Source organism: Nothoprocta perdicaria, unplaced genomic scaffold (assembly GCF_003342845.1).
Source record: "Nothoprocta perdicaria isolate Ctin4 unplaced genomic scaffold, notPer1 scaffold_111, whole genome shotgun sequence".
Lineage (NCBI taxonomy): Eukaryota > Metazoa > Chordata > Aves > Tinamiformes > Tinamidae > Nothoprocta > Nothoprocta perdicaria.
In genome coordinates, this window is record NW_020454217.1 from 648,401 (window position 1) to 719,622 (window position 71,222).

The window sequence follows — 71,222 nt, forward strand, 5'->3', positions numbered from 1 at the left end:
ATGGTAGCCTGGTGCTTAAAAAGTCCAGTGTAATGTAAGGAAGACAGAAAGCCATGTATGCTGTAAAAGAGAACAGCACTGGAAAATACGGCGACTTGATCAGGGTCTCCTTTGCTGTGAGGAAGTCCCAGAGGAGCTGAAGGCACGAGCCGTGGTGCTGCCCGCGGGCGAGCCGCGCGGCGCTGGGCACGCTGCAGTTCATGCTGCCCGCAGCCCCGGCCGCGCTGCCGCCAGCCTTTATCTAGGCTGCTCCGCGGAAAACTCCGCCCCGCCAGAAATCCTCACTGCTCAGCTCCCAATACGCAGCTGTAAGGAGGAAGTCCCCTTTCCTGTGGTACAAAAGCAGCGTAATGTGCTATAAGTTCACAAAGGAATTATCTCACTCATGGAGTGCAAGAATTGCAGCCGGCTTGGGTAATCATTGGAACTCCGAGAAGACTTGGGTGATAGGAAGTGTCAGACCTCTAGCTCTGGAATTCAGAGAAAGAGGTTAGGTACATTCTTCCATTCCACTTATTGAACACACTCAAAAAACTGCCACCTTTCACTGATTTTAAACTGTATCATCTTCTGTTATCCTTTTGCCTTTATATATAAGGAAGGAAACACAAGCTAACATGGATTTTTCCTGTGACTCCCACCGAAGTACAACATGTAACTCAACTCCAGACCTGACCTCTGGAGGTGGTTTGGTAGGTAATGCATGTGTGCAAACACACATCTTCCTCATAGTCCCTCAGACATATTGCAGATTACATCGAAACCTCAATGCCATCCACACTAGGCTTCCAGTTTGAATGCGGTGCCTACAATTTATCTTCATCCACTTCTCTGCTAGTTTTCCAATTTATTTTACTGAATTTACTTGGCATGGCAAAATCCACCTGACTGGCCAGACAGAAAACTGAGCCAACAATTACAGAAAAATATCTTCCAGTTGCTGAGATAACATTAGATCTCATTTCCTTTCCAAAAAGATGTTTAATGTCAAGTACCTGCATTATTATGTTATTCAGTCTACAGCTTGGCAGCTCTTCGAGTGACAGGATAAGGCAATGATCCTTTATCCCAATCATATAATGAGAGGGTCCACTAGTTAGACCTGTGTCCTTTAAATGATGTTCCTTCAACCATTCACAAGCAAAGAGCACACAGTGGGTAGGCTCAAGACCCAGCTCTTAAAATTTGCTAAAAGCATTTTAGGAGTAAAAGATGGAAGTTTTAGTTTAAGCACTGTGAGATTGCTTCGTCTGTGCTTTTTGAAGAAGACAGACAAAGCTTAGAATATTTGAGGAAATGGTGTTTGCCATCAACTTCCTATGAACTCACCTCTTTTGTAGGTACTGTGTTTATTCTAACATTGGAAATGAGCTCAGCTTCCTGGACGACTTTATTAGCCTTTTCAGAAGATTTTTCTAGTTCTTTGCTTTTTGCTATAGTTCTTTGCTATTCAGAAAAGAATTCTGATGGAGGAAATGGGAGTCAGAATTTCATTGCTGCTTAATAATTAAGAATGACAAACTAGCAGTGACCTTTTCTGATCTAGGCACTTCTAATCCTGAACTTTGTTTTCAGTCTCTCTTCTCAAGAGATTCTGCTCTTAATAAGGGTTCACTGAAGCAGTAACATTAATATGATCAGTGCTAATAATCAGGCAATCAGAAGTTATTTTTTAGAGACAACTATGGTATGGTCTTCATACACTCTGCTTGATGCATCTGTTTTAGAAATGGATACACATTTCTGTTGATGTGAGCTGTTCTGTTGAACTCAATTAATTTAGGCCATTGAATTTTGAGAAACTGAAACCCAGTAAGATTTAACAGATGAGGATGTATAACTATGAGTTTCACTCAACCTTTTGACAGTATTTTATCCTGACCGACATTTCGTAAAAAGCACAAGAGATGCATTTCTATTGCAATCGCTGTCCCCGACAGAACTTTTTCTTTTTATAGATGCTTTCCATTGATTTATGTAGACACAATCAGAAAGTAAGTCTGCCACATATGATATGTGATACTTCATTTTATTAGAACTATGCAAGAACTGAATTTGTTCTATAATGTATTTCAAATCTGCCTACAGGAAGATAGACAGAAATTGGTCAACTGCCCTAAAGACACTCCTCCAACTAACCCCTAACAGCTTTGTGAATTCTCCAGAAGTTTTAGTACAAATGCTGCCCATAAACTAAAATGTAAAGAATGGGCAATTTGCCCGCAGATTAGGTCATAGAAAAATATTCTGAAGTCCCTTCAGGAAAAAATTGGAGAATTTTGCAGTCTTCTTGCTGCTATACCCTGACCCACGCGGCGCACGTGGGGGCAGCCCTGTGGACAGAGCCTGCCTGCAGCGCCGGGGTGGACTCTGCTCGCAGGCAGGAGCCACGGTCACGGTCACGGTCACGCTGCGCCCCATCTGCCGGCGTCGGGAGGATGAACTGCTGGCAAGTTTTACCTCTGCCGGGGCTTCGCTCGGCTCAGCAGCCAGTATGCTCAAAAAACTGAGTCCTTGTGCCGCAGAGATGGCAAATCCTCTTTAGGTCTCTATTTTCCAGTCACTGTTTTCAAGCTATTTGGCTTTGTCACTAGAAAGCATCTATCTCACATACTTACACTGCTTCTCTAACTTGAATTCCTTTGTCACTGCAAGATACAATGCAAAGAAAAGACAAAATACATGCAAATCCTCTCTGTGTTTAATTCAACAACAGAACCCCAGCTTTTTTCACTTAAGTTACGGTACTGCCAAACTTTCCCATGTGTTACAAGATTCTAAGTAGGTCTCTAAAAATCAAGCCTGTTGCTGCAGCGTTTAGGTTGAAGGGCACATAGTTTGGAATGAGGCCCCGCAAAGGGTCTTAAATAGATTCCACATGAGCACGAGATGCAAACACCGACCCCAAGCTGAGCTGCTAGGTATAAGCCATCATGAGAGCAGCAAAACATTAACAAGTGGGTAGGAAAAGGAGGAAGAAGTAGCATGAGGGAAAACCAGGATCAATATGCTGAAAATAGAGGCACAACAGCACAGACAAAATCTCTCTCTCCGCTCTCCCCCTCTCAGTGGTGAGATGACAACACGTCCCCCCTCATAACATGGATAGATGAGAAACAGGTTTCAGGACAGTGCTGAACCTTCTAACAGAAAAAGGATGCTGGGGAGCGGAGTCGATCACTTAGGAAGGAGAGTAAGAGCAAAGCAGGACAGACGCTAGAGCAGATGGAGAGAGAGGTCGTCCCGTACCTCATTTTAAAACAAACAGTTAACCCTGACAGAAGAAAAAGCAGCCGGAGCTCCTCAAACACTAACTCACCTTATTCCAAGAGACTGAGCGCACAGATACTTTTCAGCAGCAGCTCATGGCAGCTCTGTGAGGGTTCGAGCCAACTCTCTATGCTGCGGGCGTCCCACCGCGGCCTTTCTGCAGGCAACAGCACCACCCAGCGCAGAGCGGCGCGTGCACGGCCCGCCAGGCCGAGCGGCCAGGGCCCTCGCCAGCCACTGCCTCAGCGCTCCTTTCAACGTAAACGTTCGCTCCCTGTTAACGTAACTGGTACTAGGAAAAACGTCTTCCTTTCAAAATGTTCATCCATATTGCTAAAATGTCATAGGATAGCGAAGTACACACTACTTGGCAGTGGGGCAGCTTTCAAAAGTTGGCTGGCACAGGACTACGTCACAGGCCCCACAGATGAACAGGTTGGGAAGGAAAGAGGGATCTTTTCAATCTCTCCTTATGATTAGCTATACTGAGGTTCAAGTATCTGAATCTAGAGAAGGGATGTGAGCCTTCCTCATCTCCTAGGCAAGCAGCTTTAACCTAGGGCCCTTACGTAAACACACTTTCCTTCCCAGCTTTTCAAGAAAATCTTTGGTCTAAATTCTTAACTGACCTAAAATGCTTTTTTAGTAAAATCATTTTCATATCAACACTCCACCTCCTCAAACAAATTTCACTGAAAATCTCTCTAGACAGCAGATAAGCAGGCTTAATGAAAGGTTTTCAATCAGTTCTTAACAACAGCTCGTGATGGAAGGCTGCAGCAAGGCAAACTGTTACTTCTCAAGTCCTATCTTAACACCAGGAACAGTCTTCAAAGTAGAAACAATCAAGGTAGGATCTGGAAATTTGGCCACTGTCCCTCACAGAATCCTTAAGGTTGGAAGGGACCTTTGGAGATCATCTAGTCCAATCCCCCTGCTCATGCAGGGTCACCCAGAGCACAGGACACGGAGCTGCATCTAACCAGGTTTTGAAGATCTCCAAAGGAGCCTCCACAGCCTCCCCGGGCAGCCTGTTCCAGGGCTCTGTCACCTTCACTGTCAAGAATTTTTTTTTCTTAAGTTCCTGTGGAACTTTTGGTGCCTCAGTTTGTGGCCGTTTCCTCTAGTTCTATCACTGGCCACCACTGAAAAGAGGCCACCCCATCCTCCTCAGTCCCTCCCTTGAGGTATTTAATGACACTGATCAGGTTCCCCCTCAGCCTTCTCGTCTTCAGGCTGAACAGGCCCAGCTCTCTCAGTTCTTCCTTATAGGGCAGATGTTCCAGGCCCCTGATCACCCTTGTAGCCCTGCTCTGGACTGTCTCCAGTGCAGGAGAGTCCTGTGCTGGACTCGCTCCAGATCTCCTGCTTTCTAGCACAGCTTGATCACATTACAGCAGGTTTAAGTCAGGAAAATGATCAGCTTGTTAGAAAAATGTCCTATGCTCTCTCCTTCTATTACATTACTAGGCTTTGATGTTATCCCAAGCTGATGTTTTGGCCTCAACATCACTGCAATGCAAAGGCAAGCACTAAATAGGAAAGATCTGCTTTGAAGTGGATCGTTCATCACTACTCATTTGTATCTAGAACATGTTTTTTGCTCCTTCCCTCCAGGTTCATGTCTCATTTCACACAATTTTATCCACTGATGCTTCTGGAAGTTTGTCACACACTGCTTGCAACTCCAGCAGGCTAGGGATAGCGGCGTAGTTTCTCATTTCCATACCCATCCCTGTTCCAGCAAAGCAGAGAAGCTCCATAATGGCTTTTGTGAAAAAAAAAATCCTGTTTTGACCTTTATTTCCCATCATGTAGAGGGGTCATCAGCAGATAAGCCTGACAACAAGTAAGATTTTATAGATCCTGCTCTCTTGACTACACATCTCCTAGGGTATTCACAATCTACAGAAGGCACAGCCTGAGTGTGTTTATTACCGAAGACAACGAAGGTGAAAAGCTGAGTTACAAGGTACCTAGGTGATCACATCAAGCCTACCAAGGCAAAGATCAGTTCCTTGCCCTACAATGTGGTTAAATGCTATTTATGAGATTACTGGACAGTCAGTTAAGCAATCCAATTACACAAGGCTTAAGAACGTGACACAAGAAGCTTTCCACCATGTCAGTCATTTGAAAGGAACTCTTTTACCTGGAGGCTTCAAAAACATCTCAGTCCTGAGAGTAGTTAGTTATTCACAGTTAATACCTTCCTTAGTGTCAGAGAAGTTTCAAGAGTCACCTAAAATAACATGAGCTCTTATGTTGAGGCAAAGCCCCCTTAACAACAGAAGTAAAGTACAACTTGACTACTTTATATTTTCTTTATTTCATCATGTACTTGTTGTATGGATGAACAGCTGTGAAGAAAGAAAGAGCAACTAAATCTGCTGGATTCTGTCCCCAAAATTCACATGTATTCATAAAAAAACATGAAGTGAAACAGAACACATCAAAATCCAAGCAGAACTTCCACATTTATTGAAAATGTCTCAAGCATAATAAACATTAGGCACGTGGTTCTTGCTGTATCATATACCTGTCCCAACTGCCATTTTAGCCACTTTGGATTCTTTGGACTTACTTCCAGCACAGCAACACGAAGCAAGTACGGCTGCTGCAAATGTAAAGCAAACTTAAACACCTGTTAGGAATCATAACTGAAGTATTAAAAACAGGTTTTTTTTCTTAAATGAAAGCTAGGGACACCCTGAGTCTGAATTAGAAGGAAAGAAACCCTTGATTTATAGATTATGTATTTTTTTGCAGTTTTTGTCTCAGATAAAAATGCAGTATTTGTCACGTCATGTGGAAAAGACTGTTCCTCCTGTTAGGATTGTATGGACAGAGATCTGTGTTGAACAGATCAAAGTCTGCAACTTTGGCACAGAAATTATTATTTGAACTAAGATAACTTGCTTTGGAGAGTCTTTATTCAGCTACATTTGGCTTGTGAACTCACATGCAGTCCAGAGGAGCCAAAATGTTCCACACGGTCACTGAGAAGAGCAAGGCACCTATGCCAGAGACAGTGACAGCCCTGAAGTCAGACCCTAAAGCAGAAGTAAATCCTCCCCCCTCCGCTAAGTGGGGGGGCTTAGCCTCATTAAAGAGAAAAACTGAGGGAAACGGAAATTCAGACAAATACTGCCAAGCTTTCCCAAGGTGTCTTCAAGTTCTGAACACACTGGTGGCAAGTACCATGTAAGTATGTACGAAGTAAGATTTTTCAAAGCAGCAGCTGATTAAGAGCGAAGTCCAAAAAAAAAAAAAAATGAAGCTGCCTGAGTCACAGAATAGCTACTTTGGTCCTTCCTACCCCAGTAGTCTTGTTTTCCAGTGACCATTTTACCACTGCTAACAAAACATCAGTATGTGCATCTTTGAAACTCACAACCTATTGACAGACCTGACCAAAAAAAAGTGGTATTTCCTTTAACTATTTGTTCGAGGAATCTGCAAGGGCAAAAGACAATTCTCATCCCTAGCTGGTATGCAAAACATGAATGGCTTCAAGAACATCATTGAGATCAAGAAAAATACAGTAGTGAATCAATCCCAAAAGAAGAAATTTCAATTCTCAGTGTTGATACTGTCTGGCTTCATGACACTCGTTTGGACAACATTCAAAAAGAAAGTCATTAGATGTAGCTAGCTTGTTTGACGTGAGCAACACAATAACAGAAAAAAGTTGCTAAGTGCTTTTTAAAGTACCGGCACTACATGAGATCCCTGCAGTACAAGGAGTACCTCTAACAGGTACTTAGAAATGATAATATACTGAAAAACAACAGTGCTTTATGCATGGCAAAATACTAAGTGTTGGAACTGTCAAGCACCTGAGGTGCTGAAGGGACTACATGTCTTTTAGACATGTCACTAACCATGTAAGCATTGGAAATGCTTTCTCTGTACAAACTGGTGTTTTCTAAGCATTATGCCACTGTGTGCAAAATAAGCAGGAAACAATGAAGATTTCTGCAGCAGAGAGCAATAATACTGAGAAAAAAAATATATATGAGAATCCAGTTCAGTAGTCATTGCTGGCATTTTAAAAATGCATCATAAATAAACAGGGTAGCATCACTGCCAAAAAAGCACAAGTTTCGGAAAGATGAATTTCCGATGGATCAACCCTCATGAAATACCTATCAGGTTTAGAGATACTTTCTCATCAGATTCATTATTTCATTATATAGGCGGTAAGGTGCATCAAGACCCCAGATGAAATCCAAATGTTCCCATTCTGGAATGTTTTTGTGGTAAACCAGGTTTGTGATCTGAGTGAGCAGCATGGCAACATCCTTTGGGTCTGCCAGCCAGTCCTGTCCACCAGTCCACACAGCAGTTGGCACAGTCATCTCTCTTATTTTGTAGAAAGGGGGAGTAGACTGAGAGGGGGAAAAACAGGAAAAAAAAATATACAAACATTAGAAAGAACAAGTCTCTGCAATAGTATGAAACTGCACAGCAGTGCACTAGCAACTGAGAGACGAATGTTTCAGATTATCCTTTTTTTGTCCTTTGCTCTTGGACAGATAGAGGTAGATACAGAACACTGATTTTCAAAGGAAGATCCAGCTCCTAGAGCTCAGCAACATTAGAGCATGTGTGACAGGAAATATGTGGTTTGGGGAAGCAACAAAACAGCTGGGTAAGGCCAGTGTACAGCAGGGAGGCTGAGAGAGCATTTCTCATTCGACTGTTCCCAAGCCTTAACCAAATATTAAAAGTGATTGTTACTCTGAGAGCAACAAACTGCAATCTGTCCTGCCACTAAATGCACAAAGGGCAAAATATTTTTAATGCTGCACACAGCAATTTAGAAACAAACACATGTGCAGACTAAACAGGCTGAAAGATGATAAGCATGATACACAAACTGACAGTTCCCTCTTGTGAGAAGTGCAGCACAATCTAATTACCTAAGCATGTGGGATGCTAATTAAATCTTATCAAAAGGATCACCCCCAAGAAACAGGGTGCAGACACAACTGTGTGTCTGAGCATGGACTCCATACATACTTAAGCTTCACCTCACAGCTCTTTAGCCTGTCTTTTTTCCCCATAGAAAGCAGCATCACAGTCTAAGGCAGCATCAAGCCCAAAACACTTTTTTGTGCCTTTCAGGAATTGTAACACATCTGTAAAATATCTCTACCTGATTGTAGTGAGCCATATTTGCAGCCTTGCTTCCCCAGTCATAAGCTTTGAGCTCCCCAGATCTCACAGCCTAGAAATGAACAAATATTCACACATACAAAGAAGAATCACAAGGCTTTTATCAAACATTTTCAGTGGAGAAATAGGATTAATATTTACCTAGACAATGAAACAAAAACAACTGACAAAGGAAACTGTGAGATACCAGTATTAGTTAGGACAAGTGCCACTGCCTTGCTCAGTGCCACAGGCATGGGAAACACTAGCATTCAAAAGAATGACACTTTGACCCTTAAGATTCAACACTCTTTCACAGCAAAATAGGAAAGATTAAGAGGAACAGTTTAATGGATCCAAAGCCAGGATGTGGCAACTCCATGCTTCAGAAATATTTATGTAGCTGTCTAAGTATATATAAACATAGCAGTGTTTATATAGCTTTTTTATAAAGTCTACTCTGCATCATTTACCACCTACTATTTTTCAGAAACAGCACTCTATATTATGGGGATCTGGGAAAAAAATATTTAAAAAGCTCCTCACAGATTTCCTTCCAGACAATGCTTAGGCAGCTGTGTGCCCCAGAACCCCTCAGAAAGAAATATGGCACACTGGGAAGGGGATGCGGGGGAGACAAGGACAGAGGGAGCTGGCATCACAGCCATCTCCATAAAAGCAGCTGCAGTAAACAGCTGCCATTCTGACAGCCCCCTGGGCTATCCTACATATATTCTCATTCCTCTTAAACATCAGATCACTACACTAACACATAAGCTAAAACCATGGACATCTGTGATTCTAAAAACTCTTACCTGGCTCCAGTGGATCATGTTTTGTACAGATGTGCCTGCAGGACAGTGTGTTGAATACACATCCACTCGGCTCTGCAACAAGATAATTAGCATGGTTTATTCCTCACACGCAATAGTTAGAACCACTGGTGCTTTTTGAAAAATTAACATAATTTTTTCCCTTTTTTAAAAACTATTCTAACAAAATGTTAACTGAAGACATATATACAGAAGAGGTAAGATATTCAGATGCTTTGGGGATTGCTTACCATAACTACAGAACATTTGGCCAATTCAAATTAAACCAGAATATGGGATTACTTTTTGAGACAAATCTTTAAAGCAAGACTATAACCACAAACTCTTTCTTTCTTTTATTCTGCTTTTACTTAATGAAATGTGAATATAAGTCTCCCCCTAGGGTACTGTGAGTCTCAACTATGAACATGAGTTTTGGTAATAGAGATACTAGAATCAAATATGATTTAATTTATGCTTTAATTTCTACATTTCACTTCTTTTTCTCAGATGAGCAGAATGCAAAAATGCAAAGCACAGAAAACGAAAACTAAAACTACATGGAGAAATAAAGAGTATACATGTGTATATGCACACATAAACAGAAAAAAATGCAGCTGAACTTTAAACATGATAATGATAAATTTTAAGCACTATATACTTAAAAATACTTTTTTGGTAATACTGTACAGTGGTAATACTGTAAGAACTGGGAGTGCACTGGAAATAGCACCTCCTCAGAAATCTAAGCTATTCAAAACTTCATATGCCTTGAGTTACACAGTACACAATATCCAGGGGAAATATAATCTAAATCCTGGCAGAAAAAAAAATATGCTCCACTAAAACCATGAAAACTGTATGCACTAAGCAAGAAATAATGCAAAAGCCACTGCTTTCATCTTGAGGTAAAACACATAAACTGTGCTCTCAGGCAGACAGAATCATGAAGAAAATACTGATTCTATGCTGCTCCATTAAAATAAACCTCCTCAGAGGTCATCCACCTGTGGGATATACCAACAGCAGCTTCCTCTGATTTCGGGGAATTCAGAAACATTTCCAGAAGCATCATGAGAAAAGGTGTTCTCATGCAAATTGCTGTTAACTAGCTTTTAGAAAACAAAAATCCTAACAATTCTCCCTCTGGAGCTAGGACCAGTTAAAAGTATCTGCAGAAGCAGTGATTGGCCCCAGGAAAAACAACTTTGTGTGTCCTCCAAGAAACCAGAAAAAAGCATCAGCAGTTCTGTTAACAGTGAAGAAATATATGCAAATTCAGGACAATGAAGAACCTTGTTTTCTTATATGTATGTAAAAACGTAAGCAATTCAGTGGTACACAGTGAATAATATGTTAGAGTTCACAGTTAACTATCGAAAGTCATCAAAACGTACCATATTCAAGTTTTTCTCATTAAAACCACATAGAAGAAAGAATATGTTGCCACACAGGTCATCAAGAAGTCTGTGGGTGCAAACATGCGTAGCAAGCCATTTCAGCAAAAAATTCTGAGGAAGGAATTGTTTCTTTCCGAACATATCCTGCAAAATAATAAAGAACAAACACGTAATTGCATAGGATGATTGGGATGGGATGGTTGCTTGAGGTAACCATTTCCATTTTTACTGATGACAAGTCAGATGACAATGATGTCTTTAATCAAGCTTGTTTACAGTCCAATGGGAAGGTTAAAATTAGTGCCTCTGTTGCAAATGACACAATCAATTACCCCTACAAAGTTTATACGGAAACTGGGAATCATTCAAGAATTTCAAATCTAACCTCAAATTCCAACTGATTTTAGTATTTCATAGGCCTACTGTACAGATTCTTGTCATTAGAATTGTTTAAGGCTAAAATACTTAATCTGCATCTGCTAATAATGACTTTGGTACTTCCTCTCCTCTAACCACATAAGCAAACAAGTCTCATGAGCTGCAGTGGACACTTCCTCTTGCTGTTTTTAAAGCCTCCAGGGATTTCAAAACAGCCCACGAAGCACTAAAGTGACACAATTCTTTAGGATATGCCTGACCCATGGGCTTGTGGCTGTCATGGACTCCCACACTCAGGGTTTCTTGGAAGTCACCATGACCATGAAGTTCCCTAGCAGAGCATGAACATGAATCGCTAGCATGACGTTTATGCTACTTGCCCTCTGGAGAAGGAAACAAGCTGTGCATGTGCATGTACACATATGCACACATGTGCATTCAATTTGTACAAAATCCATTAGAAAAGGGTTCATCTCTAAGTATGAAGAGCTGAGTGGGAACCTCCGCGGGCGATGCAAAGCCACGCGACGCACAGCGGGCTGTTCACAGCGTCTGCCTCGGGGCACCCGCGGCAGCCTGCCAGTCTGCCTGCGTTCCCTTTCCTCTGCATGGGGAAGGGCAAGCTCACCCCAGCAATGATTCACAGCACCTAAATAAAGCTGCTGCTCTTAATCATGCTCTGAAGGATCCTCTTCCAGTGGTTAATTGTGAAACAAGTCTGCTGAAGTTCACAGAAATTCAGACACATTCTATAGAAACATAAAGCTATCATATGAGTCTCCTAAAATAAGCCAGCTATTTAATTAATCCTGGATTTTTTATAGCTGCATTCCTGACACACATCAATCAGAAAAGACAATTCTGTTCTATTATATGATATTTGCCATATAAAATTCTATTTTAAACATACAAATCATCATGTTAGTAGTAAAGCCAGAGCATACACTGTTAATTCTATAGCATTATTACTGGAAAACCGCCCTAGTAATTTTGTCAAACATGTTAATCTCTAATTCATAACTATTAACATTATTTGCTACACTCCTTTCAATCAGAAAAGGACATACTTCATTTGGTTTAGAATATTTATACTGAGATACAAACCTTGAGTAGCAGATCAGGAAATACCCCCAATTTTACCAAAGGACTCGTAGCAAACTTGATCGTAGCTACAGGTGCCAAGGCAAAGAACATTTTGATTTTCTTAGCCAGGTTTGGTAACGTTGAAAATGCAATGAAAGCTGTAAATAATACGGAAGTAATTAACACGTCTCACTGACACAAGTTAGATCAGAATTTAAGCTGGCTGTGACTGTGTAAAATCTATCAAGTGTACAAAGGTATTTTTAGATTATTCCCAGTTCAGAAATAGTACTGAATTGATACAGTTTAATTGCTGTCTTTAGCATCACTTTAGGAATTTTAAAATAAAATGGGTACTGGAGAACAAAAATTAAAATTGGCATATGAGGAGCATTTGTCTTCTTCTGAGAAACAGGTTACAATAACATACTAACCTACCTAATACTGGTAGTTCTTTCTATCTACAAGCCTAAAAGCACTTGAGTCAAGCCGTGCATGTAGCAAAATATTCCAGATAGGGACATTTTCATTCATATTTCTGATTATTCTAGATCTCATTAGGTATTAATCAAAATATTTCCTTGAACAGAAACTGCACTACTGCACTGGTGGCCAGATTCAACTTATTATTTTCATGAATTCCTACTTTAAATTACCACATAAAGTAATTCTTGTCCTTTTAATGTTAATGAATATTCCCAGAAACACCTAAACAGTGGAAACTTGCTTTTACTGAAGCCTTCTTTTTTTCATCATTAAGCCAGATATGCAAAATTGATATGAAGTCAGACACAGCACATTCTAGTGAACGCATCTCTCTTCACATACCCATTGTGGTGCCCTGCGAATGGCCAACGTAGAAGACTTGTTCCTGGCCAGTTTTCTTCAAAATGAAGTCCACAAAGGCTGGAATGTCGTACTTAGCCATTTCATCAAAGCTACAAGGCAAACAAAAGAAGTTGGCTGTATAAGTAAAATCATCAGTGTGGAACAGCTACACAGAGCTTTGCTGCCATGCGGATGGGTTGCTAGGGAAGAAAACAAAGCTCCCATGGGATCATGCAGAACGCTCTGGTGAGGGAATCTTCACTTAAGAACTGCCAAAGCAAGGAGAGTTCTGCTGATAATCTGTGAAGGCCACAACACCCACCATAAAACTCCTGTTACTGCTACAGATGTTAACAGCACATGTTACCAGAAAAAAATGTCAAACGCTTACAGCGTAACTGAACTGAGGTGACAGGCAAACAAACAAAAAGGGCAGTCTGCTCACAAACAGCATTAAATGTATATTTCTCCAGTTTCCCTACCCAAACGAGGCTACCTGAAAACCCAGAATTCTTCTTGCTTCACTGTGAAGTGTATATGTTTTCTGGACCAGGTGTTCCCTCTGCTATTTCCCAACCATACATCATAGCCAGCATCTGCCAGCATAAAGCCCAGGCTGTTGTAATCCAAGTTTGTGATCCAGTTACTGCCATCCGCAAGCAAACCATGCTGCAGAAACACAGCAGGCTTTGGACCTGAAAAATAAGGACAATACCAAGTTAGGAAGCTGAACTGTGGAAATGCCACATCTCTGCAATTGCTACTGACATATTATCACTATCCAGCTCCCTCCTATGACTAAAACCCCGACAGAGTCCAAAGAGTAGCATGGGAAGCCAACAAGTGAATCATTGTTTCAAGGGCCCTTCTCCCCGTAACTTCAGCCCCTGAAAAGAACCAAGGTCAGGACACGCATGAAGTTAAGGAAGCCTCTCCCTTGACTGCCCTACCCCAAAAGGGTTATTACAAATCTGCAAAAAGCAAAAACAAACAAACAAACAAATAAATAAATCTGGAACTTGCAATAGCAAAAGTGGTGTTTCTTCTGCTTTAATAACTGGAAATTGATACATGGCAATGTTAACTCAGTGCTCGAGATTAGTCAGGACTTCACCTCTTTCAATGACACATCATTCTACCACAATACTAAACTCTCACCACACTTTCCACATTGATAATTTGGATTTAAGATTTTTCAGAAATAACCAAATCTGTTACCACATCGTACATTCCAAGTCACATCCACAGAGAAGTGCTGTGGATTCCCAAACCCAAATTATCAATATTCCTCCCTCCTAGCAAACTTTGCATGTGTGGTGAAAAATCTTTCTAGTGCCTTTTCCCCTTCTGTTAACCAACCAACCAAACACACACACATCCCTGTGGATGTTTCGGCAATCAGAGCAAATTCCTAGGAAAGTCAAGACAGCTGCAGAGCTAGTACAGTTCAGGATCACTTTTTACTACTCTGTTTTTATCATACTTCATCATTTTATTAACAGCATAAAGAATTTTCAGGACTAACACTAAATTTGTTTTCAACAATGTTCATTTTTAGTTTTTCACACACACCCTGAAGGCTCAGGCTGCCTTCCCATGCTTCATAAAAGAGGAAGGATTCGAAGTGTTTAATCATTTCAGTACTTTAATTTTGTCCACAGATTAGCCACCAATTCTACCAGCTCCTGTTTCATTTACACAGCAATGAGCAGATCTACACATGAAATGCACAATCACTCGACAAACTGACACGGACAATGATAGTTTAGTAGCACCCTAAGATGCCCAAAGTGGGAGTGAGGGAGAAAGGATCCCATAATTTGGGTAAGAATTTCTTTTTTTTTTTTTAGATTTTTTAGTTAACAGTGAAACTGAAAGTCACTGATGTTTTGGTCTGAGGCTCTCTGGACATTTTCCCACTCTTTTTCTTCCCCTGCTGTGGAACCACAAGCTTTGTTTTGTTTTTGCAAAACATCATGTGACACACAAACTCCTGTGAATCCTATTCACATCAAGAAAGCATTTCACAACAAGAATTATGGCATACATGTGCCAGGTCAGCAGTAACACATCATTGGTATCTTCTGAGAAAAGATACCAGGTCTATAAAAACTTTAGATCAACATGAACTTTGAAGTGTTCATTCTTCTTCTAGGAGATCATACTTCCTCAAATGTGCTTAGTAATCCTTGTTTTCAAAATTAAGGTACTTTGCAAAGCATGAACTTGAGGTCGAGGGTGTGGCAAGGGGAATGTGGAGAATTCCCACAGGTCAGGAAACTTCTGTTTGCTTATGTCATAGACGGAAGGGCCAACAAAATCAATACCTGCAAAGGCTGTCTGTTTTTTCCCTGGGGATTTTCCTGAATTTTTAAGTACAGAGACACCTGCACGGTTTGACTGGCTTCATCCATGCACTGAGGTTCTCATGTCTACCTTGTGAGTGATAATGGTTAGAACAAACATCCTGACTCTAAAAACCAACAGCTAAGGTCATAAAGGCCCTTGTTTGGCCTTTGGTAGCTAGAAGGTCTTTTTTTTCATAGGGCTTGTTCATACCCCAGGCTGCAGGACAATCTCTCTTCCCTGAGCTGCATATTTATACCCCTTCCTGCAAGTTTTTTAAGGTCAAAAAGTAGTTCTTAGGATATGCACAGTTCCCATGCAAACAGGCAGCTGTTGCATGTGTATATTTGCATGCAGAATTTTTTGCAAAGTGTCGTGACATAATTGGTATCTGTCAAACTCAAAGGATTCCTATTTTCATCCACAAATGCAATTCCTGTCTGCAGAGTAAAAGTATCACAAGTTAAAGGTTATGCATCTCTTTTCTTCAACATACATTTTCTGTCTCATTTGTAAAAGTATCCCATCATTGACCCCTTGCAAAAACCTTTGCTCATATCTCTCCCTATCACTTAGTCTCAGCTTTCTTCCTTTCCTTTCCATTCTCTTCCCTTTCCTTCCTCTCCTCATGACTCATCCCAGGGATGCACTCCCTGCATCCCTTTCCACAGCTCCATGTCAGCTTCTGTCAGCTTTTACAGTGATTCTTACAGACTGCAGGAGCTCTGGGAGCATATGCTAGTTTTCTTCCCTAACCCCCTTTATCAAATTACATACAAAAACCAACATGGTCTAGGCTGAATGTTGTCAACAACAATTTTGGGATCCTAATTTGCAAATATTTTTAAATATATTGCACTCAGTATGCTTCAAAGGGATTTTACTCGTATTATGATATTTACCTATATAAGTACTCAATGATATGATCCCATAGTAGTATGCAGGACTGCTCTAGCTTGTAATTTACTCCAAGGCAGCTTCAGAAAGGTTATAATTAACAAATTAATTCTAATTTTATGCAGAAATAAGCCTGTAATTACTTTGGGAATGTTCTGCTGGGACCATTTGTGGTCTAGGCATATTTCATCAAAAGAAAATTATGAACTGCTCCTACTTCTGAAAACAGACGATTTGAACACAATTTTTTTGTATAAAAAAAAGGATTTCTAAAAAAGCTGTTTGAAACAACACAACAGCAATATAATCAAAATATTTGGTTATTTACTGAAAAAAAAAACCCAAACAAATCTCACTCAGTGTTTTCTATTTAATAGAAAATTCAAGTACTCTGGCCCTCAAAAGTGAAACAGCAGAGTTTGCATTAGTACCACAAAACAGAAATATTAAGGAAATACAGCTTTAGCTTTCTAAATTGTTTTCCCTTCCTTTACTCAAGTCACTCTAAATGTGACTAATCTATTTTAGCTATAATTTTCACTATTAAAACATTCCCATTGCATAATCTTTGTCTGGGATACTTTAGGCACCAAAGTTCTGCAAATTAAAGCACTTTTTTTCACGACTTTCCTTTTTTCCTAGCAGAGATTACCTTTTCTCCTTACCTTTGCTTCTCTCATAACCTTTTCTTCCATAAGGAATCCTGTTCATGGAAAGGATATATCCATCTTCTGTTGTCACTTCATACTCCTCGCTAGGATATCCCCTGAACGTGATAATTTGACTCTGAGGAAAAGAAAGGAAACTGCCTTGGAGTCAGGCTGCCCCTCTCCTCAATTCCTTACCACTGTCAGGCACCCTGGGCCCCTTGCAAGCTGCGTGTGTGGCAGGAAGGTGCCAGAGCCCCCTCTCCCATGGGGCGGGATGCAGCCATGGGAAGGATACGGAGCAACGGGGCGAGATGCAAAGTGGCCGCTCGGAGCCGAGCCCAGACGGAGCCTCTCTCGCCGCTCTGAGCCGAGCCCAGACGGAGCCTCTCTCGCCTGCCCCTGCAGCCACCGCGCCAGCTCACTGACAAACCACGCTGGAAGAGTAAAAATAACTTAAAAAAAAAATACACATTTTCCTGGCGCTATGATTTCATTAGCAGTTTTCTCTTGCGTCTCAGCCTTCCTGTTCTTTTCATTCGCTGCCCCAGGCCCGCACTCTTTAAGGCCGGAGAACTTGCCACTTATTTGTTTTATGACACCAACTCTGCTTCCAGAAAACATTAAAAATGCAGCAAATCCCCTGCGTGGGCTGGCTGGGGGACGCGGAAGAGAAATGCTCTGGGCAGAAAACCCAAGCAGAGCTTGGGTTCTTTTAAACACACCTTGAGCCAGCCAGGGTGGCATTAACGCAGAAGTGATTCTAAGACTAAACTTCAGCAGCAAAGGGCCCTTTCCAACACGAGATGGGCTCTGGATGTCACCAGTGCCTTCCATATAAGCGGTACGAGGTTGGGGGGGACACGGCCCGGGAGAGCGGGGGCCGCGGCGCCGCTGCCACGGCGGAGCGGGAGGCCGGGCGCAGGCCGCGGCGCGCGGCGGTTTAACGGTCCGGCGCCGCCCGCCGCCACTTACGATGTTCATGCTGGTCTCGGGGTCCACGTTCCGCCTCGCCCTGCCCGCGCCGCGCCAGCCCGCGCCGCTCTGCAGCAGCAGCGGCAGGAGCAGGAGCGCGGCCGCCGCCAGGCCCCGCATCCTCGCGCCGCGCTCAGCGGCTCCCCCGGCCCGGCCCGGCCCGTCCTGGCCCGGCCGCTTCAGTGGCGCCGCCGCGTGACCGCGCGCAGGGCCCGGCGCGGAGGAGGGCGGCGCGGCCTGGGGGCGGCCCCGCGCCGCGGGGCGGGAGCCCGGGGCCGCCGGCAGGGCCGCGGCACGCGCGGCCGCCGCTTGGCGCGAGCCGAGCCTAAGCACGCGCTGCCCCGGACAAGCGGCGTTGGGTTACGCGCTGGCCGGCGGCCCCAGCGCAGCCCAGCAAGCCTGTCTATCTGCCGGCCCTCATGCGGGCATTGGCACGCGCTGCCCCTGGCAAGGGCGCCCGTGGTCACAGGGCTTGCCGGAGCTTGGGCTGAGGCCAGGCCTGAAGTGCCCTACACGTGCTCGTGCTAGCAGACCCGTGGCAGCACCCACGGGATAACACCGGGAGCTGAAACAGCACGCACAGGGGTAGGGCAGGATGCAGCGAGGAAGAACAGGAACAGCCCTGAATATCCTGGGAACGTTAAGGTCTTAAATGAACATCTTAGTGCTTTCCAGCAACCACAGCCATAAGAGCTCTCGCTTTTCTTAAGTATGAGGGCACAGGCATAGGCTCCTGGCACGGAGCGGAGATGGTGGGAAGCAGAAAGCAGGGAATGCCGAGGCAGGTGGATTGCAGTTGAGACACAACTGGGAAACACCACACGGCAGCTGTGGGCAGGCGCTAACAGGGCTGTGCCACAGAGGCAGCAAAACCACCCTAATTTTCCCTACATGGGCTATCCCGGATAGCACTTTGGGATACAAACTGTAACACTGCTCCCCTTCCTGCACCTCTCATGCAGCGGTGAGGCCCTTCCTCTGCACCTCCCTTTATACACTGCGTTTCCTACCAGGAACCTGACACGGCTGAGACAGAGGGAAGGGGCTGCTGCCTGCTCTCCCCACGCGAGCCAGAACACCAGAGAGCCACAAAGGAGGAGTCCTGAGGGTTGTTTCAAGTTTATCAGCAAACACATTTATAAAATAATGACTGTAAAACACTCTAATCGTGCATCATTCTGCTGGTCTTGCAATCAGTCGAGATTCCAGGAGAACCAACGGAGATTCCATGCTGAGAACTTTGCAAATCGCTGTTGGCCTGGTTGCCTCTGGGCCTTCGTTAAGGCCTCTGAATTTGTGCTGCATTAGAGGCACAATTATTTGGAAGTCACTTACAATGATCTAATGTGCAGCACAGACGCTGAATATCAGCATCAGTTCCTTGGAGGGGGCCACTTGGGCATTTTGCTTAATACCCTAGCAGTATCCCAACGAAAGAGCTGGGACTTACACACATTCTTTCTCTGGGAATGATATTCTCCTTGGCTGAAATTCTGCATTTCTTTTCCCCCAGCTCAAACTGTTTTGCATTGGTGATCCCTGTGCATTATCAGGCCTTCTCCTTAGGACACCGCGTACTTTCCATTGCCCTCACGTGTGAAGGCAAGCGGGGCTCTCGAGCGCGGCGGACACTGCTGACACGGCACTCACCTTCGGCACAGCCCGCCTGGCACGAGAACGAGCGCCGCGCAGCTCCCGCTCTTCGCTTTGCAGGAAACTCAGCTTCAGGGAGCGAGACGGCTCTGAACGCTGCAGTACCAGTAAGGACGGCAGAGCAGGTAACAGCCCAAGCATTTAAGTGCCTGCAAATGACCCCCAGCACGGGTGGCACTATCCTCCTCTTCCCCACAGGGTTACCTCATCAGACTGCTGCTCTATCACCAGGGAGAGCTGCTTCTCTAGCTTTGCTGGGGGAAGCCCGCGCCGTTGGAGCTGCTTTCATCTGTTATCCAGGTATCCATCTGTTTTAATTGCACCAGCCCTGTGGAAGTAGTTCCTGTGATTTTCCTGCTTCCAAGAAGTTTTTAGGATGCAGTTTACAGGGTAAACTGTCAGATGAAAAGCACTACAAAAAAGTGCCAAGATTAAACACTGGACATTTAGAAGCAGAATATTATAAAAAAATGCTTACATAGATTGTCAAGGGCACTTTTAATACATTTATAAGCTTCTCTATGATCTTTTTCAATCACAAAGATGTTAAGGCCACAGATGAACAGCCTTTGGGGAAATATTTTTTTTTTTAAGAAAAGAGATATCTAATGCGTTTCAACATTACAGTATACAGTATTACAAAACAATAGCCACTTGTTGTGACATGTAAGAGGCAGTTTGTGTGCTTGATAGGAGTGAAGATACAGCTTTTATACTCCTAGATCCTGTTTCTTAGGTTTATATTTTATTTCGAAGAAGTTAGGTAGAAAAAATCTCTCAGTGTTTCACTTAAATCTTCTGTAAAATTAATTACAGGGTCTCCTCCTTATAGAGAAAAACACAAATTATAAAATGCAACAACAGCTGCTCTCAAACATAGTAGTTATACACTAAACCGGAGTAATGGTAACTAGCATAAAAGGAGGTATTTAAAGTGATTCTGCCATTTACTATAGCATAAATGTAATTCATCTACATTAATTTAAACAACTTAAACTACATTTCTGACAATTACTTGGCTGAGCTAATGATCCTGGCGGAGAATTCTTTGCCAGCAGGTATCCATTTCAGCTCAAAGGAAATGTACAGATTTATATTTTACCTCTAAAATGCATAAATATTTTTGAAGCCATCCATGTTGTTGTGTGCGCTCTGAACACGCAAATAAACTAAGCTATTGTGTTAAACAGGAGGCCACTGTTGTGCTTTTCCAGCCTTTCCCTGGTCATGTGCTTTCCGAGAAGCTCTTGCATTTGCTGCCCTGCAGAACAGCTCTTTCCCACACCAGCCTCCCCAGCTGCAGCTCTCCCTGAAATCCAGGCAGCAGGATTTCAGAAATGTTCCTCATTTATTCCTGTGTTCCGCCAAGTAGATTACAAAGACAGCTCCTACAGAAAGACCTTGCATTTATTCTTATCTTCCCTTCCTCTATTTTAAGGACTTGCCTGCACTTATTCAATGATGATTTTTGCCTAGCTGAAACATACAGATGCGAGTAAATTTACAAAAAATATGGATGCCAGCACAACTCTTTGCTTTCCAGATGGAAAACTCCTGCATTCTCCCACACATACACACGTGCACTGCAGTGTCACATTTTCTCATGCTGTTTGAAACACACTTTCATGTTGCAGCATGGATGCAGTAACTCCGAGATATGCAAGAACAGTGGTGAGGAATGTGCTTTCCTCACCAGAAAACAACAGGGCAGCCCATAAATCAATCCTCCAATTTCTTAGTTATCATATTGCAGTTTAAATCCAGCCCTCCTCTTTCTTGCCAAGAGGAGGTGTGTGAACACAGCACAGACTAAATGCCGAGCAGGCAGGTGATGCAAGGAAAAGAGGCAGGGCAGAAACAAGAAACAATAAGACCCTCAGCTGCAGCACAGTAAATTACGAACATCTGCAGTTGATTGATACAGCTGAAGCCTTGCATAATCCTTTAATTACATTTTTACATAACTACCCGCAGCACAGATTTCCCATAAAACACAGGGATCTGCATAGATCTCCTAACCTGGAGTACTCGCACCTGGAGTACTGTGTTCAGTTCTGGGCACCCCAGTATAGGAAGGACGTGGAGCTTCTGGAGAGGGTCCAGAGAAGGGCAACCAGGATGATTAAGGAAATGGAACATCTCTCGTATGAAGAGAGGCTGAGCGAGCTGGGCCTGTTTTCTCTGGAGAAGAGACGGCTCAGAGGGGATATGATTAATATGTATAAGTTCAGGAAGGGAGAATGCAGGGAGGAAGGGGACAGGCTGTTCTCACTGGTGGCCAGCGATAGGACGAGGGGTAATGGCCACAAACTGAAGCATAAGAAGTTCCGTCTCCAGGTGAGGAGCAACTTCTTTACTGTTAGGGTAACAGAGCAGTGGAACAGGCTGCCCAGGGAGGTTGTGGAGTCTCCTACTCTGGAGGTCTTCAAAACCCGCCTGGATGCCACCCTGTGCCACATGCTCTAGGTGTGCCTGCTTGAGCAGGAAGGTTGGACTAGATGATCTGTAGAGGTCCCTTCCAACCTTAAATATTCTGAAATATTCTGAAAATATTCTAACATTTTTGACAGATTGTCCCACTGCTTCATCTCAGTGCACATAAATATCTAATTGCTGGAGGGCTGCACGGTGTCATGGTGCACAGCTGGCAGCTGTGCTCATGTTGGTCTGGAGCTCCAAAACCTCACCTTCAATAAAGAAAACATTCACCTAAATACATCCCCATCTCCCGACGATCTGACCCAGAACACAGCCAACAGTTTGGTCATATGAATTCTTTAAAATACATGATGACATCTATCATCTTCTTACAGGCAAGGCAGTAATGATGGTTGCTCCCTTTTCCATAATAACCTAATGGTTGGGATGCTCATAAAGGAATCAGCTGTCATATGCAAAGTAGACATTTTCTCCCCTGAAAGAAAAAGGAACCAACTCTTCCCTATTTATTTGGGGGGGAAAAGGGTAAGGCATGGCTTTCAGGCTGTGGAAACCGAGCAAAGGAGGTGACTCCCTGCAGCTCTGAGCGAGGCATCGAAGACCAAGAACCGGACAGATCTTAGTCTGTGCTTCCCATGCGGTGGGAGCTTGCAGCAGCTCCCAGAAGCTGTGCTGATTTTAGCTCCCTGCTCACTGATTTCTAGTTGTTGACAGTTTACCTTACAGCAAACAGTAACAAAACTGCTCTAAGCAAACAGTAGATATTCAAGCAAGGCTTTTTTGTTTTGTTTTGTTTTTTAAACACATCACCTTTCCAAATGTGGAAACCATAGGACATTTTACATTTACATAAAACCTCTGACACGTGGACCAAGTTTACCAAAAGTACTCTCAAAATTCAACATGAAAGCTTCAGAAAGTGAAAACAGCTTCCCAAATTAGCAAGGAGATTATATAATTAGTGATTAGATTACAGTCTTCCTTTGTAACCCAGGGTCAATGCTTGCTTTATCTGTGTCCTTTCTGCATCATCACGGTCTTATTCACACCTTTTCAAACCCCAGATAACCTTCAGGGCTCGGGTTCTTACTCCACTTCCCTGCTGCCAGGCGAACATATCGCGACTGCGAGTTGATACGGAAAGACCTGCCTCCAGCATAAGTTCATCGATGCTATTTATGGGCTGCCAGTGCTATGGGAAGGGAATCATCCTGTTCCTCCAGCCATCCTGAAGATATTCCAAGTATTAAGGGAAAGGAAAAGAATGTTTATTAAAATGCAAGATTAGTAAAGCTTACTTCACTTAGAGCCAGCTATTCAGAAACAAGCAAAAAATCTCTCTAAATAGTGTGTATGCTTTAAATTAGCACTGTAATTTGTTTTTAATTCCTTGATTTGCCTTATTCAAATGAAAAGCTATCATATTAACCACCACACCAGCAACATAATCCAGTGTTTATGTAAAACCTACATCCAGGATAGAATGGCAGCAAAAAAGAAGATCTTGCCTTAAAGATTCATATATTTCCTGGGATTCCATTCAGATTAAAAATCTCCCTGTAGGAGAAATTTGCTCTAGTGCTTACTAAAGAGATTGCTTTGTCAAAAGGCTGTTTATTGCCCTTATTTATCTTCAGACAATCTGATGTTCATTAGAGCCTGCTAGATGGAGCCATCTTCTGGCCAAACCATGACAATGAATCTAGTGAATCAACAAATCAAGAATTGAACTCTACTTTGAATAAATGCTTTCTATACGCCTTTGAGGGTAAGAATATGGACTTTTCAAAGAAGGTAACTTTTTATAAATTAAGACCTAAAATTCTTACAAGTATAATTTGGAACTCGCAGAGTACATATGGCTTATAAACAGCAATGGATGTTATTTTTGTTTCTTCACAGAGATTAAACATGGTGGCAGCAGCAACAGCAGTTCTGAGGCCACAGGGATGTTGGAAATAAATGACTTTGGCTTGCTGGGACGTAACAACCTTGTGCATCCTCTACTAAAAATTACTCACAAAATGGAGGAACCTGACACTGTCATGTGCCAAGGATAATGAAAAGTCTCCTATAGCACCCTCCTATGCATGTTTGAGCTTATTATTGCAAAATATTCCTCTGATTATCAAGGAACATTAGAAAGTCTATGAAAAGCACTTGTTATCAATCATCACATTTGTTTGCAAACCTCACATTTTAAAATGGAATGGAGTTACTAACAGAAGAATGGTGTTACAAAAACTGGCTTATGGTCACAAAGGAAGCCCACCCTACAGATACAGAAAGCCAACGATTTGTTGTTAGTGCAATAAAAATCTAATTCAAGAGTCATCATTCACTAGAGTAATTACTGTAGAGAAATGAGGGGCGACAATCTAGTCAGGGTATTTAGATACAGAAATTAATCACAATAGGAGTAATGATACAATTACAATTGTAACATCCACACACTTTTCCTGAAGTTATGCTCACCCTGCCGTTGCACCTCTGGCTCTTCAGTCAGCAGTTTTGGGCTGCTGGGGAGGGTAACACTAAGTTTTCCGCTTCCAAAGCCCTTCCTTCAGAGGCACATGCTGCTGAGGTTGCTGGTTTCTTCTTCCTCCCACAGCTTCCCACCCCTCTACTTGGGGTCATTTGTAGATGTTTGCTAAGATGCTTTTACACCTTTCTCCATTATCCTGCAGCTCCAGGTTACATCCAAACTCCTCCACCCTTTTGCATACACGCACAGCGTATGCAGAGCTGTCCCTTACACCACTCGTCTTTGTTTTACCTCTATTGCTACAGCCACTGCTGGAGTCAGTCTCTTTCACAACGCTTTGAGCAACTCATTTCCACAGGCACCAGTTATTTCTACAGGCATTAGTTATTTCCACAGGCATTAGTTATCTCCAAGGAGACTACAAATCTGTGTAATATGTCTGTTGGCACATCTTGCTATAGTGTGTGCCTCCAGGTTACAGGGCAGTCCTGGAGAGACTTGTCTATCCATAAGCATGTCTTCTGCTTCGCTATTTCTTTCCCGTTTTCTCAAATGGATGAAGGTAACCAATGTGAGCATTCTGGTTTTGATCATAAAGCTTACCAAAGAGAAAAATCCTACCAACTGGACGAAAGTATTCAGAATTAGTCCTATCTCTTCTAGAAATGTATCTAATATCTTGGTCCCTATGATCAACAAATTCTCTTCCTTGAGGGTTGAGAAGAACCCTTGAGAAGAACCCTGTCAGTATTTACACCTGTAGCAAGGCAAGGGATGTCCAGAGGGCGAGCAGGACTAAGAAATGACCGATTTGCACTTGGGAAGGATCCTGCACCTTTAAAGGCACAATTTAGCCATTTGAAATTAGGAGGCCTGTATCTTCAAAGGGACCAAGGCTTCTGATTTCTGGAGAAAATGGTACTGTTAGTCCGTAATCCCAGTAATCACCCGCACACTCAACCCGGTTTTAAAAGCAAGCTTTATTAGCTGGCCGGTGGCAGACCTCATGCAGTTTGCCCTGAGATCCGCGCCGCTTGAGGAGAGGTTCATGTGTTTACAGACGACTACAACTTCTTTTTTAAATTATCTACGACCACCATTGACTAACCCCTGCCCTTTCACAATCTTCCTGGCAAGTTCGCAACCTTATCTGGTGGCCACAGCAAGAGCAGCAGGATACGGTATCCTGCTAGTCCTTGTCCTCGACTGCAACAAGCGGTATTTGCGAAGCACGTGGCAAGGTTAACTGCACGTTACCTAGCCTACGTCTTATACTTTCTTTAGCATGCAAGCTTTTTAGGCCCTTTATAGGCCTCACAGTACCAGTTTAAGGGCAACTGAAACAATCTTCTAACAAACACTAAGTGGCACAGTTTGGAGCACCTGAGCGTCTAAGGCAGTAGGAATCTCCATTCTTTTCATCCTAAACGCGGCATTGAGTGACACAATACCTTTAAACCGGGAGCTTGAGCTGCAGAAATAAAAAATTGCAAGGAAAAAAAAATTGCAAAGATTCACCAGCAGGGGCAGCGGGAGAGATGACCCCATTTCCCAGCCGATACAGTAGTTTCTATTCCAACAGTCTGAAACACTTTCCTTATCCTAGAGGCCTCTGGATATGCAGCAAATGTTGTGCGCCAGAAGCCGCTGCCGCTTTCCCTGCAGCACAGCTCAGCGGCTGGCATAAAGACCAGACGAAAAGAAGACAAACAAAACCGCAGGCGCGGCGAGGAGCCCCCCCGCACGGCGGAGAGTTTCCGTTTCCCCGCCGCTCGGCGGGACGAGGCGCGCGGTTTCGCTTTCCGTTTCCCCGCTCGACCCACGCATCACATGGGCCGCGGGGCCCGATAAAAGGCGCGGGCGGGCGCAGGGCGCGCGGAGCGGCGCGGGCGGGCGCGATGGGCTCCGAGGCGGCGCCGGGCGCGCGGGAAGGCGTGAGGTGAGAGCGGCGCAGGCGGGAAAGGCGGAGGAGGAAAGGACCGAGCATCAGCGGGGGAAAGTACAGAATAGTTACCGGGAGCATCGGAATAAAACCAGGGATGCTGCTGTAATGCTGTTGACGGGGCGCTGTTTAAACGGGAAAGGGAACTCCCGCGCCGTTTGCGGAGGGAATAATGCGGGTGGGGCTGCTGGAAGAGCTGGACGGGGCACGGGCAGGCCAGGGGTCGCCGAGAGTGATGGCGAGATCTTGGGAAGTAATTTTCCTCTGCTGGCACGGAAGGTGATGCAGGTAACGGGGCACAGCGCCTGGCACGGGAGAAGGGATGACGCCTTCTGAAGGCTGTCACGCACGCTCCGATCCAGCAAAGCCAAGGTGTCTGTGACAGTTTTGAAAATATTAGCGCTTAGAAATTAGATGTTGAGCTAAGCTAACTTGTATTTCATCACAATTTTTTTTGTGAATTATAAATATTAATCTTGCATGCTGTCTTTTCATTACTTTTCACTGTTGTGTTCACCCATCAGTTTGTGTAGCTCTCAGCTGAAGCAACAAGAAGCAAGAGGAATTGCAAAGTCAGATATTTTAGTATAAGAATGGGGCTTGAGACATGCTCCAAGCTCCTCCTGGAATATTTGGCTGAATTGGGACACAATAGCTCCATGTCAGTGGCATTCCCTTGCATCCAGGGGCTCTAACCACAGCAAGACAGCAGTGAAAGCAAGCAGCTAGCCCTACTTCCCCTTCATTCTGCTGGAAATGCAATTTCACCACATACAGTTTTCTAATTAAGCATTGTTGCTAATACCAATCCAAGGCATTATTTAGAGATTGCTTTATAAAAGCAGATATTGTTTAAAATATTTTTCAAATATATATATATTTTTTTAAAAAATGCTTCTCCTTGATTTGCCTCTTCCTCATTTTCCAGTCTTTCTACTCCTTTCTCTCCTCTTTTGAAGCCTAAGTTTTCTTCCACATTTTCACTTGCATGATTTTGCATCACACAGTTGTTCTGCAGGCTTTTAGAACCACTAGGTTTTAAAAAAGGGAAAGCAGAAAAGTCTTAACAAATAAGGCCTTAATTTAGAAATCCTTTTATAAAACTGTATACGTTTCCTTCTATGAGGGAGGCAAGAGATTCTACAACATTCTATAGCTTGTGTCCAAGGACAAGATTGTATGGACTAACACATGCAGCTCCTAAATAGGGATGGCATTGCTGCAGGACATGACTGTTTTAAAACAAAGGCACACTAAAAACACAACTCTGAATAAAAAACAAGTAAGTGGAAGCATGCAAAGTTGGTTTAATGGGGCATGATTGTAGGACAGCTCTGTTTTGGCCTCTAATGCCCACACAGGTGCTTAAAACATACAAAGTGTATTTAACTTAAGTAAAAATTTCTTGACCGTGAGGGTGACAGAGCCCTGGAACTGGCTGCCCAGAGAGGCTGTGGAGCCTCCTTCTCTGGAGATGTTCCAAACCCGCTTGGATGCAGGAGGGTTGGACTAGATGATCGCCAGAGGTTCCTTCCAGCCTCAACCATTCTGTGATTCTGTGATCATCAGAACATAAAAAGTGATGCTATGCAATAGACAAAAATTTACAAATTCAGGATATTCAAAATAAAATACTAAAGTTTTGAAATAAACAAAAATATGGGAAAGGCATTAAACCACTTCCTCCTAATTTGTGGGGAAGCTTTTATTTGATTACCACTTTTGGATAGGCTCCAGTGCATATTTTAAGGGTAGAAATATATTCCTGAGACCCTAGAGAGGTAGCAGCTTTACAGTAGAGACTCACCCTCTTCTGTGACATCCATAAACTTTTGCTGTATAAGAGGTGACCTCAGTTACACTTGCAAGAATTATTGGAAGAGCTAATCACCTGGGTTCCCCCAACTTTGGCTTATTGATAATTGCCAACAATCAACCCAGTGATTGCCTGACAGCTCCATGTCTCTGCTTTTAAATCATGCCTGATTTTTTCTTTAAAGCAGGTATAAGGATATAAGTTGTTCTGTGTTTTTTTTTTTTCTAGCATCATTTCCAAGAATGACTTAAAGTGCAGCCTGCTGCAACTAGAATGTCATTTTACATGGGTTTTGCTGAAGGAGGATGTGGATCTGGATGCCATCGAGGACAAAATGGGCAATCAGATTGAATTTCTCACGCAATCCACTATTGCAAGCTACAATATGTTGTCATATGTGTGTCACCTAAAGCACTTAAATGAGGATGCCCTGCAAAATCTCCGAAAAGCAGAAAAAGAAATTAAAACAAAGCATGCAGATGATATTGAGAGGAGGAGTCTTGTTACCTGGGGGAACTATGCCTGGATTTATTACTGTATGAACAAATATGAAGAAGTTCAAACTTATTTAAGGAAAGTGGAAGACACCTGCAAAAAGCTTTCAAGTACTGCTCGCTTCCAAGTACAACTTCCAGAGATCTATTCCGAGAAAGGGTGGGCGTTACTGCAGTTTGGGAGAACATGCTATTTTAGAGCAAAGGAGAGCTTTCGAAGTGCTCTGGAAAAAGAACCCAACGACCCAGAATTTAACGTGGGCTATGCAATAGCACTGTATCGTTTGGAAAATAGTACTAGGGGAAGTGACAGAAATGAAATCTCAACCCTGAAAGCCCTGAGGCGCGCAGTGGAACTGAGCCCAAATGATACTTCTGTTATGGCCTTGCTTGCATTGAAACTCCAGGCTTTAAATCTAGTTGATGAAGGGGAGAGCTACATTAAAGAAGCAATGGAGAAAACCCCCGATTTTCCTTATTTTCTGCGATATGCTGCTATATTTTATAGAAAGAAAAGTGAATTTGACAAGTCACTGGAGCTGTTGAGAAAAAGCCTAGCAATAACTCCAAAATGTAGTTTCTTACATCACCAAATGGGACTCTGCTATAGAGGAAAACTGTTCCAACTGAAAAAGAAAAAATACCCCCCCAGAGAGGAAGAGGAAGAACTCATTCGACATGGCATTTTTCATTTTGAAAGAACGATCGAGTATAAGTCAACATTTTTTTTTGCCTACGGTGACCTCGCAGGTATGTACGCAGAAGCAAAACAGTACCGTGAAGCGGAAGCAACATTTCAGAAGGTGTTTGAAATGACAAATCTACACCCTGCAGATAAACAATACCTCCACCATGCTTATGGAAATTACCAGTATTTTCATATGAAATCAGAATCTGAAGCTATTAAACATTTCACAGAAGGGCTGAAAGTTGAGCAGGATTGCCTTGCAAGAGAAAAGTGCAAAAATTCTCTGCAGAAATTGTTGGAAAGGAGAATTCAGAATGGCTTAGGAGATGCGGCAGCTTTTAGCAAGCTCGGGTTCATTCATCAACTAAACAGCGAGAAAGTGCAGGCAATTGAGTGCTATGAGAAAGCCCTGGACCTGGATCCTGCAAATGAAGAATACCTGGGTGAATTATGGAAGCTACGATCTTCCATCTGAATCCAAAGCTTCCAAGATTCAAGTTATAACCAGAGGAAAGTCATGGTAGCATCAGCTTCTGGGAAACACAGAAATTGCAAGTGCCAGTTTTCATTTGCCAAGGAAGAGCACGCTTGCTGGCATTCAAGAGCTTTGAAATCTCTTCAGTGCTGACATTTTTATAAAGCTTGTGTTAGAGTTGTGATCTCGAGGACAGAGAACTTTTAAGTTAGAAATGGAATTTTCTACTGAAAAGGGAATGATAACGCCCTAACATCTAATATACCTGCATGAAAGGCGTGATGATACTAAAGTGTACTAGATATTTCTGACACTGTTACAAATTCTTTTTTAAATATTATTGTGAAATAACTCGTGTTGAAGCTCTGTTTTGTTTACTATATCATATGCTATTCAATGCTAGCTTGGCTAGTTCCCTACAAAGCTTTTAAAGTGTATATTATTGCTGTGACTTATTAAAGACCATGACATCCCTCAGCTGTTGCTTTTGGTATCTCTCTGCGGGCTAATCCTCATGTCAGTAGATGAAAGAAAGAGCCATTTGAAGGAGTAACAGGGCTCAAGTGCTGGAAAAGGGTCGGCGCGTCAGCCCGGACACTCGGCTAAGCCGGCTTCGGAGGCGCCCACGGGAGAATGAACCCCTGCACTCAGTAATATCTGTCCAGTTCAGCCAAACCCACGCGCTTGGGAACCGCTACCGCAAACATCCAGGGAGGAGGGGAGACGCGGGAGCGGCGCCTCTCTGAGGCCATCAGTGCCAAGGTCAGAAGACAAATCCCAGGCTTTTGTTGCTCCATAGGTGGGATGGGAGCAAAGACAAGGATTGGTGAAAGAGAAAACGCAGCACGAGGTGCGTGTGGGAAAGGGGGTGGCCAAACAGAAGAGGTGGGAAGGGAAGCCAGCACTGCTCCTAGGAAGAACATGAACATCTCCACACCAGCAGCTAGCAGCAGCTTGTATTCACAACTTGTTCAGTTTCAGCAGTGCTCCTGGCACCATAAATAGTAATGCTCGTGGAAAATGAACACTGCCCTTGCAAAACGCTTCTGAGCCCTTGCTAGGAGCGTGGAACAACCCAGGGTGGTGCCAGAGGCCAGACACCCGGCTAACGTGCACATAACACGCACACAAACTCGCTTCCCGCGGGGTGGTGCTGCTGCATCGCCTGGCGCCGACCGCCACGAGAAAGGCCCGGCCTGAGCCTCTGGTGCAGAATAAAAACACTTGCATTTCAACGTGAACACGGAAAATGAGGCAACGTGGGGTGCAAATCCCACTGCCCAAACCACAGAAAGGCTGAATATATCACTCATATTAAGTGGGAATACCTCAACGGAGTCTAAGCTTTCAGTGTAAGGAAAAAAGGAGCGAAGCCAACCCTGCAGGGGGTACCCATTTATGAATCAAAATACACAGGTAAAACACAGCAAAGCTCTCCAAAGACGTACAAACAAACAGTTAAAAACAAATTAAAGAATAAATTCTACATTTACTTACACTGAGCTGCGTGGAATAGAGTGTGATTCCCATCAGGATGCATTTGGGGCAGGACCCCGCGTTTCTGCCTGGGACAGGCGCTGCCCAAGGCAGGTCCGACGAGGCCATCGTGCCGCTGGCCGGAACCACAGCCTTATCCCAGCTGAGGATTCCCAGCTCCCTGCCCATCCCTGCCTGCCCCGCATGCAGAGCAGCTTCCAGACCGTCCCTGCACAGCTCTGTGTCCAGGCACGCAGCCTGGGTGCGTTAGGTTTGAAAACAAGCACTCACTGGCAGTGTGAACCGTACGTGGGACGTACAAAGGGAAATGCCAACAAAAAGGCATTCAAATAAAAATATATCTGAAAACACAAATTATTTGTCATACAGGATTATTTAATAGGGCATAAGTGTCTGTATTGTTCCAATTCATACTGTGCAACTCTGGCATGAATAACTGCTGACACATCATGAGGTTGAAAAAAGTTATTAAAGTTTTGTTAACAGCACTGACTTATAACTTACTGAAACAGTAAGTCTTTATAGACCAAATGACTCCCTAGTTCTTCATAGGGAACTTAGCACTTAGATGTAAAAATGGTATTTTCATCACCACTAATTAACAGAACCGCCTTTAATTTTTTAATGCACATATTGTTCCTAACTCACGAGAGACTAATGATAATTTATTTTCTGTTTTTAAAATGCACATATCTTAAAACCAAACTTAAGGTTCCTTGATATATTTTATTTTCTGTCACAAAATAACAATTAGATTACATCCCAGGATCACACTAACAAAATTAAATCAACAACAACCAAAGTTGACTTTAACTTTGCTTAGGATACGAAAGTCTCACCAGTCCTGACTCAGGCTACTTGTCCTTCCTCACGGGCACAGACCAGTGAAGTTGGTACCCTCCTTCCCTCTGTTCCTGTTCTCTCAAAAAGCTGGCTGCATAAGCCTGGAAGAATGACTGCAGATTATTTTAGCTGGAAAAACAGGCACAAACCTACAGAAAAACATAGTTTAGACACTAGTCAAACTTGCAATAGTAACATGTTACGAATTTTCTTTTGGGGGTATTTTTAGGGCAAATATTCATTAGGAAACAGAGGTTGGTGGAAAGATGACAGGCAGGGTTCAGTCTGGCTGATGGGAGCTTTTACAGCTGCTTTGGCAGGCAGGTGTTTTAACCTACAGCTTGTAAAAAGAGCTCTTTTAAGCCAAGTTCACCAGCTCTGTTATATTTAGTCAGAATCTTGCCTGAAAAAAATGATATTAACAATATTCCAAATTCAGATTAGAATATTTCTAGTGTTTGGCTTTGAATGTTAATTGATATTCAAGATAAGATATTTCTGGTGCAAATACTGCTTTCTAATTTTTGCCTTTATGTCCATATCAAACTTAGAGGCCTGCTCATCTTTTCCATGACCAATTTAAAAGCCCTTTAGAAAGAAATGGAAGTACTGAAAGCTGTACTTCTGAAAAATACACAAATAACAGGAAAATAAGTTAAGGCCATTGGCCAGAGCCATTAGGATGGCAGATCTGCTCTGCCTGGCACTGAAGACATAGCAGCCCAACAGAGGAAGCCTTGGTCAGGACTGCTCTTCCCAAAGGGCACTCCAGCATGGACCACTCTGGCTGTTGCTTAGCAGATCAGCAAGGAGAAAAGGGCACATTTGGAAAAAAACTTTGGCTCATGGAAGTACTCGGGATGCCCTAGATCTTCAGCCCTGTGGCATCTAATGAAACTCAACCCATTCTTGGTGGCTCCAACCCGACGCCCCAGAGCTGAGGTAGTGCCATGTCACTAGTTTTAAGCAGGTTTTAAACTTCTCTCTCTGTCTGTTCTGTAAGTCACGGGTCTTGCTCTGAACCGACTTCTGGACTGCGGTTGCTATAAACACTTTGAACTTGCCAACCAAAGACAAACAGTATCAATGTTATGTTTGAAATATGCAAGAAAAATGGAACTACTTAACACATGTACTATTTGTATATATGAAAAATACATCATGCCCTTATGCTTGGGCTCTTTTTACTTTTGATCTAAATTAACTTCAGTCTTCACAGTCTGTGTTGCGTTCCCTTCTGAGGCACTGAACAAACAGGACATATGAACAGGACATCATTAGCAAACATCAAATACACTGTAGATGATTATCACACTACTAACTGAGCACTGATGAAAATTATTTGGACTCCGATCAAATTACTAATGAACAAAAAAATTTTAACAGTATCAAAATACAGAAATGATTCACATTTCAGAATGTGAAGTTCATCCTGCTCTTCGTTTTGGAAATGCAGAAGCATCCCATTATTTAATAAATCATCACATCGGCAACTTATCCCATGAGGTACATGTGGTGAACAGTCTTTACAAGGGAGCCAGCTGGAGCATTTTGCTAGCACAAGCAGCAGGAAATTATCAGCAGATCACAGCTGCTGTTCTCTGGCCACTCAGGACAAATGACCTGATCAGCTCTTCAGCTGGTGCAAATGGGTGACTGGATCCAAGGAAAGGAGACAGCTCTGACACGGCAACACGCTGCAACAACCTGTCTGCCGGGTACCACTCTGTGATCCTCTTCCCCAACGGCCCGTGAGCGGTTTCTCCATTAGCTGTTTGCACTCCCTGCTTCCAGAGCTGCTGATTTGGCAGCAGGAAGCGGCGGTGCCTTTGGAAACCCAGAAAGCCCCTTGGCCCCTGGGCAGAAGGTGCTGACAGGCTCTGTGACCCAGCAGTGCTGCCCCTCCGGCACCTCCCGTGCCAGCGCCGGCAGGGCTCGGAAATTTAGGCTTCTGATCCCAGGAAAAGAGTTTTTACAACTTCCGTGTAGCAGAGAGCTGGGAAAGCAGCTCTAGGAACTTACCTCAAACAAAGTGGCTACTTGCATACCAACATTAGGCTCACTGTAACAGAAATAAAGCTGCTTTCAAGGCTAACTGCCGCTTCCTGACACATTTTCTAGAAACAACTTTGGCAAGGGAAAGGGTTATGTGCAGAGAGCTTTATGCAGAGGGATAAGTGTGAAGGTCTTCAGTGGGTTCTTTGATTAGTCCATTGAAATATAAGGGACCAGGCCACCAAAAAGCTTTTTTCACTGTCGTGGTTCAAAAAATAATTTAAAAATAATTTCAACTTCAATTTTGTACTTCATTTTGTTGACTGAAAACATCAAAATCGAATTTTGATTACAGCCAATTATCTTCTTCAATATTACTTGAAGAGTCAAGACACAGCATTAGGAACAAATTTGGAACACGTATATCTATAAGCTCTTTACTTTTAATCCAGCTACGTCCTATTATTGTATTAACTTTGTATTACTGTTGCTGTATGTCAGTTTTAGCCTACTAAAAGCTGATGGAAAAACGTGACTGGGAGATGCTTCGTTTCACAGAACTGAAGTCCTCAGCAGCATAACACCACTGCCACCCTGGCTGTGCTGTGCTCAGTCTGGATGGCACTTGTCATCTGTTGCTGTAGCTCTTTGTGTCCACAGCCAAAAATTCAACATCCTTTTGGTCTAATTCTCCTGTGACAGAATAAGCTATCGCTCCATTTGTCCAGATGTGCTGTTTGGTGCTGGCGTCATTGGCGAGTGACTGCAAACGTGTCTTTTTGATTTTCTTTGCTACTCTCGCAAAGCACAATAGTGTTGAGCTAAATATCATAGAAAATCCACACAGGAGGAATGATGCAGTATAGCTGCCAGTTGTATCCACAAGCCAACCTGCAGGGAGAGAAGAAAATACACACACGTTTTTAGGGTTTCCAGGTTTCTAATAATTTATAGATTCTGCAGATCTAGATATCTAGATCTATCTAGATACCTAGATATATCCCTACAGTTTAATTATACAGATATATATGGCTGTCACTATTCTTTGCAAGGCAGGTAAAGGTAGAGGAATTTCAGTTTAATATTAGCATGTAGGTAAGGTTTTTATGGGCTTCTTTTCAGAGGTCAAACCAATGAGAAAAAGCACAGCAGCCATCACGACAGCACTAAGTATCTTGCATATGCACAGATTTAACTGTCTTGAGACATACTTAGGGAGCCCTGGGATCAAATATTGTATGTGTGAGATCTTCATATGGAAGCATTAAATGAGTCATGCCCTAGGCTCCTGCATCATTTGAAAATATTTAATTTTTTTCAGTGTTTTTGCAATTAAAAACATCAGAAGGAGAGATTAATTGGAAACTGACATCAAGAACAAATAAAATATATGACATACACATATATATATATATGGCCTTTTCAAAAATATTCCTTCCACAATGCTCAAAATTGCATAAAGATCTTTTTACTCATCATTACTTAGAATGACACTGACAGGAAACAGGATATTTCGTTATTAGTGAGGAGGGCTGCATAAAAGCAAACAGTAGTCAAGTTGACTAACCCACCTGTTCAAAGCCCTTAGGAATTGAGAAGGAAAGTTCTCTGGACTAAAGAACTTAAGAGAGAAACTTCCTTTGGTTCCATTTTCAAAATCAAGTCATTTCACAAGGAATGTTTTGTTTTTCCCACCCTCGCCACTTCTGCTCTTTAGAGGGCATTCCATAAGTATTGCTTCAAATTTCAGCTTGTTCCCTATGTAGAAATCACCCCAATAAGACAGTGCTTAACCGGGACCTAACGTCTCCCAGAAGGTCCAGCTGCCACCTTCTCTGCTCAGGGGCTCCCTTCCTGCTCAGTGTGCATGTGCTGTCCCCGTGGCTCTTCTACATCCCACCAAGGCCCACCCGCAATTCCGTATGGGAGACTGAAGGGAGAAAGGACAAGGCACTCGGCATAGTCTTCTCCACAATGCAATAAGACTACCAGAGGAAGGTCATTCTTACCATTTCAAAGGAAAAATATCAAGACTGTAATTAATTTGTCCAAAATGTTGCAAAAATACTTAGTTCATATTCAGTGTTTCAATAGCCTGAAAAAATCAAAGCCACAATACAATACTGACTCTTAGCCACAAATCTGTATCTCAGTGTCCATAAAGATAGGGGAGGATGTATTTATTTATTTAAAGGAGCCAAAAGGACTTCTTTTTTTGCAGATTTTTTCTGATGCTACTAAGATGGGGCAAGGAAGTACATAACAACATGTAGTGCTACCTTTATACAATATCCTCGTTTCGCTAAGAGGGCACTTAGCTGAATGAAGTGCTTGGTGCCCCTCCTGATGCCTCTGTCCTTCTCTCCTCTGGGGACGCTGAAATCGGAGCAGATCATGTGGGGAAGCCCTGACTCCAGCAGGTACAAACCTGGGCTTAGCCTGCCCTGCTCTTTCATTAGACACACTTCCATAGCAAGAGGATGCTCCATCACAAGGTAAGTACGAGACACTCAGTTTCCAAGACTTTAATTTTCCCAAATGCTATAATCAAAACATAAACCAGCCATCAAAAATTATAATAAATTTTTCACCATGACACTGATACCCGTTTTTGACCAGTTCTTGACTAAATGCTGGATACTTCTGTTTTGAATCCGGGTAAAAATCCGGAATAGCACTGAGATTATAGGAAAGTCATTTGTGACTGACCTGCAACAGGCGGGCTCACCAGGTACGGTATGGCGTGCAGAAAATACACGACACCCAAAGCCGATGATAAGGAAGAAGTTCCTACTACATCTGCTGTCACAACAGGGATCAGCGTTACGTAGGCCCCATCAAAGTAGCCAAAGGTAAATGAAAAAGGCACAAGCAAAGGGAAGCTTTGGAGGACCGGCAGGAAGAGACAACAGAGGCCGTCCATTCCCACCGCAAAGAGGTAGCAGAAGTGCCGATACTTCTTCAGACACCTGCAGATTTCAAAACAGGAATGAATAAATTGTAATTGGAGGCAATATCTCAGTTTCCATGCCTTGACAGGTAGCATTTCAGTCTTTTACATTGACCTTTAGAATCCAGGTACTTCTTAGCTCAGCCAGGCTTTATAGATATTACAGCTGCTGTGCATATCAATAGCTGGAATGAGCTGGCTTTGCAGAGCAATGAGTCCTCATACACTGAAAAACGTATAACTACTTTAGGCCAGTCCCTTTAAGCAGTTGTGTGACAATAGTGGACCAGGTCCCTGTTCCTTTTCCATCACTTCTGTACCTCTCTAGCAGCACAAAAGAGACAGAGGGGCAGAAGCAGAGTGATATTCTCTACCAATTACGTAGAGAAGCTCATGCTCAATATACTTTCAGCCATCAGCGTAGCGGTTTACATCTCCACAGTTGAACGCAAGAGTTTTGCACAAACATTTCATTTCTTAGGGAAAAAATAAGTTAGCAGAATTTGAAAAATTCAGAGACAAAACCATCAATCAGAAAGCATTTCTAGAAGTTAGGCCATGTGTTGGAGGAGTTGTGCGTGCTGTGGACAACCCGACCCTAATGTTAAATTTTATATATCAACTTCTCACTGGGATCCAGCCTCCCACCGGCTACAGCACACGTTTGTTTAGCCCCAAGCCATTACCTTCTGTCTGTTAGCCATCCAAAGGTGATATTGCCAACGATATCAATGACACCAAGTATGGACATGAGGAAGGCAGCCTGGTGATGACTCACTCCAACAGTCAAAGCATAAGGCACTAAGTAGACAAAGAGAGGGCTACAGCCATAGGCCATAAACAAAACCGACACTGCCAGCACCATGAAGCCCGGCATCAGTAAAAAGTCATATTCTTTCCACGAGCAGTAGCATAAACATTCTCGGGACCATGCTTTGATTAAAGGTGAACAATTGGACATTTGCTTTAAGTCTTGTTTCTGTGCATCAGGGACATAATCCTGTTCAAGGAACTCAGGAGCAGTTTTACGGTCCTCTTTGAGAGCAATAGGCCGCATCAAGGCACCACAGACGCAGAGGTTTAGAACAAAACCTCCCAGGATGAGTAATGCTCCACGCCAGGAAAACTGCTCAATTAAGAGCTGGACCACTGGGGCCAAGATGAAGGTACCAATTCCGCTTCCCGACATGGCTATTCCATAAGCCAGCGCTTTTCTTCTGTTGAAATATTTGCCCACCATGGCAATGGCTGGAGAGTAACAGAGTGCAAACCCGAGTCCTAGAAAAGAAAGTATAATGCAGGTGGCTTAACACTGAGCAGAGTGCATAGAACACATTTAATTAAACAACCACCTACTTTCATTAGCACAGCTGAACTGCCCAGTTAAAGTGTGAACAGAAACCAAGATGACTCCTTTCTTCCACTGTCAGTGTCACTGACAAACCTAACAGACCATCATTAACCTATAGCAACAAGGCTCAGTAAGGAGTGATGAGACTCATTTAATAATGAGCACAAGGATTGTCAAAAATATTAGTAAAAGTACACGCCGGTCTATACTGTATGAGGTCTTAAACACAGGGCCTGTGCAGCAAGGGCACTGGGCACCCTGGCCTGGTGAGAGACCACTTTGTGTTCAGCCTCTTGCAACCCTGTCCACTGCACCCGTGTCTCTGAAACACACCCAAAAGATCTATCTCTATTACAATATGTTCTACAATAAACCTTTCCGAGTCAGCTAAACAAAGCCCACGCAGCAACTAGCTGACCATTTGTAAATCCTTGTGTTCAAGTAAAACGAGGAGGAAGCCCTGGAAGACAAAATCACGTCCAATTTAGTAAATAAATTAGGTCCATCTCAAACTAGGGCAAAAAGTCATGGCTTCTACTGAAGAAACCAGAGTGCAGAGTTAATCTCAGGGCAAATGCTTGCTCTAACACTGATGAACATGCTCCAAAACAGACATAGAAACAAGTTCCTGACTGGGATTTTGGGGCACGTTGTATATTCATGTTAGAATTGCCCCCATTTCCAGCAAAGGGCTTTATCACTCGGTGCTGGGACAGGCTTGAGACGTTCCCCTGCACAGCGGGCACTCGGCCTCCTAGGACAGGCGAAGGGGGCTTCAGTGACTGGTGCAACGGTCACCTGCCCAGCACTCATCGGGATGTGAGAGGAGGGTCTAGGCCGAGGGCCTTGAGCTGGACTCATGGCAGCAGCGTCGCCCAAATCTAATATATCTTGTGAAAAATAAATGAAAAACTGGAACTGAAAATGTGTTCCTGGTTCTCAGAGGGACCTCTGCTACTTATTGCCAGTGCCCCAACTCCTCTCTGCTTCACTCTTCAGTTTTAAGCCTCGCTGCTTTTATGGACCTAGACCTTAGTCGGTTATGGTGTCAGCTCCAATCTAGCTTGGTTGCAGGGTGTCTCTTAGTGCATCAGCACCAAACGTTACCATGACTTTTTTTTTCTGCATTAGTGAATCTTTATAGACTACATTTTCACTGCTTGCAGAACAGGCTCTTTACTACTCCATGCAGCAAGTGCAACTGCTTTCCCACCACAATAATCATAGTGCTTCTCAAACAGGAAGCCTCGGTGGCATTTGAATGGTATGTGAAACGGTCCTTTGGGTTACAAGGAGCCTTTTTATTTGATACAAACACATTTGTCAAAGATTAACATTGTAATGCAGGAGTGACCTGCACCACAATAAGGACTTTTTTTTTTTTCTTAACAAATAAGCTGTTGGCAGCATGTGAACAGCAGTAATTCCACCAACTTGTTACTAAACAGCAGGGCACCAAGTACAAGGGTTTATATCACCGTGGCTACCAGGTCAATATTAATGAGTGAAGAATGTCAGTGTAACCACCAGCCCTTCTCGAGTTCCTCTGTGTATAGTCAATGGAAAGACTGCACAGAGCAAAAACATTCAGCATCATACCTGAATGCAAAGTGACCTTCAGCTGCAGCAGTGCAACCAAGAATATGATGCACATAAATGCAAGGTGAGGTGCAATGTGAGGTGCTAGGTATTCACCCAGTCATCCTCTGTTTACTCATTTGTTGTTAAGATCTGCTAATATATAAATATTTGGGGGTACTCAAACTCCTGCCACAACAAACCTCTCTCAAATCACAGGCAAAATGAAATCTTTCTGTGCAGCAGCAGTCGCTTCTGCCATCCCAGTATTTCAGGTTATCCACAGTCCTCCCTCAACAGGTATTAAGGAATTGCTTCTGTAGCATGCCGACACTGGGCTATGTCAGACTCAGGTCATGAAGGACAGCCAAAAGCTCAGCTTTAAAAGGAAGCCAACTGGTCTGAGTCTCTACAGACCAGTGCTTTGGCACTGTGAAACAGCAAAGGAGATGGCCCTTCTTCTAATGAGAGGAATATGATTTTGAACAATCCCGCATTTGTTTTCCTGACTGGAACAAAATGCACGAATGCCTCCTACCTGTAAGGACTCCCAACGATAAGTAGAGATGTTCCAGACTGGTGGCAAATGAACTCAAAATTAGTCCTGTAGATGCAAGCAGCCCTCCTAGCATGATACCAACTTGGCAGGACACATGATTACTGATCAGACTCCCGAGCGGGGCTTCAAAATAAAATAAAATAGAATAAAAGCTGTTAGTGAACAGCTAAAAGCTGGTGAACATAGTAAAAGCAGAGGTCCCATGGAACTGAAAAATGAGCGGAGATAAAGGACTTAGAAGAGCAATACACACCACAGAGCATGGTGGCACAGTCTGCAATGGAATGGATCCAAGCTGTTCTGGCGTAATCCTGACCAAAGTAGGTCTGGAACTCCACAAAAAATATGGAGATGCATCTGGGAAAGAGAACATGAACATCAACCTGTTAAATGTGGGGCAGCTGCCTAGAAAACATTTGTCTTACTATTGAAGGAAAACAACTGAATCACAAAACATCCAAGTAACAGCCCAACATTAGGATTAGACAGATTAGACTGACTTAGAGCCCATTTCAGACAGATCAAGCCAATTCAGAGAGATTATGAACATTAACAGCAAGTTTGTTAGTACGGCATTCAATGCCAGATTTTCACAACCATTTTTTTCTTTGAATTGACATACAATGGAAATGTGCAATTATCAGCATCAATTGGTATCCTATATTATGATATTGCTTCCCAATATCATACCCAATTATGATATTGATACCCAAAGCTCCAGTGCCTATTCTTGACTCACCAGCCTGCCATGGCCTGGTGGCATTCACAGCTGTGAAAGCCAGAGGGACAAGGCCACCAGAGCAGCTATAGAATCAATACCATCTGTAGCCATGTATGAATGAGAGCACAAGTGCAAAACCACGAGAACTCAAATGCAATTTCTCATGGATACAGATACAAAACACGGCAGGAGCCCAAGGACCTTCTAAAAGTTTTATTAAAATGTTTCCAGGACAAATTACTTTGCTTTCTTAACACTGTTCTGTCCATCTCCACAGGGGAGTGGATTAAAAGGCTGCACACCTCCACTCTAACATCTGAGTAAGCAGAAGAGCCCCATGTTCCACTCTCTTCCCCCTCTTGCAAATCAAGGGTCACTTTCTCCAGCTCTACCCTTGCGTGCATGTACCCTGGAGGTGTGCCAGGCATTAGACGATTTCATGGATGCAAAATGTTTCACATATGAAAAAGGAAAGAAATCCACCATGGAATTTCTGTTGTTATTATGGGGTTGGTACATTTTGCACAGAATCACATAATGCTTGAGGTTGGAAGGGGCCTCTAAAGATCACCTAGTCCAATTCTCCTGCTCAAGCAGGGACACCTAGAGAGTGGGGCAATGGTCCCATTTATACAGCTTATTCAAGGATCTTAGACTTTAGATTCCTAAATCTGGCAGACTTATTTTAAAAAATTTATATATTTTAAGTAGGAAAAAAAATACTATCTCTGTTCCACACTTACCTGGATGCCTATCTCTCTGCTAAATATAGCTTAAGTGTCCGTGATCATACAGATGACCCTTCTTGGTGTCTAACTGACAAAGTCACTCAACACCAGCTGTAGAAGCCATATTGCCCCCAATGTATATATTGGGCTTACACGGGACAGAAGTCTATTCTTGTTCCTTCTCTTTCTGAGAAATACAGGAAGTATTTCCTGCATATTTAGGATGCCAGAAGTAAATATAGAGAAGGGCCTCTCTAGGTCACTGACCTGCTCGGGCTGGTTAGTACCTGCAACACGTGTAGTAAGAGGGAGTATTATTTACACATCTCTGAAACAGACGTGGAAGGGCAACAAATCCTACGGAAATGGCAACAACCACCACCAATGTTGGATTAAAGAGACACTGTGGACATGAAGAGACCCTAAATGATTCCTCTCTCCCTTACCAAACCATTATAGCCTTAAATAACACTGTTTGCTTGAGATTTTGATTCAAAAAAAAAAAAAAAAAAAAANAAAAAAAAAAAAAAAAAAAAAAAAAAAAAAAAAAAAAAAAAAAAAAAAAAAAAAAAAAACACCCACATAAATATATATAATATATATCTCCATGAGGGTGTGTTTAGATACTACAGCTGTCATACCAGACACAAATAAAATCAGAGGGATGTTCATCTTTTAGGTATCCCCACATCCTTGTGGATTTTAGGGAGCCTTTAAAATACAGCAAAAGGGGGCTATGTATCCAGCCAGAATCAACCCCATCAGCTGTGGGCCGCTACGAGAGATCTCAAATCTACTACTTCTTTCCCCAAGGAAAGAAAAAATAAAGATAAATAAATACATAAATAAATGAGATTTTACCTCGTGACAGCCCTGGTGCAGATGGTGACAAGGAAGCAGCCGGCCACGATCATCCAGCCCCAGCCGCCGTCGGGAGCGGAGCCGCGCGGCGTCCCGCGGGCCGAGGCCATGGGGCCGGCCCGGCCTCGCCGTGGGGCACTCAGCGCCCGGCCTTGCCGTGGGGCGCTCAGGGCAGGGCGCCGGTGGCGGTCGCGGCGCCCGGCGTGCGCGGGGAGCGCCCAGAGCACAGGCCGCCCGCCATCTGAGGAGAGGGGAGGGAAAGAAGGCAGGAGGGAAAAGAGGAGAGTGTAAAACGGCCCCGTCGCGCTAGAAAACAACATTTTGCTCATATCACGTAGAACAGAAAATTTTTCCTTTGAAGAGAGTTAATCAAGATTTCTTAGAAGCAAGGCTTGTCATCAAAACCTGGCATCACTGATGCCAGAGTAATTTCCCAGCAACTACTCTAGAGTCATTTCCCTAGCACTTTCACTCTAGCACGACAGCCCCACTAATATAATGGGACAGTCAAGTCCCATACTTTGCTGCTACCAATTACTGTAGCTCCTTTAGCTCCTAACTTCAGTGTAGTTTGACTTGAATTTTATCTTGGTTTTGCAAAGAATCTTCCTCAAAAATAACTATACTCCCTTGTACAGAGTGTCCCATCAACATCTTTCTGTCAAATTCACTTGAACAAGCAGAGCAAAAAGAGTGTTCTGCGTGACGTGGCTACTACTCTTTGGACAAACACTGAAGCCTCAGAAGGGGATTTATTGCATCACTGCAAGTTTAATATGCTATTTTTTTAATGCCGGAATAAATAGCTCATGAAAATGCATGACAGCTACCCGACTGAACAGCGAACTGATGAGGTTGCAATCCTTTTGTCCTAAGCTTTACTGACATTAAGGTATTGGAGGCTGCATAAGCACGTGGTATGTAAGAGGGGCCGTAGGCAATTCAGAGCTCTAGAGCACTTGTGGGGCAGTCTGGCAAGCTGAGACTTCTCATTGCAGACCTGAGCTGCATGATCTGAGCACTGCCCAGCCTGAGAGAACAAAGCTTTCATTTAACACTCTGATTACCTTTTAAGAGTGGAGAGCAAATAATCTTCTGCAAATAAGTTAAATAGCTAACTGCGTTAGAACCACAAAAACTTTTTTTTTTGCAGAAGAAATGATCAACTCTCTACTGTCCAATAACTACAATACACAAAACTCCTCTACAACATTTTGGCACTTGTGGTGTTGCTGTGCAGCTGGTGAGGTGCCTGTTTTTTTACTGACAGCAAGAGAGCAACAATGTTCTTTCAGATACTAATCATATTTCTAAATCCACATTTAAGACATGGTGAGTAGTGGAAGGAACTTTTTTTTCCACCTCCAGAATTATGTTTTTTGATTCACAATTACATTGTTACTTTTTATTTTTTAAAAGTATAATTAATAATGATTCATAATTTTGTCTTTTATTCCTCATTTATGGTTGAGCTTTTAACTATATGATATTCTAATCATTTACTGAGTTCAAGGAATCATAAATGCACTCTTCTGTATGAGGCACTTATTAACATCCCATTATATCCTTAAACAAATATTAACATATGATCATAATTGTTTGGAAATGCTGAAAGAGCTTTTTATTTGAAGAGGCCTTCAGCTGACAGCTTTCCCACACTTGATGCATTAATTTTTCCATATCCAGGAAAACGTTGCATGAGAAAGAACAGCACCACAAGCTGTTACCATACACGTGGCAACAGGGGGCTTTTTCTCAGACCTACTTGTGGTCAAAGGGTGTGAAAATTGTTCCTCTCCGCTTCTTTTGGTGATGGACACCAGATCCTGCCTTGGGGTCACCAAAGGAGGTACAAGGCAAGTGCTCTTCTGCCTCATCCCTCAAGAAGGGGGATCCCTCCATCCCTCCCTCTTTTGCAGCTGTCATCCCTTCAGCCTTCCCTTTTCATGGAAGGGTCTTATCACAGCTCGGAAAAAATCATTTGGTTTATAACGTTCCCAAGGTTTCTGGCTGGATTTTTAGTCAAATAGGAGCTGTGCTTTAAACAAAGGTACCTTCCTTTCCTGCTGAGGCTCTATGCACTTAAAGAACAGAATTCTCAGGTTTATAAGAATTTACAGGAAAAAAAAAGTACTCTTCACTTGTTTTCCAAGATGTAAAGCAGACAAAACAGATGTTTTAAAGAGGAGAGAAGACTATTTTAGAAAATAAATTCTGCACCTACAGATCAAGTTATCCAGACTACCTCTGTTTACCTGATGTTCTATTGCTGCTGCTCGCATCAGTGCATTTTCTTTTCCTTCAATATGCAAGATTTGTTTGCAAAAACTAATCAGGCATGCAAAGGCAAGGCAGGTTATTTCCTTTCATTCACACGAGCTTATAATTCAAAACAAATCTATTAGACTATTTACTGCTGTCATGTGTATTCCAGTGACAAATAGGCACCATACAAGATCAAACCATCATCACCACCATTATTTTCCTGAGGAAGTTTACAGCTGAAGCCACGAACCTTGTGAAATTAGGATAACCTCAGTTGGTTTTCAAAGCCACTATTAAGCTTTCCCTTTAATAATGACAACATAATCATTGTAAATACAGTGGTAGATCATTATAGTTCCCCAAAATAATGGAAGAGAGTCACTAAATATGGGAAAAAAAACACTCATGGGGTTAAGGGCAGGGAAAGAACAAACCAGAGCAAAGCCCACAAGCAGGCCTGCTGTTTCTTGGAACTGGCTGGCTTTCCACACTATGTACTGATGGTTATTGCTCCATGGGGTTAGGCACTTCTGAGAAGTAACTGGCAGATCACAGCTACACCAAGAAAAGCAAAAACAAGATGATCACAGGGATACACCAAAGAATAAGTCTCCATATAGTTAAGTACATGTATATGTCATTGCGCTAAGGCTACAAAATACCTCTCTGTGACAACCCCTATTGTAAAAATACTGTATAAATCTATTAAAAAACATCTATAAAAAACAAGGAAAATTTATTGAAATCTGTACATTTATACACACACGCATACACTTTGATAAGATACTTCTGATTTACCTAAAACCACCTAACTGATTGAGGGCAGTATCATGTACAGCATGAATGTGACTAAGTGTAAAAAAGAGTCAAATACACACACACACACACACACATATATATAAAGACATATCCATTCCATACAAATAGAGTTTTTCATATTTCAAGACCTTATAATAGACTAAACCGTTTTGCATTTTCAAAAACCATTCCAGGCCTAAATTGAGCTTCTGCACCTCCCAGAAACACTAATCATAGTCTCATCAGAGACTTTTCTATTTAACTTTATGCTTATAGCAATTTATAACCAGTGGTATGAAGATGGAGAAAAAAAAAGAGGATAGAGGTATTAGGGCATAATAAATCTTTTATATGAGCAGCTTCAACCAATCCTCAGTAAACACCATTAGCTTCAGTTTCAAAAATTCCCTCCTTGCCCAGATGCAACATAGGCTTGCTTTTTGTCTAAATCTCGAAGTTAACTCTCATTTAAGTGCTATTTACTATACTTCCTTACCATAACTAGCTGTCACAGATGGAGATTGTTTTCTAGCAGTCCTTGATACAACTTTTGCATATTTTCCTGCGTTGCCTGAATGCTTTAGAAACAGTTTGAGTGACTTTCGATCCATCTGCTGTTCTGCTAAAGGAGCAGAAATGTGTCAGCTGAGAAATGCATGTCCCGGTGGGTTTCTTTCCTGCTGCTGTCTATTCTGTGAGTTTAAGTTAAAAGCCTAACCCAAATATGAGATGCAAATTTCAAGTATATTCACATAACTCCCATTAAAGTCAGTAACGACTGCACCAAGGTTTCCTGATGTAGAAGTTCATCTCAGCAGTTCTTTCTGCCCTCCTTCCACCAGCTTTGACCCTGTAATTACCACTACTGAGAGCTCAAATGCAACCCTTCAAAACTTTATGATATGAACTTCAGAGTGTCGTTCAATTAGCTTCACAACACATTTCATACAGGTATTTTAATAACATCTCAGGCTGGAAGCTGGTTAGTCCCAAGAAACAAGGATTATATCTCAAATATAAACGTATGAAAAAGGGAACAAAAACCCAGATGCTATGTGAGGCATAACAGAGACAACAGTCTTTCTTCTGAGCTGACAAAATGTGCAGGAAAGTATGTATATACATATATATGTATGTGCTTATAGAGAATGTTTAGAAAGAACCAAGATTGTAATCTTTTATTTTATTAAAAACTCCATATTACTTCTCATGTGAAAGGTAATGAGAACAGTGGTATTAGCTTTCATGTCTTGTTCAAATCTCACAACTTGTGTTTGTACTCTACTGACCTAAAAATTCTCTCCAAAATACTAATATTTTTCTATTTCTCTCACAAACCAATGTACCAATGTTATAAAGGCAGAATTGTTCACTCTAGATATCTCTGCATTGTAGTAGTACATGAAATGATTATAAGATCGCATAGTTCTGACTTTTGAGCAATTGTTAATTATTTTGATAAGATTATCAGGAAACTCTAAACTCCCTAATCAGAGAATTATAACTGCCTGGAGGATAAAATTACAACACATGCCTTCTGTTATCCTCTACATACATATTAAAAGGAGAGAGGAAAGCTTCAGAAAATAATGGAGAAATGCCACTAGTAGTAACCTGGAAGGAAACATCAAATACTAACATGAAAGAAAGGGAAACAGATGGAGGTCAAGGGAAAAAAAACACTTTGTTTTTCATTAAGGAAAGAAATCTCTGACCAGGAAGACCCTATTTGACTGCAAAAACATGATGAAAACACGCATCTGCTCAGTTTGCCTTGCTGAAATCACAAAGTAAACTACACACCAAGTTAAAGAACAACTGACATGTCCTGAGCAGATCAGCACATTTCTCATGTTCAGTCTTCCATTCCGCCTCACCAAAAATCTGTATTGCAACAAAGTCCTTGCTAAACAGCTTATTTAAAAGCTTTAAAGCTTTGAGAAAAGTCCCTCTGAAGTCTCCACCGCAAAGTGCGATTTGGTGCGGCTGCTTGATGACATCATTTGCAGGAACCACCAGCAGGAACTTTCTATGCTGCTTCCAGGCCTTACTGCTGCTAGGGCTTATGCAGCCCAGAAATAGCTTCTCAATTTTGGGTTAAAAACCATCTGTCTTCATAGATAATGTTTTGTTTTGACAAGTGAAATATGGAAAAAAAATTCTAACCTACTACAAATAGCTACATTTGCTTTGCAGATTTCTGGATATTTTTATTCTCTTAAAACTTCCATTTTCATTAGTGTTCTATAAAGCTCCTCAGCTTGTATCCTGTCAGCTCCACATATACCCAGAGATGCCAGACTGACAAACATGCCAGTGTTCACATTTAAAAAAATTATGGAGCTGTAACGGGAAAGGACACTTACAAAAAAACAGCTGATCACAAGAACAAAGGGTCAGCTACACCCACAAAAAACACAAGACCAGGTAATTGAGAGACAGCACCACAACAGAAGGTACCATCATAGGTACCATAGGTATCATAGGTACCTCTGGCAGAAAAAAATAATGTAAATGGGAATGGCTGAAATTTAAGAGAAGATCAAGTTTTATTGGGAATCATGAGATAGGAGGTAGGAAGGCAGGTTTCACAGATCGTATCATGCTTTTCAGCAGCTATGCTGAAAAAAGGACACAAAGGTATAAAAGAATGAGGAAAAGGAGAGAGTGCATGCGGAGCAGCAAAACAGGACATTCCTGAATCATCTTGTTAAGTGCTAGACAGCTGTGATAGGAGAACACATAAATAGCAAAATTTTAAAGGACTTAAAAGACTGACAATATCTAATGAAAAGAAACCCTACAACATTTGTAATAATCAGTCATAAAAGAATTGATCAAAATGTTCCATTTCTTCTATCTGTGCTAAACTTAGCCCTTCTGATTAAAGCAAATGGGAGCCAGGGAGCATTTAAGAAGCCCAGAGCCAGCTCTGCCTGCCAAAACTCTCCTAAAGCAGCCAGACTCTGCTATCAGCAAACTGGAAACACTTCAGAAGCAAAGGAAGCCGATTCCACGACTCGGCGTGTCCTACAGACCAACCACAGACCATTTATCACAGCATCTTGAGCTCCCATTGAGAAACTATGGTACTGGAACGTCTACAAACACTTAATGACTGAGAAATAAAGGAAAAAATAGTAGAAACAAGTATCAGTGTTCAGCTCGGTACTGTACAAGAATATAGTTATGAGAACGTTTAAAAATAGCCTAGATCCTCTATCTTCACAGAGAGGTCTTACCTGTCTTATCCTCCTTCTTCAAGGAGCAGCTATGAAGAAAGCAGCTGGTAGCTACTCAGACTGGACAGTGAAATGAGTATCATTTGGTCACAGTCTCATCACATACCCAAGAACCAAGAAACCAAAAGAAAAATTCAGCAGCTACGTTATCCTGTTATTCCAGCCAACCTTGTAATTGTCCTTTAACTAGATTTATCCATTTAGCCTTTATCAATAATCCTTTTAGCAGAATCAGCTACAATTTAAACAGCTTGTTGCATGGAATGACAGGAGAAACAAAAGCAACTCAACAATGATCTTGACAAAAAGAATGTTTATTTTGACATAGAGAGGGTGATATTCCCTAAAAATCTCTTTTAGATGAAATTAGGTTTTCTCTGAAAGAATGATATTTTCAAGAGCTGCTTCTATTTATAGTGGAAATAAATCCAGCTCAGAGATAAACTTTTATGAGAACATTAAATTATTTCAAGCGCATCTTCTGAACTACCTGAATAACCGATAACCTGGAGTATCTGAAAGAACAGCTTTTACAGAGAACAGTTGGTTCTGTCATGACTTCCTAAACACTACAGGGATGAAAGGGTGATCTTAATCTCCTTGTCAGAACCAATAAACCAAAATTAAAGAGAAAATTCAATTAATAACTAGCTCTCAGCTATGAGTTCTCCCAGCTGCAATAAGAGTCCTTCTCCAGTAACACCCATTCATGGAAAATGTTGCTAGCATATCCTGCCTATGTGTGTTCTTTCTGAACTAGCTTTTCCTTGGCTGACATGCTTCAAAACCTGCATCTTTAGATCACTTTTCTTTTGCAGGAGGCATTTCACATTATATCAGTTTGTGCTTCATAACCTTTAAAAGGTTAGAAACTTCCAAATTTGCCTGAAGGGAAAATAAGTTTTTAAATCAGGCCTCAAGCATTAACTCTTCTTCCTTTTCTCCTGCAAAACCACCCTAAAACACATTCCAGTTGTTTCACACATCATCCTGCCTGTCACTACATTGACATCCTCTTTTCCTATTGCTTGCTCCCTTCCCTTCCCCTGTCCCCTCCCCAGCTATATGTAGTCCCTCAGTACAAGCTGCACAGTCCTTCCCTGTCAGAAGGATTTGAGACACTGTCAACATTCCTTGCATGCATGTTGAGTAACTGCAAGTACTTTTTTTTTTTTTTTTTTTTTTTTTTTTTTTAAAGAGTGTCTCAAGATTTACTTCCTCATCTCCAATACAGATGAAGCAGAAAAGTTACCCACTAAACAGGTCCCACTGCAAAATGCCTCTGCTGAACTGTCCAAGATGGCCATGCAAGAGCTCTCCAAGCGCCTCGTTACGTGGCTCTTTCTGGCCCACAGACAGAGCCCGGCAGCTCGGACCAGCCTCATTTGAGGTCAGTCACACGTGGGCTGTTTCTGTCCACTGGGTGCTATGGGCACAGAAAGCACTACGTGGTGTGGGTCTCAGCTCCCAGAGGATGGGTTAGATTACTCTCCACTCCATTAACTTCATTAAGAATAATCTAGCTGTATGGGCCAACTGTTTACTCAACTTGCTATTTCCTGAGACTAAATTAAATGGACACTAATAGAAAGAACTCTGACCACAAATAAAAAAGGTGGAACATTGGCTTCATCCTACATTTCTGCTTCCTCTTGCCCTGCCATAAACTACTGCCACACATACTCTGCATGTGGACCCCAAAAGAAAAATTGCTCAGAGCTCGAGATCTGTGACGTGCTTTGCCCAATTGGAGTACATGGTGGGGGAATGCAGCGCTTGGCCCTTTGGGAAGCCAGTCCTTGCTGGCATGTGCAGTGACATCTCTGTCAGGAAACTTTGTCGTCCTGCCAGTCTGAATCGCAGCCACATGTCAATTTACCAAAACAAAAACCAAATTTAACCAATGTAATTGTTTTCCAATTACATTGTTTTGACTGCTGCGACTTTCACATTTTTGGGGTGGAATCCAAGTTCTTCAGCACATAATGACACATATTGTGTATTTTGGGCAGTAGTTGAGGGCCTGCAGTATCAGCTGTGATGCTGCATTTGGTACATTCTTCATCTGATGTCTGTTTCTGCTGTCATCAAATTGTATTTCATGGCAGTTGCATTTCCTACATTAAATATTTTATTTTAGAAGTGACCCAACTATAAGCCATAGACAGAAACAGTGTGAAATATTTCTGATGGGGAAACATATGAAAACATAAAATATGAAGCTCCCATTCAGCAATGAAAACAACTATTATATGAAAGAATTTAGATCTTACTGGAATGTACCACTGATCTCTCAAGTGGAGGGATTATCTGGTGTTTTGTATTACCTCAGTGCCTTCAAGAGAGGAAGGGCTGCTGTTCTTAGCCAACTGTTCTTTCTCAGCTGATTTCCATGTCAGTGCTCTCTCAACCCAGAGGAGGACTTAAAAGAGAGAAGAAAAAAAAGCCTTCAAAAAAAAGCCTTCAATAAAATAGATGCACTTTTGTTCATCAGATTTGCTATTGCTAACATTATGGTACAGAGTATAGCGTGCCCCATGGAGCATTCAGTCTATTTAAATCAAGAAGAAATATTTCTGAAGTTCAGCAATGAGAGGGGAAAAAAAAAAAGGAGTCAAACAGAGAACAGCTATAGAGAAGATGTCCAAATGCCTATCACCTCTACCCAGAACTAGTACTGCCTGATAGATTAAGCAGATCAGATTGCAGAGCTTTAAAGCCTTCTTGGAAGGAAGTGTAAATGAAGGAGGGGATTGCAGGAAAGCAGGATGGCCAAGAGATGCATTTAATAGGGAAAAAAATCTCCCTGCACAGGAACAACCAGAGTGAGAAGAGATGCAAGGTGCTTCCTATCCATCCTGGTAAGACAACATCTGGAAAAGTCGAAAGTGGGGGTTACCAGAATGTTTCTCATAACATAACATAAGTGTTTCTCATAACATAAAACGATGCTTCTAATGGTAAGTAGTAGTATAAAGAAATCAGCACAGTCCAACTGCAACATCACATCAAATCAATTCCTGGAATGTCTCTCAGAACATCAGGCTACAAACTCAAATGTTATAATTCCTGTGATGAAAGGGGGAGGCATTTGTATCCCCCACAAAACGCAACGCCAAACTGCAGCATGAGCCAGGACTGTTCAGATAAGGCTGAATATGATGGCACAGCCCCATTTCATTGTGAATAGCAGAGATCCCGGATGCAGCATCAGCAGGAACAGAAAGGTGAAGATGACACATTCATTGAAAGGGAAACCATGGTGGCTTTGAGAAGTTTTCTTTTTGTTCCAGCTCTTCTTTTCTGCATTCTTCTAATAACCATTAGGCAGATGTAAAGGTGCTGAGCTTGTAGAGCTGATTTTGGAGACTTCTGAAGCAGAGGAACCCTACAGGCTGCCTCAACAAGCACCTCTACCAAAGGACCCCCAATCTTGCCAAACCACCACTTGAGGAGATAAATCCTAAAATGAATCAAAGGAGGAAGGAGATATATCTGCCAAGTCATTTGACTTTATTAAGAAGAGCTGTGTGGTGTTAAATAAACCCTAAAAGCCAAACCGATTAAGATGTGTGTATGGTAGATATTCTAATACTTGTCTTACTGAATATTGTGACCGTCCCCAAAATGCTGTAGCCAGCTGGAAAACCATTAGAGCAAGGAGGGACACACTAACTGAACAGCTGCAACAGCACCATAGTCTGCAAGAAACCTCTAGAGAAGTAGGGGGAAGATCCCACTTCCCACATTTGCATTTCACATCTGGGAACAGTGAGTCATTACATCCACATTGGTCCAAATCCAGAAACTGCAGGAAGGAAGAAAGCTTTGGGAAAAAAATTAAAAAAAAAAAAAAGAAAATAAATGAAAGATAGGGGAGTGTTTCCATCGTGAACAAAGGGAGTCAGAGAGAACTCGGCACTGTCCTCCTGAGCATAAGGAAAGTTAAATTCCCAGCTTCAAAATTTCTTTCAGATCCCATTCACACAAGAGCACAAAGGATTTACATGGTTAAGCTTAAACAGCTTCTCCGACTTTGTCGGCTCAACTTGCCCTTTAGATCCTCTGCAACAGCTGGGAAAGACCTCTTCTTTCCGAAGCACAGAAAGGTAGTGTCGTCTTCTGCTCGTTTCCTCTCTGGAACTTGGTTATCAAAAACTGAAATTTCTTTTATCATTTTTTCATCTGGATTCTTACATAATGCTTGAAATGAACTCAAGAGAACCTTAAAAGCAGCTGGTACACTGGAAGAAACTGTGTACAAGTGTTTTGTGTGGATAAACCCCCAAGGGCCCTGGAAAACCAAGAAAGCCAAGGAACCCCAAAAGGTTGATCGTGTCTCCTGGAAAGCTCTAGATATCATTGCAGTGGTACCACCAAGTGTCAAGATCAGAAGAGAGATCTGTTTTGACAAGCACAGGCCAGCACTCAGCTAGCAAGGCAAACATTCTGTGATTCCAATACCTCTTAGATCAAACAACTTGAGGAGGGTTGGAGAAGAAGAGGTGACAAATTATGTCTCCATAAATAATGTAACAATGAGTCAAAAGAATAATAATGTACACTCTAATTAACTGTCCACAAATGGCCAAATGCTGCACATGGACATTATTTGTGGACACTGTCATGACGATCCTCTGGCAGCAACTATTGTTCTTGAAAGCTTTTTGAATCCTAACGACAATATTTCACAATAACCTCATAGATTCTTGGGATAAATAGCAGAGTTAATGAAAATAGTGTTTAGTAGAGTTTTCTAAGTGTCCAACTTAATCTCAGATGCATTTCTAACATTATTTGAATCTCTGCTGAATTAAATGGACTTGCCCAAACTTACACTTTGTACCAACTTGTAAATTTGCTTCCTGGGCATACAAATATGGAGATATGTCTATAACAGACACCAGATATACAATACACAAAATGACAGTTGTTACATATGTGTTCATTCTTCTCTGTACTTTATATCCTAAGGAAGCCAATTCCCACCAAAGCCAATAAAAATGGTATCTCAATAAAATACGTGCGTTCCCTCCCCGCCAAAAAAAAAATAGCCCAAAAAACCTGTAATAGATTAACAGGTTAAAAACACTAAAGATACTTCATTTACTGCCATGTCTGTTCATGCAAATAGAAAAAAAGCAGGTAGAACCGAAAGCAAGTAGAACCTAATAAATATGATAGAGAAAATTATCAATAACGTTAAGATGCATATGTGTGTATATAAAATAAAACAGGAAAAAAGTGGTGCAAGTGCCAGGAAGAATACTGCTTTGCAGGCAACCTGGGTCTCTATAACAGTAAATTACAGCTGAAAAACAGCTTTTCAATGGTATTTAGATGGGATACAAAATAAATGACTGATGAGTACGCTCCTTGCAACTGAGTAATGTATCATTTCATTCCTTCAAGGCAGCTCCACAATCCTGAGATGCCACAGATGCTGAGGCAGTGTCGCCACTGCTCGCTCCTCTTACAACCTAAAAAGTTATCTTGCTGTCAAAGTGTTGGTCTTCTGCCTTCGGGGCCTGCAAAGCTGGCAGTTGTGCAAGGACAAAGAGAGATATTTTGTCTTTACAGTGAAGGGAAAGACACTGTTTGTGCCTCCTGGCTACACGCAGGCTCTGCTGGATGTCACAGCACCCAGGCAGGTGGGTGCTACCATGGGCATCTGGCACCAGGCGAGCAGATATCACCTCAAGGGCTGAACATGCAGCAGCCGCCCCTTCCTCAAACCGAGACGCTTCTTCCCAAAGCAGGAGGTGGAAGGACCTTAATTCCAAGAAGGTCTTTGCAACTCCCACATGAGCCTGGTGAGAACTAGCACAAGAAAACACAGCTGCCATTTCATACCTTGGTGATTCGGGCCTCTCTTCAAGATGCAAGATCTCAGGCGCCTTTTCAATTGAGCAGCAAATGGCCAGTGTCCTTGCTGAATGCTTACCATGTACACAGTAAAACAGGAGGTACACAAAGGCTGGGCACAGATTACAGAACTTCATACAAGATACTAACCAGAGCTCTGGGTCATCAGAAAGGCAGAGAAATGTGCAAGACCACAGCCCGCCCCTGCATGTAGCTACATCCAGAACTCTACAAGCCTGAGAAAGACCAAAGATAAAAGTTCAGAAGACAGGAGTCTCTGGACATCTTCACCCAGACCAGCTGAATTGTTTTGCAGTCCTCGGGGCAACAGCTCTTTGACTTACCATGTGCTTGCAAGTGCAGACAGCTTCCAGGGAGGAAAACAAAACCATCTTTGAAGTTCGATAAGCCAAATAGGAAACACCTACATTTTCAGAGAGGAAAAAAAAGTAGTGATTAGCCTGGATGGCTTGGGTTTAAAACCCAAATCCTGTGGTTTTAAAGGATTACATCTTTCCACGTTTCACCATGGCAGGGGTTGGGAGCCTTCTGCCTGCAGGCAAGCTGTAGCTTGCAGCCTTTCAGCCCACTGCCACATCAATATACGTCAATGAACACGGACAACAATGTGGCGTGTGAAAGATGTATTTGTTTTTCATAGAACTGCAAGTAATAAAGTGCTTTTCTCTTAGAAAGAATTCTGAAGAGACAGATATGCACATTGCTTTTTAAAATCTACTTGTGACTCTCAGAACATAATCCAAAATACAGCTGTAGAGACCCACCTTATTGTATAATGCACACATACTACACAAAAGAAGTTGACGTGGTGCAAGTCCTTTCTGAGGAGCCACAACGAAATCATGACAGAGAAACAAGGTGCATACAAGTAAGAACAAGAACAAGTCCCAAAACAATATGCAAAAACAACAGTGATTTCCAGACCCAAAGCAGTTAGAGCAGAAAACTCAATGCTCCACTGACTTCAGTTTCACTGTACTAATTAGAACAGTGCTATTTGCAAAATCAATTCTGCCTTTCAGAATTTAATAGCAGGTCTAGGCTGCATTCAAAGTATATTTAGCGGAATCTACCTATGTAAAAGAGTAAATTGTGTGCAGGTGGCATTTTTATTTTATAGGTTGAAAGGTAATCTTGGACGTGTTTTTAGAAAAGCAATTAACACACTCCCTCTCAGAATTTTAGGCATCCATTTATTCAACAGAAAATAATCCAACTAATAACACTCACTCCTTTAGTGTAGTTTTACCTTCCAGAAAAAAAAAAAAAAAAGGCTTTAAAAAAACATTTTCTGCAATAGAAAATACAGATAATATATCCTGAAGTTATATAAAGCAGAGGTAAACATCACTGACAAATTCATTAAGGGAGAACTCAGAACTGCATCTGACCCGGTTCTTCGGATACACAATCAGCTAGCGGCACACTAACGATTACATTAGGATAGCTGGGCTTGCAAGAACATTTCTCAAGCAACAGCCATAACCACATCTACTAGAAGCTGCAGTTTGATAAGCGACCCTCTCAGCAGCAGCACCAGCGCCTGCAGGAACAGCTCTTACCTCCCGCTCCCTGCCTCATGCTCCCTCCTCCGGGGCCACCAGCAGCCGTTTGCAGGACCACAAGGAATCAGAATTAAAAGCCATCAATAACCAAAGAAGAAAGTGCTCCCTCGGACCCGTGTTGGCTCTGTGGTGCCGCTCAGCACCAGTGCCACAAGTGGTTGTGCTGGTGCGGCTCGGGGGGTGGCAGGGGGCTGCTTATGCAAGCAGGGCCGTCTGAAGAGCCGCGTGCCAAACCTCTCCCCGAGGAAGCAATTGTGTGCGCACCGAAACATCCGAAAAATCTGCCCCCCTGTGCCCAATCCATGGGATGCTGGCCCAGGAATAGAGATCTGGGATGGATCCCTGGGGCTGTCCCTTGCAACAGCAGGCAAATATCAACTGAGCAAACTCTCAGTCAGGAAATAGGATTCGTTAAGTCACCTCTTAGTTAAATAAGTATCAAAGCTTATGGTTGAAGCGAATATACACCCTGGGGATGGAGGCGGGGAAGAAAGGTTTCTTTGGTTTCCTCTCTCTACTCGGTAGCCAACTCATTTTGATAAAGCTCTGGAGAATTGTGCTCACTGCTATTTTTAATTTCAATGTCACTTCCAAACTTGAGTTTAAAGCAAAAGTTAATGACTGAATTTTAAAGTCATTAAAATAGAAACCTCTAAGCGAAGTCCTGAGAAACCTTCAACTAAAATGCAGCTGCTACTATACTTCTGTAAAAACAGAAAAAATACAATGCAAGGAAAAATATTATATAAAACAACCAAAAAAACTCCAAATTCACAAAATAAGGAGCAATATATAACCATGCAGTTTGGGTGAAAAGCTGGTTCTCACAGTTAATGATTCCAAATGAGCAACACTGCACCTCTAAGCGGGGTGTAACAGAATCACTCTGAGCAAAACACGACACCGTTGCACTTGGTTAAGCTTCACGTTACCCCGAACTTCTTGGCGCCATCGGAAACGTTTCTGCACAGCCTCAGCAGGAGCAACACACAACACCCATGCGGCTGCCCCCGCCGGCCTGTCAGCTCAAGGAAACCCAATCACTCATCAACCCAGATTCACCCCAAATACATACCCATCAACTTGCACCGAGATATTAATCAGAACGCTTAAATGAGTGTCCGATTAGCCCAAAAGTTCAGAGCAGACAATACCTCCTGCATCTTGCAGCGGCGTGTTTCACCAACAGCTCCGTGCAGGCGTTGCAGCGGGTACGAGGCACCTGGGGGAGCATGGGGAGACCGCCCCATGCGAGGCCGCCCCACGCGAGGCCGCTTCCCTCCCTGGCACCTGGCACTGGGCATATTCTTCCCGCTTACAAAACAGCAAAGAGAATTAAGATCTCCGCTGAGACCTAGGAACTCAAATCTGCTTGTTTTCCTTGAGCTAGCACATTATCCGAGCAACAGCTTACACATATATAGTTTCCCAATAACCTGGTTCACCTTCTTTTTCCCTTGCCCTTCGCAGTTCTAGGGTCGGCGACACAGGGAGCGCAGGCAGGGAGCTCGCGGAGCCGTGGCCGCAGGGGACAGGGCCGGTGTCACCGGCGCCTGGCACGTCCCGGCTCGTGAGCGGGCGCCGTGGGGCCGGTGCAGCGGCAGCGAGCAGAGCAGCGCTCGGCGGGAGGAGCGTGGGGCCGCCCACGGAGGCGGCGGAGGCTGCTGCGCTCGCCTCCTCCCCACACGGATGAAATCCCCGCTCGCCAGCACGTCGGACGCCTCCCGCGCCCGCTACCGGCTCCGAGGCGGCAGCTGAACGCTGTGCTTTGACCTCCGTCAGTAATGGGGGTCGAACACAGCCAGCGGCGCCCCGGGCCATGTTCACGTCTGGCCGCGGTCAGAAACAGGAACCCCGAGGAGCCGCTCACCTGCCGTCCTGGTCCCGGCCTCAGGGCTCGCCGCGGCCGCCGGCCCTCGGGCGCTGGAGCGGGACCCCTCCGCGGGCAGCGCCTCCGCGGGCACGCAGAGGGGCTCTCACAGGCACCCGCGGCTACTGCATCACGGGAACCTGGCTTGGCCCATCGAGGCAGAGCCCGTAGTGGGTTTCCCAGCTGAGAGATATCAGGATTTTCAGTAGCTGTTTTTAAAAGTTGCCTGTTTTCAGATGAGTTTAAGAAACTAATAACAAAACTCACATCTGTGGATAGCCACTCGCCGCGTGCAGTGGTCCTGCACGTCCTACACAGTTAGAAATCACACTGCCATTGCTCACTGGTGCTTAAACTCCACTCAGAACCCCAGAGCAGGGGAAGGATTTGCACAGATGTCAGCCAGCTTTTGGACCCTAGACTCTAGGAACAAGTTTCAAATTCCAGCAGCCTTTTGTTTATCCAAGAAAGATAAACTAAGTGGCCCCTTGAATACTGCATGGGCTTTCGGAGAATTTCTGGAAAACAACAGGTCTTTGCTCAGAATGGACATTAAACATCCTGTGACACTTTCTGTAAGAATAAAGATTAAAAAGGGAGCTTTTCTTCCCCTTCCCACACATGTTTGTCTGACAAGGACTGCCTGGTTCCTGTCTTGCACCCAGGACCTTTGCTGCCCTTCAGTGCTGCTATAAGCAGTAGGTGCCAGTCTCCCAGAAGAGCACGAGCAGAGCCTCAAGAACGGGTGGCTGATATCCGTCTGCCACTGGTCTCCCTGGTTAAGTCCCAAATCCTGCAGCTGGAGTAAGCAGAATTGCTCCTAGGCACTTTATTGGTGGAAAGAGGCTCCTTTTTCCTTGTCCTGTGGCCATTCCAAACAGGACTGTGGCACACCAGTACTCTCTTACTGCTGTGTGGGAACTCACAGCAGCAGTAGAGAATAAGGCTAGATTTTCCTCACCAGAAAGATCTATTGATCAAAAAAGATGTGCAGCTCATTTTCTTGGTGAGATTTCAATTTGGTTGTTTTTACAATTCTGTGGTATTTTGGAAGATTTCTATGCTTACAGCAAGTCCCCTTAGATGCATTTCTATGACAATCCCCCATCAATGATGAGAACTATGATGAATACACAAGGTTGCTGACATTTTAACCTCTGGGGCAGCAACAGGTAACACTTTCCTCTTTCTGGTGTTGAAAGGATGTGGTCAGAGCACCACAGGAAAACAAAGCACATCATATTTTGCAAATACTGTGAACATTCGTGAACATGAGCTTCACTACTGCTCATTTTGCTGACCTTCACTAAAACAATATGCACAACTTCATGTGGCTCTTTGGAGCAACGTCCTAACATGAATATGAAGTCTTGGTTAACGTTCACATTTCGCACATGTGACAGGTTTCCTCTAGTCACTGCTAGAACAGTTTTTTCCTCCTATGCATTTCAACCGCAGACACCTGCTAAATGATCCACTGCACTTCATCTAGCAGTTTGACAAACACCACAGAACCTAATTCACTTGTAGTGACCTCCTTGGCTGCTGAACTGTGCTTTATATCTCTCTGGAACTGCTGTCATCAAGACATCAAAGAAATATGTTCTCTCACCTGGTCAAGCACACCAGGTAAAGACAACACATGTGAGAAGGATTTTCGGCTTTGTTTTGTTCTCTATATAAACATCAGCAAGAAGAAAACCTTTAAACTCTTTTGACACTTTCCAAACCAATAATATTCAGACTCTGTAAAACTAGGAAGCACCTCAGTGCTTTTACAGTTTGGAGGATGTCTAGGTTCAATGGTACCTAGTAAGGTGCAACAGGGTATTCTGTTTTGCTCTGCCACTCTTTAATGGGGGCCATATCCTGGTCTAATCCTCTAAAGGGAACTCTACCTTTAGAATCAGCATCACGTCATTCTTCTTTACAGTAGGTGTGTTTGACATTACCAAGTTATAAATCATTTTCAAAAGCGTTTTCTAACAGATTTGTTTTCCTCGTGTAAACTGGGCCTCACGTAAGCAAGAGTTTACAAAACCAAGGACAATTCCTCCCAAGAGGAGATGACATCCCAAACTAATCTTCCACTATGCTTGCACTTTTACATCTGAGTACATGTAGCAAGCTTTTGGATACACATTAATGCACATATTTACTGAAGATCAGCACTCCAGCTAGGCAGAATTTTCCAGTACAAAAGTTTTTTACTAGAAAAAAAGATTCACTAAAACAATTCTCAATGGAAATGTGGTTCTGACAAACATTTGGCAGTACAAATGCAAGAGATTTAGGAAATCTTGCCTGTCAAATAATGCGCCTTTGGCGGCCTGCTTGGCTTTCTGCTAGCTTGCTTTTTTGGTGGAAAAAGGGAAATTTCAAAATGTCTGAATTTCATTTCAGATCAGAAGGAAGCCTTAATTGGATGCTGGAATTTTTCACAACAGGGGAATAATAAATTCAAATTAGTTGTACTTGGAAGCAAGCCTATACAGAGCCATCTAGTCTCTGGCTTCCGTACTCACAGACAGCAGACTAGAGGCTCAGGCTATTTCAATCTATACAGAAATTTGACTCCAAAAATAGCCATCATATGGCTCAGGCCTGAAGAAGGCTAAGCACTTCCACAGCTCTACATGTTTTCATGGCATTTTATGTCTATTTTTCTATTTATGGCAAACGTGGCTTACCAAGTCCTTCAGCAGAGACGGTGTCAGCAGCTCGCCCTGACCATCACAGCAGCAAGGAGGCAACACCAGGTCCCTCCTTGCTTGTACCAGCACTTAGACGGAAGCACAGCCAGGCCTGAACCTCCGAAGAGGCTGGATGGGGGTTCAAAGCCTTGGACAGAGCAGGTCTGCTTCACCCCACACGCTTCACCCCGTGTCCCAAACCTGGCGGCCACCCCCAGGCTGCGCCTCTGCCCGGCAGAAACCCCCTTTCCTGGGGGAAGGGGCTGCACCCCGGGCAGGACCCGCCTGGCAAGGAGGGCTCTTCACAGCCTGCGCCGCAGCTCTGAGCCCAAGCCGCTTGCGCTCCAGCTCAGCTGCAGAGTGCACAGCTTAACAGCCAGCAGCAATTTCAGCTCAGTTTTTACTCTTTGGCTCCTGTATTTGCTGTGTTCACAGGGTGGGGAAGAATCTCTTTGCTTTAAAGTTAAATAAATTTCTTTTATATAAAATAGGCCCATTCATATTATCTATCTACAGCAAACATTTATAGAGCCACTGAACAGAAAATACTGTCATTCCAACCAGAGGACAAATTACATGCATCAGGGATTTCTGTTTTATTTGGAGAAGTATCAGATTAGTTCCAGGGGCCCTTACATAACATTAAGCCTTACAGGGGGTGAGTGTGGGGTGTGCAAGGGTTGTTTTTTTCTTGTTGTTTTTTTTGTTCCCCCCTTTGATTTGAGTACGTGCGGACAGAGAGCTAAGCCAGAGCCAGGGAAATGTATAAAGACTCCCTGCTAAATATCCTGCTACAGGGGCTTTAAGTCAGGCTTGTGATGCCAGTTCTCCAGGGCCCTGTGTTTCAGCAGTGGCTACACGGCTGCCAAGCTGGACAGGCGGCCACCACTCCAACAGAACGAGGTTTATTTCCCTGCCGAGGCACCAAAGTGGCAAAGGTGCCTCACGGATTTCCAGCATCTCTTCTTAACATGACAATTCAGTAAACACTAGAAATGACAGAAAAATTCTGTAACTGATTTCTATAGGAAATAGAATAGGAAATAGGATATATCTAGCCCGATTTCTAACAGAAGGAAATAAAAAAGGGCTCACTGCTACTCTCATTTTTCAAAGCATCCTGCTTTAAATGGAAATGAACTCAAATAGTGGGTGGCATTGCCATCTAGTGGGAAAATGACCCAGAGGAAGCAGATCAGCACAAAGGGAAAAAAAGCAACAGGCTTTCCTACTTTACAAACCACACAGACACAGTGCCAGGCTTGTGCATTCTGCAGCGGACCTGGAAAACAGAAGGACTTCACTCGCATGCACGTGCCTGCAGGAAAGCTTTCAGGTAGGCCTAGGTAAACCGCGTCCTTGTCAGTCCTCAGGTGATAGACAGACATTTACGTGCAGCCTTGGAGTCTGACCTTGTCCGCTCAGGAACATAAAGCTTAAGGGAACAGACTCTAAATTATCTTCTTTCCTCCAACAGCCCAGCAAGACAAACAGGTTAGGAGAGGAAAACCCTGCTCTTATGTAAATAGGGATTTCAATTTCTAAGACCAATAACTCTATATTTGGGAAAGTAGGACTTGTGTACTGTTGTCATGCAACTGGACATTGGGCTACACAGAATGATATTAGTATCAGCTCTTCTGCTCCTAAACTGATAAAGGTACTTTTAATTATATTAGCATACATAGGATGAAATTATAAAAAAAATTTACGTGTGATGCAGACATTTGTGGAAATCAGACAGACCATCTTGTAACTCTCCACTTTGCATGGCAGATTAAAAAATAAATAAAATTAAAGCTCCTAATAACAGAGAGAAAAAGAAAAAAATCCAGAAATTTAAAAAAGCATTCCTAGCAAAAGCTAAGCTGACCTGGATGCTTGTTCCCATGAACGAAAGATGAATTCATTTTCAGAGGTCAATGCCTCTTTTCTGCAGCTTCACTTTTTTGGATGCAATTTAGATGCAATTCCCAAGCAAGAAGGGAAGGATGCAGTGAAGGAATTTTGCGAAGGATCAACTGCTGAATATTTTCAAGCCTACCTGAAAATGAGAAAAAGCAGCTGTGATGTGGGACAGGTTACGGTCACAGTCTGCAGCCTCGGCTCCCCTTGTGCCACTCGTCCCTCTTCAGAGAGGGAACAAACCGGCCGTGCACAGAGCGCAGCCCCACTGAGCAAGCACGTCTGCCACAGAGACAGCTTCAAACCTCCTGCATTTGAAAAGGAAAATTGATAACTAACTTTCTGAACTGATAAAAAGCAAGTTCAAAGCACTAGCATATTTAGGATAGGGCTTTAGGTTTATTTTATAAATATTTCTAGATACTTTTTGTGCACAGCCTTTTGTAGCCAAGTACAATATGCTGAACGCTAGCTGGGTAACAGCATGATTATGTCCCAAGAACAGTATGTATTTGTTTACTTAGTCAAATAACAGTAGGGGTGAGGTTGCTGAAAAAAAAAAAGCCAAAACAAAACAGTTCTGCTAAAAGGAATTACAATTTCTTTTAAGTAGACTCAGCTACTTTTTGTGGTTCATTTAGTCAATCAGTTTTAATAATGAAAAACTTCGTATGTCTAGGTGTTTGAATATACATTATTTTAGAAATTAATTTTTAAAGATATAAGAAGCATTCCAATACAAAAACTTATTTCAATTCAATTCTAGTAATTCTGGTTTTAGTTAACTCTCCTAGCAAAGCCCGAACAACTCTCTCATCTGAAAAGAGGGCTTTCTCACAGCTCCAATTGCCCTCCCCACACTATACTACTTACTACATTTTGCAAAAGAGATGTTCAGAGACCACATTTGTTTGTGCTGCTTCATGGACATACTGGACTAGAGAGTCAACAAGCAGGATAGAAGGGGGCAATGCCAGTGGGGAGAGAGAAGGAGCAGATAAAGCAGAAAAGATAACACTTCTCAGTGCTGTATTATTTTTGACTTAGTGCTTTATACAAGAATATTTCAAATACAATCTCCCAATTGGTGCAGCTTTCCCAAGAGCTTGTAGAGAAGAGTATTTTGATCTGCACATTTTTCTTACTGACCTGAGGCATTAGCTTCCACATCCCTTCTAGGTCACATAGCTCTATTTCTTACGTGGTCTAACTCTTGCATTGCAAGCCCCTACAAGCTGAGACTAGTTTTCTGGTTTGGGCCCATGACTAACTGTATGTACATTTAAAAAAAAAAAAAAAAAAAAAGGCAATTCAGAAACAATTCACAACATACCAGTAGGTGCACACACCCGCCTGTTGCTTGAAGGGCTCTTGTATCTGTTGCGGCAGTCTTGGGTGTTATAAAGCCTTTGCTCTTGGGGAGGCTCTCTGCCTTCCTCTAAACCTTGTTGCTTGAAGCTTTCAGTGCAGCAAAGAGACTACAGTTCTCTCTCTCTCTGGAACTTAAACCTGCAACACTTGGGAAAAGCAGCACTCGCATTTTCTGGGAGCACGTGCTGCATCCTGCACCCACAAGCACTACGGGGGGGTTCAGCTGAGCTTCGCTTCTCTCACGTACTCACAAGGCTGCTCTGGGACACACTGCCTGTTGTTAAAGGGTAACTTCTCATCTGCTTGGGGCTGGGAAGTCCAGCTTTGCTTCAAACTTTGAAATTTTGAAGAGAGATGGGTCAAAGAACTGCTGGAAAACAGTGAACAACTTGGAAAGGGATTCAAGAACCAGGAAGTCTCCTGAACCCTCAACAGCTGTGGAAACAAAGCAAGCAAAAAAGCACTTAAGACCACAGAGAAAGAGCCGCTCTGTTTCAGGGCAATGTAACATCACTGCAGGCTGTTTGTCCTGCTTTGGATCCTACCTTTACCTCCCCTGCTCCAGGGCCCGGTCACAGCCCCCTGCTGCTCACCGGCACCTGGGGCTTCCCCGGCCCCTCGCTGCAACCTGCTGCGCCCAACACGCGGATCCGGGAGCACAGAGTGTCCCGGCCAGTCGGACAGAACCGGTTCTGACGCCCAGCTGCTGGGGCCAGTACATCCCTGCTGCCCCTCTCACGTACTGGGAAAGGCAGCGGCTGAGCGCAGGCCATTGCCTGCCCTAGAAAGCACATTCACCCCTAGATACAGTGAGACACCTTGAGGGATAATTCACAGCATTTTCTCCATCCTTCCGACTGGGGACAAGGGCTCTCTGTACTCCTTCTCCTCCCTGCATACTCCCGTCACCTCTCCAAGGGATTCTAGCTTCCTCCTTCTGAAACACTGAACTTCCCTGTACTCTTTTCCATCTTCCCACCTACCAGTAGCTCCTCTTGCTTCAGGAGCAGCGAATCCCACCTCAAGGTGGTCAGAGGTTCCTGCGTTCACGTTCTCCCCCCTGCACAGTAGGGATCACTTTGCTGTTTGGGGGGATTCTGGGAGCAGGGGGTGAAGGAATGGGGGTTGTAAGACAGACCCCCAGATACAATTACAGTCCAGTTTATCTTCAAAACAATCCCCATTTTCATACAACAATTAGTTTGCAGCTAATCCAGTAAGATATAAACAAAACAAAAATTAGATTCAGTCTTTATACTCAATCAAGTGTTTATTTTCCAGTATGTTCTGCAGTGTAGACGTCTCCACCTCCCAGGTACTGAGAGGTAGCAAGACACAAGACAGACTGATCTTCTTCATAGCCTGTATCTCATTTTAAGTCAGATTCAAAGACATCTTGTACTTTGAAAAGTAGATCCCAATAGATGAACTTACCCTACTGGAAACAATCATGTGTGTTTGTTTTGTCTCTAGTTCAACCCCATATGGTTTTCCCATCTCTAAATTCAGCAGTGTCCTGCCAAAGATCACTTGCAAGTATCTTGTGACAGTCTAACGAGAACATAAGTGCTGATAACACTGAAACACTAGGACAACTTTGCTGAGGTTGGAGTGCATGACAAACAAATCACTTGCCCTATGAAAGTCAGATTCTTGTACTTCCACCAAGTATTTCCATACTGTTGTTCTCCATCAAACCCAACACATTAAGTACTAGATCTTTGTCACCTCTCCCTTTTCCACCAGCTTTAGCAACTGTGACCCCTTTATAGATATATACATATATACACACACAAATATGTATGAAAATTTGCCCAAGTTCTTAGGGAAAAAAACAGGCTTCTGAGGGGGAAGGGCTGAGGAGAATGGGATGCATTTCACAAGAACATTTGAGTCCAAAAGAAGTGGAACTTGGTATGAGCCATCAGAATTGAAAGCAAGAAATCCCACTCTCCTGCTTCAACTTACATTAATAATTAACATATTTAAGAGAAGCTACATGATTAAAACAGCCTGTCCTAAGTCTCACAAACTTATGTTGAAACAAGTACTTTAAAAACATATTAAACATACTCAGTTAAGTCCTTTCCTTTCCCCTCTCCACTCTCAGATAAAGTTTCACTGATTCAGGTATCTCTAGGTGCAACTATTCTGTAGTGGTTTAACAGAGTTTACGTTATTCCAAATTCTAGTCTAGACCAGTTATAGAAAAGCCCTAATTGTTTTAGTCCCCCTTAGGTAACAGAATAAATGTCCTGAATTTTTATAGGCCCTTCAGGTAGGAGGATATAATGCAGAGAAACCTCCCAGCCAAAAGCCCATTGAGAATAACTCGATGCAAAACATGATTGAAAAATTCAAGACAACCACCATGCTCTAAAGTGCTCCTCTATAGGAAAAGAAAAAAACACCACATACACAATAGTGCTATAAATCAATCACAACTATCAGCTGTGTATTATCTTAATCACAGAAGAGACAGGAAGAAATATATGGGAGCAAAACAAAAGCTGGGACTGATGAAGGAAAACAGCAAAATTACAGTGCTAGCACATTCACGAGACGGTGCTGGCTGGGAAGCAGACTACATTTCAGTGCAACAAATTATTAATGTTCCAGTAGACTTCTCTCCTTCAGAAGACAGTTTTAATCGCAACAATTTTCTTCTTATTCCAGAAGACTCTTGATCTTTCCTACTCAGCCATTTCTCTTCGCTTACTTGCCTATATATTCAGTTTACTACTGTTTTTCCCAATGAAGAGTACTTCTGTAGTAGACACTTTAAAGCCTTTTCCCCATTTTTAACTGACCATCATTTCAAATACCAAGTCTGATTTGTTCAAGTTTAGACTTGCTAAAGTTCCTCCTAATCGCAGCTGTTTTGACTTACCTTACAATCCCTAGAACCTCTTCTACAGTCCATGTTTGGGCAACCACAACCACTGTGGTTTGCCCAACCACACTCGTGCCAACCACCAGTCATGCTTTCCTTCCTTCACCACACAGCCCAAATTACGTATCTTGCATAGTCTATTTAAGTATTTTCCTGAATGACACGTTAGGGTTTTTTTTGTTGTTGTTGTCGTTCCTCTTCAAAAGAGGGGGGAAAAAAAAAAACCCTCTTCCAGTCCACAAAGTGTTATTTCAAATTTCTCTGCTTAGCATCATATTATTTCTCCACATAAGTTTAAATGCTAGCAATTAAACACCTGGACCTGAATATCCAAGTGACAGAAATTCCATAGCAGATTCCTTCAGGGAGAGACCAGGGAAGAAAAATTGCAATCTTGCTTTGAGGAAGAAAGCCTCTAGCGAGGACGCACAACACCTTCCTAGCGCATATTTACATCCTTGGTGTTGTTCTTCCCTCTACTGTTTATCACCAGAAGTGCAGTTACTCCTGAAATCCTCAAATGTGGTTAACACATTAACATCAAAGCCAGGTTGCAAAAATCCTGCACATTCATTTCCTCCTTTAATATATAACAATCATGCATGCATTAAAAAAAGAGTACTGATTACAAAGAAAGAGTTTTCTTATAAAATAACAATCACCCATAGAAGATGATGGACTCTAAAGGATTTTTTTAAGCATGACCTGCATAATCACTGTATCTTCTTCACCTTCTGCACAGGGCCATACATGACACAACAGTTATCTTAAGAAAACTCCATCTCACACCATTCTGGCTCAAAGCACACAAGAAAGTGATGACGTTCATCTGACTTTTGCCAGGCAAGATGAGAGCACATTAAAGCAACCTGATATTCCAGCAACGTTGTAGAAAGTGCTTCAGAAAGACAGTCCCTCTTTCCTAAAGTGGAGTATTCCTGCCACAGGTCATAGAAAACCATCTGAACAAGCCAGTTCAAGATTAGCATCAGCAGGAGGCTGTGGTGGGACTTTCATGTCTTATCCTTTTGCCTGCTCCAGCGCCTGCATATTCTCCCCTGCTTCACTTACTGTAGGGGAAGATCACAGCCCATTGCACAAGAGCAGGCACTAATAAACCTGCCTTCAGTTCTGGGGAAAAAAAGGTAAGAGCAAGCAAGCAATTCTTCATATATCCAGCTAAATTTTTTCTTTAATGACAGTCATTGAAGTGCATTCAATTTTCAAGTGTATCCCTCTACAGGAACGCTGGCATTTTGCTTGTATTTTGCATTGTCACACAAATAACCAAGTCGAATAATGCTGCATGTATTAGAGCTGTCCAGAGGAACAACGAACTGTGACCAAATGAACTGAGGCCCACAATTCTTCTTCAGTAGATTTTAAAATAAAAATAAAAATAAAAATAAAAATAAAAATAAGGGGCGGGCGGGGAGGGGAGTAGAACAACAATCTATTTGTTTTCCAAAGGGAAAGAACATTTACAAGTAGTTTTTCACATACTGCATAGTCCGGAACTATCCTGTCCTGACTCACCGTCACTGGAAGATTCTTTGATCGAAGGTCACACTTCAAAGGCCAAAGATCCTCTCCAGTATTTCTGGAAACTGAAATATCTATACATATGACATTGGACACACAGTTTTGTTTCCTCTAAATATTTGAAGAAATCTACCGATTATTTACTTGCAGGTAGAGCTTAACAAATAAGCTTAATAAAAGCGTTTTCATCTTGTTGATGAAAAATTATAAGCACTGAGCAGAACTATCCCCATTTATCTCAAGTTTAACATTACATGAAAGTAACTACAGCATGTTAATATTTTCATGCTGTAGTTGTTTATCACCTATGAACAAGTCAATATTTAACAGGTAAAAAGCCTCAAAGACCAAAGCAACATAACAAAGGGTAAACAAGTCAAGTACCAATTAATGATCATAGAAATAACATGTCACACAGCAGAAATGTCACCAAATAGCGTTAGGCATTCCATATAATTCCAAGAAATGAATTCCACAGATGCATTAAAACCTTCAAAATGGTAGTGGTTTTTTTATTTGTCAGATAAATTAACACTTTAGTTAATATGAATTTACTTCAACATTTGGGAGATATGGAAATTAATGATTAATCCAGAAATGAAATCACCACTCTTCAAAAAAATATATCGAATACAAGTGTGAATTTTATACTGTTCGTCTGATGAGCCCTTAACATTATGTGACATCACACACAGGTTTGCAAGACAGAATCACATACAGATTGGTTTTCAGCCTCTCATTTGTGAGCCTTTGAGGTGTCTAAGAACAGAAAGTTCAGACATGCTATAATGAAGCAACCTAAGCATAGAGATTTCCAATGAGCCTTGAAAAATCTGGAAAAAAAATCTTGAAAATCATCTTGAAAAATAGAGGTCCACAAACCAAGAGAGATGAAAATATTATATTGGAATAAATACTGAAACCACAGTGCCCTGGAGGGAAAAGTCAATTAACACTAGCTTAATAACAGAAAATACATTACTGTGTGTTTTTTTCCCCCCCCCAGTTTTAGAAACCAGGACTTGATTAATGCAGCTTTCAATTGTTTTAGATTAAGATGAAGTTAAAAATTGCAGAGTACAGAAAAATCTTCAAATAAGAAGCAATCTCTCTTTGTCATCTAACACCAAGCATGTATCACAAACAACATCTGTACTACACAACTCTTTAAATAGAGCAGCGATTTTTCAACAGAAACAGGATTTTATTTTAGTGTTCATCTAATAATTCATGTTTTGGATTCCAATTTTAGTTTTCAATAATGTAAAGGAGAATTAATTCCACAAAAGCAGCTAGCCGCCTGTTCCTGTTCAAGTCAAACGACTACTGAAAAAATAGGATTTTAAATGATCCCTTCCTCAGATTTTCTTGCCACCTTCTCAGAAGAAACCCCAGTCATAGCAAGCTTGCCATCTTATTTTTCTTTTCTTTCCTTTATTTCTTATTTTTTTGTTGGGGTGGGAGAGAGGGGCTGGGAATGAGAGGGATAGGAAGAAGAGAGGTGTCTCATCTAATGAAGGAAACACAACAAATCAATAATTAGTTTTCACAGTAAAATGCATCAGTTTTGTAGTTTCATTTGAAACCAAGAACAAATCATGAAACGTCATGAAAATAAGATAAAAAATCTCCTAGAGTGATTACTAAATGAAGTTAAAATTACCACACTAATCAGTAAACCCCAGAAGAAAAAGCAGATGCCTCATAGTACAGGTTCTACATTGAACAGTATCCACCTTCTAAAATAAAACCATAAAATCTGTATGTTTGGCCATGTTGCACATATTTCCCCTTAAAAAATAGCATACAGAAAAAAATCTTGTTATTCCCAGTATGAATTCTGAAGTTCTTAGAAGCTCAAAACCCAGAAGTTAAAGATCAGCTAAAAGGATTTTAAATTATATACAAATCCAGCAGGTAGAACTACCATAATGGCTTCATTTCCATCCTTGTAGTGGCTTTCACTCTCATCCAGCAGCATCTGCAGTAGTCACCTCCGATCGGCTTTATCACTGATCATCTGTCATTTTAAGCAATTCTAGGAGAGCCCCAACAGCTCCAAAATAACCCTAGAAGCAAGACAAAGACAAGTCCAATGAAACTCAGAGACACACACAAACATGACCACATAAGGCCTCCAGTTCTGCTAAAGCAATTGAAGACACACTTCCTGCAAGCTATGCCATCTTAAGCCAAGAATTTCTCATTGAATTATAATTTAGTTTGATCTTGCTTATGTATATGGAAGAACACGACTCCAAAATGAGTATTACAATGATCTCCAAGTCTGTCAAAAAAGGCATTACAGATAACAACACTGC

General features: G+C 42.5%; 5 protein-coding genes across 11 annotated transcripts in view; 1 reads left to right on the top strand and 4 right to left on the bottom strand.

Annotated features, from left to right (window-relative positions):
* Positions 1-202, bottom strand: part of CH25H (cholesterol 25-hydroxylase) — a 1,228-nt gene extending 1,026 nt beyond the window's left edge. Inside the window, exon 1 of the mRNA XM_026051117.1 lies at positions 1-202. This exon is cut by the window's left edge and continues 1,026 nt beyond it. Within this exon, the coding sequence (XP_025906902.1) occupies positions 1-202 (202 nt within the window).
* A 5,860-nt stretch (positions 203-6,062) lies between these two features.
* On the bottom strand, positions 6,063-17,916 carry LIPA (lipase A, lysosomal acid type). Its single transcript, XM_026051206.1, has 9 exons — positions 17,797-17,916; positions 16,840-16,960; positions 13,428-13,626; positions 12,932-13,041; positions 12,125-12,261; positions 10,640-10,786; positions 9,246-9,317; positions 8,432-8,503; positions 6,063-7,661 (listed from the first exon to the last, which is right to left on the bottom strand). Exons 1-9 carry the CDS (start codon positions 17,914-17,916, stop codon positions 7,428-7,430), a joined length of 1,212 nt encoding a protein of 403 aa, XP_025906991.1. The 3' UTR covers positions 6,063-7,427.
* Positions 17,917-26,271: 8,355 nt separating this feature from the next.
* On the top strand, positions 26,272-29,800 carry IFIT5 (interferon induced protein with tetratricopeptide repeats 5). The gene is made up of 2 exons (XM_026051129.1): positions 26,272-26,312; positions 28,360-29,800. Exons 1-2 carry the CDS (start codon positions 26,272-26,274, stop codon positions 29,786-29,788), a joined length of 1,470 nt encoding a protein of 489 aa, XP_025906914.1. The 3' UTR covers positions 29,789-29,800.
* A 2,478-nt stretch (positions 29,801-32,278) lies between these two features.
* Positions 32,279-42,945, bottom strand: SLC16A12 (solute carrier family 16 member 12). Of its 2 annotated transcripts, none has more exons than XM_026051680.1 (6): positions 42,872-42,945; positions 40,815-40,918; positions 40,541-40,684; positions 37,760-38,351; positions 36,833-37,092; positions 32,279-35,014 (listed from the first exon to the last, which is right to left on the bottom strand). In XM_026051680.1, exons 1-6 carry the CDS (start codon positions 42,922-42,924, stop codon positions 34,752-34,754), a joined length of 1,416 nt encoding a protein of 471 aa, XP_025907465.1. In that variant the 5' UTR covers positions 42,925-42,945; the 3' UTR covers positions 32,279-34,751. The 2 variants fall into 2 exon arrangements, with proteins under 2 accessions (XP_025907465.1, XP_025907473.1); XM_026051688.1 differs by lacking the exon at positions 32,279-35,014 and adding an exon at positions 36,063-36,218.
* A 26,486-nt stretch (positions 42,946-69,431) lies between these two features.
* Positions 69,432-71,222, bottom strand: part of PANK1 (pantothenate kinase 1) — a 37,012-nt gene continuing 35,221 nt past the window's right edge. For all 6 annotated transcript variants that reach the window (XM_026051534.1, XM_026051519.1, XM_026051510.1 and 3 more), the window contains one exon: positions 69,432-70,970. In XM_026051534.1, the coding sequence (XP_025907319.1) occupies positions 70,911-70,970 (60 nt within the window). In that variant the 3' untranslated portion in view covers positions 69,432-70,910. The remainder of the gene's footprint in view (positions 70,971-71,222) is intronic.

Excerpts from the sequence above, each read along its gene's own strand:
- LIPA (XM_026051206.1), bottom strand. The coding sequence starts at position 17,916 with ATGCGGGGCCTGGCGGCGGCCGCGCTCCTGCTCCTGCCGCTGCTGCTG. Across the intron at positions 13,042-13,427 it reads GAAGAATTCTGGGTTTTCAG|CTTTGATGAAATGGCTAAGT; the intron begins GTAGCCTCGTTT and ends TTTGCCTTGTAG. Across the intron at positions 12,262-12,931 it reads TTCGCAGGGCACCACAATGG|CTTTCATTGCATTTTCAACG; the intron begins GTATGTGAAGAG and ends TATTATTTACAG.
- SLC16A12 (XM_026051680.1), bottom strand. The coding sequence starts at position 42,924 with ATGATCGTGGCCGGCTGCTTCCTTGTCACCATCTGCACCAGGGCTGTC. Across the intron at positions 38,352-40,540 it reads ATCGTTGGGAGTCCTTACAG|GACTCGGGTTTGCACTCTGT; the intron begins GTAGGAGGCATT and ends TTTCTTTTCTAG. Across the intron at positions 35,015-36,832 it reads GGTGAGCCCGCCTGTTGCAG|GTTGGCTTGTGGATACAACT; the intron begins GTCAGTCACAAA and ends CTCTCCCTGCAG.
- IFIT5 (XM_026051129.1), top strand. The coding sequence starts at position 26,272 with ATGGGCTCCGAGGCGGCGCCGGGCGCGCGGGAAGGCGTGAG. Across the intron at positions 26,313-28,359 it reads GGCGCGCGGGAAGGCGTGAG|CATCATTTCCAAGAATGACT; the intron begins GTGAGAGCGGCG and ends TTTTTTTTCTAG.